At 31.4% G+C, this 54,607-nt stretch overlaps 3 protein-coding genes across 4 annotated transcripts; 2 read left to right on the top strand and 1 right to left on the bottom strand.

Moving 5' to 3' along the window:
- The first annotated feature begins 4,603 nt into the window (after positions 1–4,603).
- Positions 4,604–10,415, top strand: LOC134681011 (uncharacterized). Its single transcript, XM_063540361.1, has 4 exons — positions 4,604–4,751; positions 6,183–6,324; positions 6,837–6,951; positions 7,901–10,415. Exons 1-4 carry the CDS (start codon positions 4,700–4,702, stop codon positions 8,018–8,020), a joined length of 429 nt encoding a protein of 142 aa, XP_063396431.1. The 5' UTR covers positions 4,604–4,699; the 3' UTR covers positions 8,021–10,415.
- Positions 10,416–13,020: 2,605 nt separating this feature from the next.
- On the bottom strand, positions 13,021–17,029 carry LOC134681001 (uncharacterized). Of its 2 annotated transcripts, none has more exons than XM_063540348.1 (2): positions 16,859–17,029; positions 13,021–14,032 (listed from the first exon to the last, which is right to left on the bottom strand). In XM_063540348.1, exon 2 carries the CDS (start codon positions 14,017–14,019, stop codon positions 13,261–13,263), a length of 759 nt encoding a protein of 252 aa, XP_063396418.1. In that variant the 5' UTR covers positions 14,020–14,032; positions 16,859–17,029; the 3' UTR covers positions 13,021–13,260. The 2 variants fall into 2 exon arrangements, with proteins under 2 accessions (XP_063396418.1, XP_063396409.1); XM_063540339.1 differs by having other exon boundaries at positions 16,713–17,009.
- A 4,423-nt stretch (positions 17,030–21,452) lies between these two features.
- On the top strand, positions 21,453–22,811 carry LOC134709271 (uncharacterized). Its single transcript, XM_063569442.1, has one exon. It carries the CDS (start codon positions 21,486–21,488, stop codon positions 22,755–22,757), a length of 1,272 nt encoding a protein of 423 aa, XP_063425512.1. The 5' UTR covers positions 21,453–21,485; the 3' UTR covers positions 22,758–22,811.
- The last annotated feature ends 31,796 nt before the right edge of the window (positions 22,812–54,607 follow it).

Raw genomic sequence — 54,607 nt, 5'->3', positions numbered from 1 at the left:
TATTTATTGTGCACCTCTACTGGCCTATTAGTTTTTGTACTCGTATGAAGCAAAATTTATCCAGATCCCTCTTAAAGACAAAAGGAAAAAGCACCTTGCGAATTTCTTTAATTTTTGTTTCAGGTATATTGATGAAGTCCTATCACTGAGAAACCCATACTAGTGTTTCAGCCAAATCATTTCACTTATTCCAGTAATTTTGAAACTATGGATATATCTGATACTAGAAGGACTGCTTCATACCTCAGCGATCTTTTCCTCAATATTGTCACAGATGGACGACTTCACACCATAATGTATCACAAACGGGACGATTTCAACTTCCCTATTATCAATTTCCCTTTTCTCAGTAGTAACATACCCTCTGTCCCATCTTATGGTGTTTACATATCTCACATGATACGTTATGATCGTACATGTTCACACTATACGGACTCCATATACAGGAGTGTGCTCCTTACGCAGAAACTGCTCAAACATATTTATGACTCGAGAGGAAAGATTAAATTGACACTCAGTTAGTTTTTTGGACACCATCACGAATTGGTAGATCCCTGCGATGTTTTTGTGTCTAAACTAACTATGGACATTTTTACTTTCTTTTGTGGTTTACCATTGACTCCTGTTTTACAGTCTGATTTAGAAGATTTACAGACATAGCTATAGATAGTACAAATAATTATCTAATTACTAACACAATTCTATATTTATATTCTTGTAATTGTTATAAAATACAACAAATGTACTTCAAATAACTTAATTACACACCTAATTTTGATTTGTATCCAATTTTTTTGAAATTTACCTGAGACATCACTCTTGTGGCGTTGATACAGTCGTGTGACGGACAGTCGTCGTTCTGTTGTGCTGTTATTGTATGCTGTCTATGTTGATTTACGTGTTCGTTGCTATTCTGTGGTTCGCATGTCGAAATGAACTAATGTTTTGTTTATTTGTGTATTTCTCTGTCCTGAATGTTCCTGCAATTATTTGTACTGTATTCCTGTCATTTATGTTTTCATTTTAGTGGTATATTTAACATTGCCATAATAGCGCGAGGTTTGGCTTGCACTAAAACCAGGTCCAACCCACCAGTTTTTCTTAAAATGTCCTGTATCAACTTAGGAAAATTACAGTTGTTATTTTATAATTAGTTTCTGTCTGTGTTGCATTGTAATTTTTTTTTGTTGCACTTCAGTGTTTTTGTTGTGTCCAACTTGTAGTTGATGTCTTTCCCTCGGTTTAAGTTTGTAACACGGATTTGTTTTATTCCCAACCGACATATGACTTCTGTTGCCTTTATCTAAACATCTAAAGTTACAGATTGTCTTGAGTTGTGGCATATAAAAAACTCTGACCAATTTGAATTGAATGTAGAGAATATCATTTTCATACAAATGTGTACAGAGTGATGCATATGCTAAAAAAGATGGAACTTTTAGGTATCCGAGTATTGTTCAATAATATATCAAGGATTATTGATCCAAATTGCATTAATGGTATCATATATAATTTCCACCCTTTTCATAATAACAAGTACATCTTTAGAATAACTTGTTTTTGCTGTATAACCATTTATTAGTTTGATAGTCATACCAAGGTCGACAGATTATGTTGTTAGGCCCAATTCACTGTTTTGAAGATATGATTTGGATAGCATCGTAACGTTTTTTGTTTGTTGAACTTCAGTGTTTCTGTTGTTTCATTGTTTTCCTCTCATAGTTGATGTGTTTTCTCGGTTTTAGTTTGTACCACGTCTTTGTTTTCTCTCAATCCATTTATGACTTTCGAACAGGGGAATATAACTGTTGCCTTTATTCATCTTCCAGAGAGTTGTTTTTTGCTTGGTATGAAGAGTATGACATGCGTTATATCTATTCCATGTTGTTTCGCATAGCTCAATAGTAAAATAGCTGTTTATGAATAGTCTATTTGAAGATTGAATGTACAACACAAAAATATGAAGTTTAATAAAAATATGATGTCTAATTTATTATACCATACCAGAGACATGAAAGTTGTATTATATGTCTCTGACCATACTATATATATCCTTTAGCTAGACAGTGTCTTTTATGACAGTTGGCTCTCAAGTACATTACGTGTATACAACTCGTCTAAACATCAACCCAACAATGTTCGAATCCCGGCAAGGGAAGAACAAAAAATTTGCGAAAGCAAATTTACAGATCTAACATTGTTAGATTGATGTTAAGACGAGTTGTATATACATAATGTACACAGCCATGTATCACCATCATTGCTGGTGATCCGATGGGTACATCTGTTGTAGGGTTGTCACTTACTCAGACGTACTTATAAATATAATTATTTTCTGTGACTGTATCTTGCATTAATTTGTAGGATCCTTTACTATAGATAATTGAGCTGATCTGTTACAATGACATCTCCATGCCTTAAATATCATGTACTGTAGTACGCCGCTAGATTAAAACTGATGAGGAAAGGTAACACACGGCCACCGAGGGCTTTATTATTGTGAAGCACAGGTGGTCGTGTGGTCTAGCGGGACGGCTGCATGCAGTGCAGGCGATTTGGTGTCATGATATCTCAGTAGCATGGGTTCGAATCCCGGCGAGGGAAGAACAAAAAAATTGCGAAAGCAAATTTACAGATCTAACAATGTTGGGTTGATGTTTAGACGAGTTGAGATGTTATTGTAACAGATCAGCTAAATTATCTATAGTAAAGGATCCTACAAATTAATGTAAGATACAGTCACAGAAAATAATTTTATTCATAAGTACATCTGAGTCAGTGACAACCCTACAACAGATGTATCCATCGGATCGCCATCAATGATGGTGATACATGGCTGTGTACATAATGTATATACAACTCGTCTTAATATATACAACTCGTCTAAACATCAACCCAACAATGTTAGATCTGTAAATTTGCTTTCGCAAATTTTTGGTTCTTCCCTCGCCGGGATTCGAACCCATGCTTCTGTGATATCGTGACACCAAGTCGCCTGCACTGCAGCCGTCCCGCTAGACCACACGACCACCTAGGCTCTCAAAAAAAAAGAGCTTTCGCTGGCCATGTGTTACCTTTCCACGTCAGTGTTAATCTAGCGGCGTACTACAGTACATGTTATTGTTACAGATCAGCTAAATTATCTATAGTAAAGGATCCTACAAATTAATTACAGAAAATAATTATATTCATAAGTACGTCTGAGTCAGTGATAACCCTACAACAGATGTATCCATCGGATCGCCATCAATGATATATTGATATATATTGATATATTATATATATATATATATATATATATATATATATATATATATATATATATATAAGTCTGGAAATTACACCAATAATATATATATGTAGAATGGTTTAACTTATCGCCGAGCACATATATTCAGAATTCGTGCAAAATTGGTAAAAACACTTATTTAATTATCTATAACCGATTCCGATTCTTTAACTATGTGTGTGCTGTAATTGCGTCACTTTATGAATGTGAGCTTTGGAATGGATTTGAAATTTAAATGGAAGCTTTTCAGCATTTTATGGTTAATCATAGTCAAGGCTTCACTAAAAGAACAAGTTCAGATACGTTTTGATCGATGACGAACGAACCTTAAGGAGAGACTATTAATGCTAGCGGACAAGCGGAAACTGATTTTCCTATATAAACTTTGCCGAATGAAGGTCGAATCACTTACAAAACTTAAGTTTCAGTTTTTCGGAGAATTAACCTCAGATGTAATTAACATTTTATTGAAATAAAACACTTTTGGATATTTTGGTCTTACACTATGATTAAAATTCTGTGGAAAAACATTGGCAAATCTCTGATTTGAACTAAGAATGTAAAACACAAATAAAACCTTATTTATTTTATCATACTGTGCATACGTATCCTTTTGCAAAATGTTTTCTTATGTGACAGTTGGTAACCTACATGAATATAATTCCTACATACAGTCAGTAGGTGACAGAAACAAACGACATACTAATTAAGAAACAGGAAAAGGATGTCCATGAGAAATCTAAAATAGTCACCGTTATTTTTTCTTTAGTTATTGATTTATAAAGTTGACGAAGGAGAGATAGTCGAAATAAAAAACGCGTTAAAAAGAAAAGATTACCATGTTCATATCTTTAGATAGTATTTGAAGTGTTGTGTAACTTGTGCCCATGTGAATGTCGGTTTTTTTTGGGGGGGGGGGGGGGGGGGGTATATTTAGCCTCTTTGTCAATCCCCCCGGATAAATGATGTGATTCAAACAATAACTAAGTTTACTACAGTTTTAGAAATACGGAATGTCGAATTTGCTAAATAATCGTTTATTCTATAAAATGTATACTGTTCCCAGGTCCAACCTATATATGTTCCTGTTTGGGTTTTAAAAATGTGGGGGATCATTTTTTTTATTTTTGTCATTGTATTTTTCTCTTTCTGTAAATATGTTGTTTTAATAGCAAATACACTGTTCTATTGTTGTCTTCTTGTTGCTAATATATTTTTACTTGTTGCTTTTACTTCCGCTAACATTCTTCTTGTCCCTAATTAATGAGACCGTACGTTGTTGAATTCTGTTTCTTTTCTGGTTTTTAACTTTACCAAATTACAAAAAAAAATGAAAAGTCTGGAGACATTCGAACGGCGGAAATAAATAAATAAACAAACTTTTCTCAGCTGCTTCTCTGCCGTTTCAGTATGACTGATTCATCCCCTGAAAAAGATCAGAATGCTGTATCTCCAGCATATGGTAAAATATATGCACTACAAAATATTTCGGAATATATTTCCAAAATTTTTGTCGTCGCTTGATGATGACAAATGTGGACCTGACCGACAAAAATTCCATCTGTGGGTGTGGCATCGACTCATTTTATCTCTTTTTAAATAGTCCACAAGTCTTCATTTAAATTGTAGAGAAGGACTTCTCTGAATAAAAAGTTTCACAGATAAAATACATGTAGCAATTTACATTTATGTTTTAGTGTGAGCTTTGAAAAATTATTTAATCACTCTCATTTTACTTCAAAAACTTACTATTGGTGTAAGAAAAAGCACTAAAAGCGAGCAAGCATGTCTAATCTCTGAATATTTTCACTCATACACTTCCATGACAGAGGTAAACGGATAAGGAATACTGAGATGAGGAAAATACTGCAAATCAAAATTATAAAGGGTTTTCGGTATTTTTCACCTCCATGTTCCTCACAAATTTGATACTTTATTATTATATGACAACTATCAAAATTGGCAGTGCAATGACATACAAAATGTAACACATTTTAAACTGGTTGTTTTATAAATAACTGCAATATGCATGTGACTTTGAGTAAGATTTTGCTTCTTGCTTTAAATTTAATTGTAAGTTACTCAAAATAAAACTGAGTGTCAGTACTGTACTTTCTTGGCATCTATTATCATCCACTCATGTGATAGAAATAAATGTCCAGCTTTAACAAAATGTTAGCAGTTGCAAACAGATTTCTTTTTCTTTGCAAAATTATAAATAGCTTACATTTATTTCTATCACATGAGTGGATGATAATAGATGCCAAGAAAGTACAGACACTTATAAAATAACATGTAACTGGCTAACCCTAATAATCCAGTCTTTATATGACACTCCCTATCGATCACTACATTAAAGGCGGAGAAAATAGGAGATGGTACATGTAAGGGCTTGAATTATTTGAGTTAGTCACTGGCTGATCTTTGTAAACAGTTTAATGAATTTTTACACAATTTTAATTTGAGTTATCTTTCTTTTTATTGCTTTTTTTCTTTAGATTTGAAATAATTTTACACAAGTATCTGAATCAATAATCCCAGGCTAGTTACATGTACAGATTGAACATTTTGTGTTATTTAAGTACAATAGTTAAAGTAAGACATAAAAAAAAAAAGAAAAAAAAAAAGATAATTACATTTTTGGCCACACAAGATTTGTGTGACAATCAATTGTACACATACATGTACATTTGTATCTACAGATTTTTAATAAATAGATGCTAACATTTTAAAAACAGTACTAGTGGTACAAATGTAGTTAAATTCAAACAAACTTTCTTCAAAATACTAACCGAAACAGGGTATTTACCTATCAGAGGTGACTAATTCTCATAATTATATATAATTGAACCAATCTTACCCTTGTAAATTTATCTTTTATTATCTTTTTCAGCTTGTGATGAAACAACAAAAGAAGGATTTATTAGAGTAATTGTTGGAATAAAAGGTTTATCTGTATCTAGACAATTCAAAAGCATGAAGTTTATCAAAGTTCCAGAAAATGCCACAATACCACCACCAGAATTCACAGACAGGTAAAGAGATTTATATCTAATCAGCCTTTTGTGTCCTAATACATCACAATTATAAATAGCCATTTCCAAATTTATATCAGCAGTCCACACCAATACTTGGCTCTTCTGAAGAAAAAAAGACGTGCAAACATCCTGAATATACATGTAGAAAAAAATAACATGAAAAACACATTGTCCTATGGTGCCATAGCCTGACTTGGTATAAACACTCAATATAATGAGGTTTTTATTATTGCAAAAAATGTGACATTGTTGTAAATGCAATAATTTAAACTCTCATTTTGTAATCTTTTATATGAATTAAACAAGATTTTTCTCAAATTGTAAAAATTAAAATCCCATTTCAGTCTAAAATGACAAGATTGCAATAATAAATGCACACAATAATTTCTGAATTTACAGTACTTAAAACTATAGTTTGAAAGTATTTTTAACACTAGATTTTAGCCAATAAAAATAAAATAAAACAAACATGCTCTTTGATATGGAAATATAATTAAAATTTATTGTAGGAGTTTATTGTTAAGAGTAGAAGGAAAAACCAAAGGTGCACTGAAAGGAAAGTTATTTATACTTAAGGTTAGACAACTACCATTTGACATCAATCCAGACAAGAGTTATTTTAAGGTGAGATATTTAATATAGACAGGTGACTAAATGATATTTACATCCAGGTAATAGGGATTACAATCTCATGATAATAATACAAAAAATTTATAGGTATCTTGCAAATGGAATGGGTTTCCTGGCATCAGATTTCATCTTCAGCAATATTAAACCAAACTTTAGTATGATGACCATAACAGTGATATTGTTTGCCTTAAATAACTGTAAAATAAAGGCTTTTTTCCCTGGAGATGAATACTAATCCCAAAAAGATTGCTTAAAATTATTCCCCAAAAGACTTTTTCCAAAACAGTGCAGACTCAGTATTAATTGCGCATGAATACAAACTGAAAAACACTCATTAAAACATTTTTCATGCCTGAAATGACTATATGTGCAGATTTTAGGGTCTATTTATGTATCATCACTGACAATAAGGAGTCTTATTTCAAATGAGGGTTTACCTCTTGAAATTAAAGGGGGTCTGCAAATTGAAGTTCAAGTCAAATTAATTGTTTAATATAAATGTCCCAATTTGATAAATATGACACATACTTTCCCAATAAAAAGGGTAGAGGTAGTTTTGAAAAAAGCCAACATTATCACTGCATAAATTAAATACCAGTACTGGTTTAAAAAATAAAAAAATTGAAATTTCATAATACGAATGTATGATGGAGGAAAAATAGTAAACTATTAAATACCAGCAAACAAAGAATGCAAAAAATTAAATATTTAATTGTGAAAAGTTAGTCACCGAGCATAGTCCTTGATGCTGTCTTTGTTAAATTTCTTGCAAATCACAGGTTCTAACAGGAATATTGAATTAAATTTGATGTACCATTTCTTTTCAAAAGCAAATCTGCAAATTTTTTACAAAAAATGATAAACAAATAAATATTTTGTTTGCCTCATAATTTACTTTTTGACTTGCACTTAATTTATTCAAACCAATTACTTGTATTTATAGGCAGAAGAGGATAGAGTCCTGCTGTTTTTAAGTAAGACACAAGACAAGTCATGGTATCCTGAACTAGAATCTGGATTGGAAACTGCTGAGGACGAAGAGGAAGAGGACGAAAAATCATAAAGGGAGATAATTACTTATGTTTTCTAAAAAGTTACTTCACCTATACTAAAATTATAAGATCAACCACATGACACTGATAACAAAAATAAAGAAGAGACTGAAGATTAAACCAAATTTAATAAAAATCACTTTTTTGCACTGTTGTTTCTACAGTTTTTTCACAGCAGTTTGCACTTTGAGTTTTTAGCATTTTTATGAGGAACTAATTTTTTTTGGAAGTTCCAAATTGTATACAAGTTTATTGATTTTGGAGAGAAATTAGTATGTTCTTAGGTTTTGTAATTTTTTTATTCTTTTGTTTTGATGTACACATTTTTATATTTTTAACAAACTAGGAAAAGAAGGTTTTTCTTTTATTTGATGCTAGGTTGTAGTTTGTGATTGTATAAGTTTTTTTTCTAAAGAAAAAGACTCTTTTCTCTCTTATTACAAGGCCCATGCAATTATGATAAGAAAGAGTAGCAGTACTTGTTTAAAAGAAGTCAATCAAACCAATCTTATTATCAGTAGGTTTTTAAATAGAGTAAGTTTTTACATATACTATAAAAGTTTTACAAGGTAAACAAATCATCTGATTCTGTTTATTTAGTTGATAATATAAAATTTTAGCCATTCATATATGTTTTATTGTATACAATATTTTTTCAGTGTTGAATTTTGTATTTCAATCAGAAATTAGTGAATATTTTCGTCTCATTTGCATAGGGTGAAATCAAATACATCTGCTTTGTATCTAAAAAAAAACATCAAGGAATTATTCACATTATTGGTGCTATTGTTGGCTTCACACTATTGTTTTAAGGGTGTCGATTACCATAGCATACATGTACATTAAAGCAGTTGTGTTATGCTTAGAAAGTTTGATGTCTAATGAAATTTGAAATTAAAAAGGAATGAGTCAAATCAGACCACCTTATTTTAATAGGAGTAAAAATGGCAAGATGAATGATTTTCACTAAAGTTTTATAAGTTGATATAGTCTAGTTTCTAATCCTTTGTTTATTTTTTTTAGACATTTTAGAACATAGCCCAGTGTTTGATTTTTATTTACTACCTCATTTTGTAACCATTTTGATTGGTGGTAACATTTGTCCTCTTTTTTGTAAAAGTTTCAGTTTTGAAGAAAAATTTTAGTTTTCCCCTTCCTTTACTGCTAAGGTCTTTAATTATATTTTATTGTGAACCAAAACCAATTTTGATGATTTATTTTACCTAATGATTCTGTTTTACTGTTATTTATTTTATTTTGATAACAGAAATAGCCTTATTGTGCATGTCTATGAATATAAATGAGATCTATTGATAAATAACTTTATTTTGAGTTTTATAATATTTTTGTATGTAAGTTGAACTTATTGCAATGTTTTTTATAAATACATTTAGTAATATTATAACATTTTGTCTTTCTTGAGTGTTGATTTATGTTTTAAAAAGTGTATATAAATTTTGTAATAAAGACAAATATTTAATTGTTGAATTGCATTTAAAGAAAAACTTGTCAAAGAAGTTTTTCTAAAGAAAGAATATTAGTTATTTTTATGTAAACTTGAGTAAACCAATATTTGGTCTGCAACATATCATAAGATAAATTATTCCAGCATGGTTCAAATTTTGCTATTTACAAAAAAGATATTTTTTGGGATATTGAACAAATGACAGTTGATTTGTATGCATATTGCTGTTGAAGATTAATTTGTCAAATACCAGTAACTGAAAAAGAATTAAATTTGTTAATAATTTTCATATAAAAAATAGTTTCACTTTAGCATGAAAAAAACGGTATTATTTATTATAATTTCTAGTCCAAACATTTCAAGCCAAAAACTTAGTATCTATACGTTGATCTTTTTTCACTTCAACTATATATTGCTCATTTCAGTCGCTCTGCTTACTTGCCAAAAAAATTCATATTGTGGCTCAAGGCTGATATTTTATGATGTTTCTATACAGAAACCCTGATAATGTTTATGTTAAAAAAAATTGTAAAAAAAGAGTTGGTATAAGTTTAGGTTATTACTTATGATGTGTTTCATGTAATTTCATTATTTAATGAGTAATGTTATATATATTTATGTAAGTATTGGATATACATTATTGAAAACTTGATTTAATATCATAGTTTTATACATACTGATCAATTATTCTTGTGTAAAAGTCACATCTTTTAAAAGATTAAATTTCTTAGCACATTTGCTCCTTTTCATAGGCTTAATTTAATGTTGCATTAGTAGGTATGTATGAAATTTGTTACTTTCTTATTTATAATCTGAAGCTATGAATATGAATTTAAAATGACATTTGTAGCACAATATTTCAACAACATATTTATCATTTATGATGATTTAAATTCTGTTATACACTTACTTTAGTAGTGCAATAAAATATTTACAAACTTTGTTGTTTTAGAAATTCACATATTTCAATAGATTGTTTTGGAAGTACTGGTGTCGTAAGCTCACCTTGAAGGTTCATAAAAGTTGTTTTGAAGTACAGAAATGAATTTGTACTTGAATTTGACAGAAATTTTACTTTAAAAAATTAAGAATGGAAATTGGGAATGTGTCAAAAAGACAACCTGACCAAAGAGAAAAAAACCCAGCTGAAAGTCACCAATGGATCTTCAATGTAGGGATAAAATCACAGACCTGGAGGTGTGCTTCAACTGGCTCCTAAACAAAAATGTGTGTACTAGTTCAGTGAAAATGGATGTTATACTTAATTCCCAAACATATAAATGAACTTATTTAAAAAACACATACAAGACTCAAAAAGGCCAGAGGCTCCTGACTTTGGACAGACGCACAAAAGTGATTAAACATGATTTTTGAGATCCCAACCCTTCTCTATACCTCTAGCAAATTGTTAACACAGATTAGGAGAATTTATTAACTGTGTGACCTTTTCGTTTTGCAAGAAAATTCACGTTGCCTCTGATTGTCAAAAAATGTCCATAGCTACAATGAAACCTTTATTTCTTCTAAAAATTAACAATTTTTATTGTTCTCTATGATGATGGCATATGTAATGTAATTTGCACCTATTATTGATCATGACAGAAGATTGTACTTTTAAAGACAGCAATGCTCGAAGAGACACAAGTTATAAATGTTGCTGCACAGAAGAATCTGTGATATGGGAATCCCAAATAAATCCCACAGATCAATTAAAATAGGACAACTTCATTTCCAGTAGAATTACCTGTACAAGTGTGGTTGAATTCTGTAGATATACAAATAAAATAAAAGGACATAAGTGCCAAAGACAAATAAAATGAAATGACATAAGTGCCAAAGACAAATAAAATGAAATGACATAAGTGCCAATGAGATGATACATTTTCAAGGAGTTGGTGATTACCATTAATTTTGATGCCAAAGATAGAAAGACAAAAGATCATCCAGCATACAAAACCCAAAAAGATATCACTGTATGTCACAATGGACCACTGGCATTGGATGTTAAAGTGTACACAACTAACTATGCTAACATGAAAAATGTCATATTCATAGAACTATCACTAAATTTTATTTTAATCATGTGAATGAACTCCTAGAATTTACTTAATTCAATAGATGTTTATGTGTCAGACATCATGATAATATGAATGTTAGATTATTCAGATGGATAATTTGCACAGTAGAGGTTTTCTGCTTGTGTCTTAGTTGTACATTACATGTGTAAAACAAAAAATCTGGTAAAAGGAATATTGTGTTCAATTACTTACAATAAATGGTCATATGTATATTAGATAAATGTGATACACGAATAAAGACAAGTGAAGTCACTTATACAAATGGCTTCAATGTAATCACCGTGAGCTATAACGTTAAGTTCAACTTCTGTGGTGCAAGACCTCTATACCAAAGTGTTTGAATTGTTAGATCAGTTTGAACCAAGCGTAGCCCATATTGCCCTTTATTTTTCTGTTATTTTCGACATGTAGATTTTATGGAAACAGAATTAACACGTGGTCCCAAGATAACTGTAAGATTAACTCCTATACAATTATCAAACAATTTAGACGAACATCAATGACAGATCATAAAATTTCAATTTGAAGGCTTGATAAATTGTCATGTGAACGAATTAAATTCGTTTAATAGTATTGTATTTCGATAGGTTTAGTTTAAACATGTGGTAAAAATTTGTTAAAAATGCATCATAAAAATCCATGAAGTGATTACTAGAGGGTAATAATGATACAAAACTTCCCCCAAGAAAGAAACTGATGAATATTGTTATTTCAGACAGAGGTGATACTCATTCAAAGTTGGTAAATAGGTTTCAGACTTATTATTGGAACTTGCAGGTGCCTCTTCTCCTTATTGTCAGGCTCTATATATCTAAGGAAGATGTGTTAAGAGTGCCAATTAGACAATTCTCCATCCAAGTCTGTTACAGCAATGTTAACTTAGTGCCTATAATAGTACTAAATACAGACATATAACTCGATTGGTTGTTCGTGCTTATAACACAGTAGAGCAGGTGCATCTGAATATTGTATCTTATTATAATTCTACGATCCTTTAAGTCAGCAGTGCCAGCCGTAAAGTAGTTTATAGTGATAAAAGACTGATGATTACATTTTTATCTTCATTACCATTTCTCCTGTGAAGATTATTTTTAAGATAAAATGTAATAAAAGGATGCTATCGGAGGATGATAGATACTAGAATTCTCATAGGATTATAGAAAGTGGGAAAATCAATATAATAATTATTTAGTTTGCGCCAGACATGACAATGAAACAAATGATTTTATATGGAAAATGAAGTAATATATTGTAAGTGACATCCCGTATTAGCATTCACAATCATATTACATTTTCTGGTACGGTTCATTATTTTTATAAAATGATTGTCATTTAATGTTTGTCGCAGTATAGTAACAATACTGGATTTAAAATGAGTCATATCTAATAAAGTACAGCAACTGGACATTTCATGAAAAAAACTATTAATTAAGCTGGAAAAGTAACTTTCAAATAAGATAAAAAGGCATTTAAGAATCTAGATATTTAATGGTCCTCACTTTAGATATCAAAACATATAGCAACTTACATTCGTTTTTCTTTTGAATGTTTCAAATTTAAACATGTTATAGTATATATTAAATACCTAAGTCTCATGATATACAGCAGTACCTCTTCCATATTCGCATATATATATACTACTTCTTTACAACCTACTATTGCACTATAAGTCTTTTATATATCCTTGAGCCATCTGTAAATTATCTTCTTAGTCTTCGGTTGCCTCTGCCGGAACAAGTTTTTCCTGTTTAAGACACACATGTTGTTCTATTCCAAATCTGCACTTGCACCTCCCTTCAGTCACATAATATATTCCCGTTTTGTCTACTCGAAATCCCTTATCTTTTGTGAATATTTGCTTAACATCTCCTGTAATTGTAGTGATAGGGGAATTGTCTTTTTTATTCCGAAGTGTTACATGCACCTTCCCGCGAAATTGCGATTCTGTTTTGAAATGACTGGTGTAATCATCCTCCTTGATCACTAGCTCTGCTTTGGTTTTGAACTTTGGCGGAACACTGATCTGATTATCTATAGACCAAGTTAGCTCTTCTTCAAAAGTTTCCTCACTTGCTTTGGTTAAACTCAGTTCTCCATGAAATCCTGCGTTAGCTTCTATTACGGGATTTGGTGGTGTAAGTTTTATATCTACACTGCACCCGTAGGTATATCCCTTTTCAAGAGACAAAGAACACGTGGATTGTGTTCTACGTTCCGTTCTCAGGGAATACACTTGTGATTGATCAGTATCGTTTGTAAAATAGGCAGAAAATAAAATGTGAGATTTTGGCTTGGTTGCATGTATCTCGTCAAAATAGTCCGTTTTGCCATGAGTAATTCTAACATTTTGCCAGTTTATATCAGAGGAATGTATATCATCAGCATCCTTTTTCTGAGCCTTGTCGAGTGGAAAATCCAATGCCCATTTGCGTACAATATCCTCAATGTCAAGTAGATCTTGCGACATCGTTTATGTTTTTCTAAAAAATATATACAAATAATGATTTTTTTTTAAAGTGTACACTTCTCGTGAGCTTACGTTACTGCTGAAAATACACTGTTGTATGTTAAACGCCAAGTGACAATTTTTTTTAAAGTGCATGTTCAGAACAGGATCAACGGTAATACTGAATGCATTGGGTTGGATCAGCAAATATTACCATTTTAAAATAAAAGCATGTTGGAAAGGAACAGAAATTTTGTTGTGCAACATGCCATAAACAGACATTTCTCAGAGATGTTACCGTGAATGTTATTTGATGTGCAGAGAGCTTGACACTCTTTTACACGAGACATCGTATTGAATCCCCATTTCGACTGGACGTTGAGCACTGTGTAGCTATACATAATTTAGCAGATTTCTTTTCAATTATCGAAGAAAAAGTAAATGAAAACTCGTTAAGTATTGCTTTTGGGAACGATAACAGAAAACGCTTTCCCAAGCGTTTTTTTGTTGAACTTCAATGGCATTTTTAGACGCGAAGTACGTGATTACCGTATTGGAAAGTGAAAATCGAACCTCTGAAAATTTTAGTAAATCTAAAAGTTCCAAAATTATGCTTATTTGTAATTAAAAGCAGGTATGCTAGTATACAGGTATACATATTTATTTATATCTCACTTTAGCTAACAGTTGAAATGTATAAACGCGCTGAACCCGTCAATACTTTATATATAATATTAAATAACGTGTATATATTATCATACTGTATGTAGCCTGGATATGTTTAAACACGTATATGCCCCTAAGTTAGAAATTTGATAAGATTTAATGCTCAAATACACACACGAATTTAATCATTAATAAATCTATGTCATTTTTCATTGTATAAAGTACTTAAGTATAAGTAAGTAAATAATGTTGTCGAATTTAGTCACAAATCTTAAGTGACTCTTAATTCTTTATCTTAATATGTCAATATTAGTAGACACATATTTTGATTTCCTAATAGACTTATAGTTGTTTCTATTTTTCATTAAAAGTAATTGTTTAACTTGTGAAAAATAAACAAATACAAAAATATCTTCATAGTTTAAAGTTTAAATTTCTTATTTTCTGATGTTTTATTTAAGACGTTACATTTCATATTTAAAAAAAAGACAGTTTGGAAGTATTTCAATCTTAAATCAAAACATGAAGATTTCATATCTTAAGAAAATATTTCTGGTAAATGTAAGAGCAAAGAAATGTTCAAGATAAAATCTTTATCTTATTTACCACGCGCCAGAAAGATAAGATAAGGTATGCATGCCGGGTTAGTCTTTACGTATATAATTCTGCAGTAGTTTTTACATGTTTTAATGAATTTTACATCTCTTCATTCACTAATTAACCGAAGAGGCTGCTGACAACTGCGGTTGTCTATCAAGAGGAAAACAATGAGAAAAACAACCACTAAAGCCAGCTAATTTCATCGTTTTCTCATACTCGAAATGGAATATGGTTCATAAGTTAGGCGAATATTTGGAGTATAGCTAAATTGCACATAGAAATTAAACATAATCCAAGGTTGAAATTCTGAACATGCATATGAAAGTTAGTCATTGTTCGAATATACTTCTGTTGGTTTACTAAGGACATATATAAAAATATACACAAACAACACGAAATTAGAAACAGGAAGAAGGGTCAAAACTGTGTATTTCCGAATCCATCGAAATATACATCTTCCGGAATGTACATTTCATAATCTGTTCACAGCTTACAGATCTTAGTCAGAAATCGACATATATCTAACAATGATGGATAGAGATCATCCATGATCAAATTTCCCCTGGGGTCTGGTATCGTAGCAATAAAAATCGACAATTTCTGCATAATTAATAAGATTGGAATTTAGTATGTATTTCACGTTTTTCATAGGATATTAATTCATTCGCTAAACACATAAAATATATTAACAAATTAGAGTTTTTTACATTTCCGACTTGAGTTTGTGGTTTGAAATTATAAAATATTTAAAGAAAATTGAGTAAAAATAATAAGAATTACCATTTTCGATCAATTATTCTAATCATACAGTCAATGATAATGCTTGTATACAAACTTATGAATTATGATACTATGTATACAAGTGAAATTTTAGCTGTGGCACTTCATTTTTTGATCGGAGTATCATCTACTTGTATTTATTTCATTTAAACTACCCATCCACCATTTTGAGTATGTCCGACATATTTTTAAAACTATTCCGATTTTCATGGTCTATATTATGTTCTGGATAATTGAAAATGGTACAACGGTAATTAGAATAAACACAGTCAATTGAAATTATTGAATTTTCTATAAAAAATCGAAACTCCAGTTCAAAAAGTTGGTTTTAAATTGTAATTTAATATACCACCTGTTTCATAAGGGCGTGGTAAGGAGAATATGGATAAGACCACCATGGAATTTTCCAGCAACACAAAATATAAAGTTTTCTTTCTTAAGGTTTATATCAACACCGTATTATTAAAAACAAAAATACATGTAATAAACATATTTTCTCTTTTAGCATGAATTGACATGAAGTAGTAAAGTTTTTCACATAATTTTCATAATTTTCAACCTCATGATCATTCCCCGAGTCTGAAAAAGAAAATATTCTCTATGTATAATTTGAAATATAGGTTAAGCTTCATTTACAGCACCAAAAATATGAAATGAAAATGTCTTACCGTTCTGAATTATAATATCCAACCTGAATTTGCTCCTAGCTTCTGCTAGCTGATTGGCTTAAAAGATGTTTACGTCAAAAATTTGTATACGAATATTTTATCTGTCTCTACTTGAATTAACGTAGTATCTTTTAAACTGCACTTACATTATGTGATTCAGAATTTTTTCCTCAAACTCTTTCCAAAAGGAAACAAATCAACTCGATCGGTAATACTTTCCTGTATTAAGTACAGGAAGATAAGGACCAATGTTAATAAATTGTAATCTCTAGGGCAAAATCAATACTGTAATATCGTTCCACCTGTTACAGTTATGACAAAAAAATTATTTCATATTTTTGATACTTAATATCATGTTTGATGTATTACAATATATTACATACGGATAAACAGGTGTAAAACATTTAATCTGTGTTCATAAAATTATGATTAAAATGGATACTTTTTTACTTTTAAGTTTTGATTAACAGAAAGGTGTTTTCAATATGAGCCAGGAAGCATGCATGTTTTTCGTTCATTTTTTTACATAAATAAGGCCGTTAGTTTTCTCGTTTGAATTGTTTTACATTGTCTTATCGGGGCCTTTTATAATATCAGACTATGCGGTATGGGCCTTGCTCATTGTTGAAGGCCGTACGGTGACCTATAGTTGTTAATGTCTGTGTCATTTTGATCTTTTGTGGATAGTTGTCTCATTGGCAATCATACCACATCTTCTTTTTTATATTGTTAAACAGTTTTGAATTGCAATATGCATTTTGTTAGCTCTATTAGAAAATTCAACACTTCATGGTTGCGAATGTGAAATCACTTTAAACAAAACTAGATAATTCTTAAAATTGCAATCTTTGAATTCTCGTAAATAGGACGACAATGCATTTGTCTCATACATCAGTTCAGGTTCAGCGAAAGATTTGAAGTAACTATTCTTCTTTGATTATTAAAAACAAACGAACTCCTGCATTGTGAAAGTCCAGAACACATTCGTCCACAAATATTGCTTCAACAGGCAGAAGCTTTTCAGATTATATTCGAAGTAGTTGTATACCTTTGGGTCTTGATAGCTAGATTTAACTTAGTAACAGTATATAACGTACTTATCAACCCCCTTTGATTATGAGAACTTCAAAATTAAAAAAAGAAAACGTCATTTTGTTGGTATCGGGCATTTTTAAGTCTATGAATATCAGATATGTGTCCTAATGTTAGACAGATGCATCGCCCATGGACCGACATAACAGTTAGAGAAAAAGGGGTGGCGTACTTAAACTTCTATTCATGTTGAATTGTGGTGGTAGTATGATCAACATCGAACTAAAACAAAATTGGCGAATGGATGGTTGTCCAACGTCCAGTGGCTAATATCACATGCATTATTCTGGCGAGAACATATTAATATGATATGAATATGAATCCTGCATGTTGCTAGACAAACACACTGATATTTAACTTGCTAGTTCATGAGATAACAGTCCGGAGAAACCCTTTCCATCCAACTCAGACACGTTATTCTGATACATAAATGACACATGATGGTTTGCACGGAGAAGCAGCACATATTTAATTTCCAATCTTTGGTTTGATCTGACCAACAAATGGAATTTCTTAACGACCTTGATTTGCTAAACAGACATTGAACGATCTGACCAAGCATTTAACCGACGACTTTCTTCACTCAAAAAAAATAATCTGGTAATTTGTCTCATAATCAAAATCTCATAAATAACATTTTGATTTTTTTTTATCATTTCTGTATAAACAGATATGTATCACACCAACCTTCTCCAACGAACTACCTATTGTAGAAATTATATGGTTAGCTATATAGGTATAATTAACGTTCCATGTATACAATGGTTTGTAAGGTAAGTATTCAATTTCGTAAAGAGTGAAGGAATAGAGAGTCATTTTCAGACTTTTTATATATTTAATTGACACTTGTACGTGAATAAGACACCTTAACAAAACTTAGATGGAATGCCCTTTATAGTACTAATATTATAATCGAGATCATATAACAATGAAATGTTGGACATGTCCAGTTGCGAGGTTTGTATACATATATAAATACACTTGAAAGCTACAGCTCTCACACCGACCAAATATTTCATGTGATGTTTAGCTATGGCAATGGTACTTATCAATTGTTTTACCTGTTCTATGGAAACAACACCTAAAAACGTACTTACTATGGAAAAATCGAACAAAACTTTTGTTGCGTTTCACCCACAGGCACTTGTCTCAGATTTCTCCCCTATATACATTACTATAACACTTTTTTTCTGAGACAAGTGCTTGTGGTTTCATCTCAATATATCATCTCTAGTTTCTATAATCACATCGAATAAGTCCTAGGAATAGGGGTGTAAATACGTCGCAGTTACTTCCCTTTCTTTGATATTGGACAACAAGATACACAAATAGATAACTGTTGATTTACGTAGAGAAGTGGCTACGTCAAAAAACGCAGAAGTTATTTCATTCCACAAAAGATAAATCTTCCCGCTTCTTTTCTAAATGTTTTGTTTTCCAAAAAAATAGATAATTTTAGTTATTATATTATGCTACAAAAAAAGTGTAATAAAAATCAAATAAAGAGTGAATGTCAATTTAGTGAAGTGGTACCTGTGCTATTAACACTATGAACAAGACATTTTTCTAAAAAAAAAGGAATCTTAATATAAAGTTTTTTGATTGAGTTAAGCCTTCCAATTGTTATTTTATATTGTGTTTTTCTATGTTGTGATGTTATACTATTGTGTCAGAAAAGGGAGAACGTTTGGTACCATTAAAACGTTTAATCCCGCTGCAAATGTTTGCACCTGTCCTAATTCAGGAATCTGATGTCCAGAAGTTGTCGTCTGTTTAAGTAGTTCATACATGTTTTATAGCTTGCTGTTTGGTTTGAGCCAATGCTCCGTGTTAAAGGCCGTACCTTGATCTTTAATGGTTTACTTTTAGGATTGTTACTTGGATGGACAGTTATCTCATTGGCACTCATAAAACATCTTCCTATATCTATATATAAGTATTCAAGTAAGGTATATAATTTACTTGATAAATATGCAGTGATCATCTGTAAATTAATCAATAATTTAGGTTAATTCACTTTGGCTTGAAATAGTTCGTAAAGTTTTAAAACTCTTAATTGGAACAAACCCGTATTTGTTTTTAGTTTATTCCCTGTAAAATGTCAGAGCTGTTAACGATCTAAGTTATCTGAATATAAGAAGTGTATTTACAATGTATATATGTTTGCAATCAAAAACAACCACGTTTCAATAAAAGAAGTTTTATAATTTGTTTATGTTCAAAAAGTACATTGTCAATGCATTTTTCTTAAAAATATTTGAATTATAAATTGCTTAAAATACATTCTACAATTTTTAAACTTCATTTATGTCAGTGTCACATAATCATGATAATTGTTTTCAAAACCAATAAGCAACTCTTAGAAAAATAGTATACATATGTTTCAGCTTACAAAATGTCTCCAAAACACCACCTTTTTAGATTTTTTTATTTTATGATACAATAAAGTTCTTATTTTCACCTCTATATGTTGGTCCTGTTTCTGATGAGGATAATTGATTAACTTTATTAGAAGAATCTTTGTTTTGTAATTTCATTTGTTTCAAAATATAAAAGGTAAAAGGGGGAAAATGTATATAAGAGGGAACATTTTTTGGTTAAGATATAAAAAGTAAAATCATAAAAATACTGAACTCCGAGGGAAGTTCAAAACGGAAAGTCCCTCATCAAATGGCAAAATCAAAAGCTAAAACACATCAAACGAATGGATAACAATAATGAACTGTCATATTCCTGACTTGATACAGGCATTGCTTTATGTTGAAAATGGTGGAATGAACCTAGTTTTATAGCTGGATAAACCTCTCACTCGTATGACAGTGGCATCAAATTCCATTATATTGACAACGATATTTTAATATTGAGTATCAATCTTGTTTCTTGAACGTCTATTGTCAAATAGTTCATGCCCCTTTCAAACGAGAAAAACATAGATACCCTTATTTAATGTTCAAAATAATTACACAAAAGCCAAAAATAGTTGTTTTATGTTTATATTTAGAAAAGTAATGTTCTATCAGATTTTAAACAATTTGAAATATTAAAGTTTTATATTATGGATGGTTGTGTTATTTAAAGAGGGATCTCCGGGTGAATATTTTAGTATACACTGATATTCCTCATATAAACATTTTGTTTCAAGTGTCTTTCGCTTATATTTGTAGTGTTCACCAACGACAACAAAAAATGGTCTCAAAATTAATATTACTATGACATTGTTAAAATAATTAAACTTTAGCCTTTAATCTATTCTGCATAGTCTTGCAAGCACAGAATACTTGACCGAGTTCATTGTTAAAATAATTAAACTTTAGCCTTTAATCTATTCTGCATAGTCTTGCAAGCACAGAATACTTGACCGAGTTCCGTAAATCATGTGACTCTATTGTTAACTTTATTCTAAAGAATACTACGAAAAAATTAATAGAAAAGTTTAACTATAAATAACAGTTGGAAATAAACGACAAAAAAATAGAATACACGTGGGAAGTTAAACCAGCCATAAAACTAGGTTAAACCCACCATCTATTTCAGAAAATGACTGTATGCAGACAGGGATGTGACAGTTGTCTTTCACTCGTTTCGCTGGTTGATGGCATTTGATTGTGTACATTGTCCGTTGTGGCCTCGCCCTTTTTGAATATACATTGGATTTGTTTTTATATATATAATTTATGTAACATGAACTCAGAAGAGGAAGAAATAATGGTAAAACTTCATCAAGAATTCATGGATTATTTGGATGCAAAATTTCTTGTTGATTTCTTGTACAACCACAAAGTATTGGCAGTAGAGGATTGTAACAGAATTAAAAACACGGAACCGGTAAGTGAGAGGACTAGAGAACTGTTATTTATGCTCCCGAGAATAATACCGTCTTTAGACTTGTTTTTCCATGCACTTAATGAATGTGGATACAGCTTTTTAGCAAACAAAATCAAAGATAGTAACATGTATATAAATAGACAGCATAAATGCCGATTATTTGGAACTAAGAGATATCATCTTGTGAATTATCGTCATGAATTAAAAAGGTTAACCCATTCTGGAAAACATGATCAATTAAGAGAAGAAATCAATAAAATGCAAACAATGTGGGAAATGGCCGTCCAAGTTAACTTTAAAGGCATGACAGAAAATGATCAACGTGGCCTTGCAGATCGTTATTTCTATGCTCTGGACGCCGATTGCGAATTTAGAAGAGTAATATTTGACAAAACATGTGTAGAGAGTGACTTATTTCAGAGAATTCGTGACTTGTCCAAGTATACGTCTGAAGTTAATATTCCCAACATGCTTTGTTTTGCCCGATATGGCTCGGCCATCTTCATGGCTAATAAAAAAGAATTTGAAAAAGCACATAGTTACATTAAAGAGGCTAAACAGCTATTTTATCTTGTTAAAGCTTGCCGAGAAACAGGAGTCGTTTTATATATCGAATATAATATGTTCAATATAATTTATTCTGACACAATGCAATACAACCAAAGGGAACATCTATTAGAATTAGGAAGACAAGCAATCGATCACTTTCAAAAGGAAAAGAAAACTAATCCAGAGGTAGCCATAGATTTTTTTAGAATGTTTAGCTTGAAACTTGCCCATCTTCATTTAGGTATTGGACTATTTGGAAATTATTTGAAGACGGCTGTACCGAATAAAGACATTGACGAAGGAAAACGTTTGCTTAAAATTATTAAAGACAACAAACAAATGTGGGAAAGAATGGAAGTTCGTTGGAAATGGTTCTATTATACAGCTCTAGGAAGAGTTTCACATTTGGAAAATTGCCCGAATGAAGCATTGGAAAACACAAAACATGCTTTAAGTGTTGCTGAAAACGGGAAAGGAAATAATGAAAACGAAATAAAAAGTTCAAAAGAAACTATAAAATACATTGAAGACCAACTTTATTTACAACAAAGACGTTGGTATTTTTGTAATATAATCTGATTTAATGCTATATATAATAGTGACTGATATATAAAACTACGTCACCGAAATATGATTAACAATTGAATGTTTTATAGTTTATGTTTTGTTTATAAACACGAAGGTTTTTAAATAACATATCTGCATATCAAATGATATAAAACAGATATATGTAAACGTAAAAGAGACTTAAACCACAAAAAAAAACCATTTAAGGAGCATCGAACCATCTCAAAATATAGCAACATACGAATGTCTCACAAAAGATAACGTAAAATGATCATATTTAAAAAAGATACCCATGATTATCAAAACTACTGGATAGTTTATCAGCCAAAATGTCATACAACACTTGACTCTTTCTACGTAGTGCACACAGACCTGTTTCCCTTTGACTTTCTAGCTTTCTAGATATTTTTTCCATAGAATTAGTAATTTTAAAATGATGGTAATATGTTCACAAAATCAAGAATTTTCGAACAGATGTATCGTGTTATGGAGGGATAGTTGCGAAAAATACCAGTCGCTCGAGGCGAGGAAAATTTGGTCCCAAGATTGTTTTTTTTTCACAAATACCCCTCCAAAACATGATATATCTACTTAATTACATCGAATAGATTTGGATTGAAACTCTGTGCACAGATGAAGATATATATTTTTTTACTTGAAAATCATGGATTGGAGACCCATGTTGTAGTGGATAGCAAATCGAACAACTAACACAAAGGTTCCTGGTTCGGTCCCTGTTCCGAAGAAAGAATCTTCAGGGACTGAATTTTCGAGGCTCTCCTTTGACACCATTTGCGAGTATGGTCTTGAGAAAACATGATAGTTCGTAGGAAGGGGACGATTTTTTTTCAAAGCCGCATAAAGTACTACGATTTGTAACTTGAAGGCGATCTATATCCGTAATCTTAGCTAGTGATCAATGTTTATCTCCATACTTTAATTTGAGATGTAAAAAAAAAATGTCAAGAATATGACAGCTGTTATCCGCTTGTTTGATGTATTTGAGATTTTGAATTTCCCATTTGATTACGGACTTTTAGTTTTAAATTTTCCTCGGAGACCCTGCCATTTCACCATCAAATTTCAGAGAATTTTCGTCAAAATAAAAATTTTCACGGTGTCCAAGAATCGCAAGACCTTGGTAGAATAGCGAGTGCATTGGATTTGTTTTTTAATTAGATTTATTTTAGAGTAATAGTATGTGCACACATTTTTCCGTCAATCGGAAACAAATATGAATCGTTTGTCGAACATCTACTTTAGATTTATACCGTAGTTGCTCTGGTTGCCAACTTTGGTGACAGTTGGACATGATATTTCAGAGAACTTTTTATTTAACATAGGATTTTGCTGCGAACTTATATGCTATTAGTTTCGAATGTTTGTCAATTTATAAATATTTGAATCATTTGAAATTGGTAAGAATCTCCCCAATTTACACACAAATTTACTCTTAAAAGGGGATGAATTCTATATTACGTATCATTTTTTGGTATCCACTGCATTTAAAAGATTAACTATGGATACTTACACTATAATTATTGGATACCTATGAATTATAATAAGTTTTGAAAGACATTAAATGCACTTTTTATCCTTAAACGAGTAAGATGAAATGATTGTAGATATTAAGCAGAATAAAATGTAACTATTTTATGTAATAGTGCTATTTATTATATAAAAATTAAAATATATATACAACGGCCAATTTTCTTTCTGGTCATTGTCTTCAAATGCATATTAAATAAAATGCATGCAATGATAAAATTCTTAGCATTCGAGCAAAAATACCCATGCATTTAATATTTCTTTTAACTTACAACAAGTGTGTACACAGATCACTGTGGATAGTATTTTTGGATATTTGATAGTGTTTTCTGACATAAAGAGGTTTCTGGATTTCTCCTATAGGGTTGTATATTGAACTGTTGTGCAGTGACAACAAACCTGTATCAAACACTAAAATAGCAGTGTCTTTTTTGAATGTTCAAGACTGTCACGGAGGAGACACTAATTTGAATCAGTGCAAACCGTTAATAGATTTTTTTAGTTAGACATTACTTTTAATATCAAATCTACAAATTGACCAAAACGGTATGAGTGCTTCGTGTATATAAATTTATGATGTATATGTGCAACGTTCCACATAAGATACCTATATTTTAATTGGATTGATTTGTAATCGTAAAAGCAGGTTATATTTATTGTACGACGTGTTAACGACAGACAGATGGTCAGAATATGGTATACCATAATTCGTTCCGTCTGAAACGGAGTCGTATAAAAAGATAAAGCTGAAATATTGAATTGTTATTTTTTTTTGTAAATTTGTCTGATTTTTGGTTGAGAGTTAAAAAGTACTACTATCAAGGATATTGTTAATCTGGTCGAGGTAATTGCATGAAACCTAGAAAAATAAAATTCTTCAATTAATTAAGCGACTTAATACAGTGACCCCTGTAATTGAGGGGTGAACATGGGAGGATTCCCACTTCCCTCCCCTTACCACTGAATTTGGTGAAGCATATTAGATTATCATTTGTTCTATACCCTCGTTACCTGGTTCCCGATCGACTCTCAACTCCCTCTAACCTACTACCACACATTCCCATGATTCGATTCCAGAATGGGGTCTACCAAGTGGCAGATCTTGGGGGAGGGCGGTTTTAAGGGTTGGAATCCCCCTTTTTTCAGACTATCAAATCATTTGAATGGGATATAATGCTATACCCCTCCCCCACACACACTTTCTCCTGAGTTGGGACTCTTTTACACAAAGGACAATATCTGTCAATGCTCCCTTCGTATTTGTATCAGACATTGCATTCAACATATCTTATCTTATCTGTATGTATCATAAGACATACATAGACTCTTATGAAGCAAAATGCCAAATAAAATAAATGAATGAAATAGGTACAACCTTTATGGTACAACAGAATCTAAGTGATATATTCAGATGCCAAATAAAAGAAAAATAATCAAATAGGTACAACATAATCTCAAGGAAATCATTATTTAATAAAAGACATTGTCATATTTATAAGTTAGCTCATGTAGAGTGACCTCTGATACCTTCGATCGGCCAGATTATCTCATATTATACAGACTGGTGTAATGGTAAAGGGGCATTTAGAAAATGTGCAAATATTATAATTATAATTAATTAAATGATATGTTTTATAGAAATGGAGGAAAACATCTTGAGATTGATATTTAAAACCGTTGCATCCTTATTGAAAGCATGATTTTAGCATAAAATACGCTGACCATGATTGAAATTTAAGGGTGTAATATGTCCGTTCGTCTGCATCGGTCAAAGGAAAATTTTGAAACATAACAGGAGATAAAACCAAATGCGACTGACTATCATTATTTAAAGCATGTTTTTAATATAAATTTTTAATATAGATACCCTGATTGATAATAAACTATTAAATATAAATATCCTGATGGAAAGCTTAGTTGATTATCAAATTGAGGGGTGTAATAGGTTTGAATCATCTGCATCAGGTAACCTACTTGGTCAAATGAATATTTCTTTTCTCTATATTGTTGTTAACAACTTGTATTAGATGTTTATATCTGTCTTTCTGATAATTCAAAAATGTTCTTTTTAAAAAAAAACCCAACTTTTTATTAAAATATATGGGCAAACTCTGCAGAGAATCTTGATTAAGAAAAATATTAAGACGAAAAACAGGACATTATCATGGCAAATTTTTTTTTTATTACAATAAAACACTACACATAAAGTAGTTACAATGTAAGATTGAGCAATGTATATTCCACCAATCAGTGGACAAACTTATACTCTAGGGAAGGATGCTTTATGTAGGACCAGTTGTTTCTGATGCACAAGTGACATCCGTTATATTACTACTATTAAAATCCGTTTAAAAAATATAAACGAATACAAGGTATCGCACACTGTATCAATTAGGCAATGCCTATGTCAAAAAAAAAGATATTATCAAATTTAATGACCATGATAGTTTAATTTAACCCTAAAACTTGAAGTAATGTTTAAATTTCTTTAAATGAATACATTTTTCGAGGACAAATGATTCGCACCACTGTAACTAATAGGAACATCACATATATAGATAAATGAGATGGAAGAAATAAAACAACTAGGGCTTCACGATTGATAACAGAATATAATTCTATGTATTTTTTGTTATAATGACGATCTAGATTTTCAACGTACAGAAGATTTTTTTTGTTAAATGTGTTAACCAAGTTCAATTGTGCTCTGCAATACATACTTTTTTCTTATGTTTATAGAAGAGGGGACAAATATAAGTCAGAGTTTCTTCCCTTCATAAGGTATTGTACAACAACATTTAAACTATAATACAGTATTTTTAACATATTTACATCGGGTGAGCCGTAGTGTTGGGGATTGATTCTTCATGTGCGCCAGAAGCACATGATCTGCCTCGTGTCAATAGCACAGATACCACTTCACTAAATTGACACTCACTCTTTTTTTGGTATTTTTGCTATCAGTTTTGATAAATGTAAACATTTATGATAACTATAATTTACATTTAGAAAAGGTTTAACTTATATATTACTCTACGTGAATCGATTTTTGTGTATCTGTCCATTTTTGGATTTTAATAACAATTTGTAATAGATGTATGTATTTGTATATTTGATAATTAAAAATACGCGTCGGTGTTCTTTTTAATTGTCATTTCATTTGACAGCTGATTGAAATATCAGTTCACACTCTGCATAGCATGAAATGATAGTTAAACTTGAGGCAATAAAGAGCATGTGTCACTTACCTTGGTCTATGTGCATACCATTAACTAAGGACACAGATGGATTCATGACAAATTTGTGTTTAGGTTATGGTGATGTGTTTGTAGATCTTACTTTTCTAAACATTTTTGCTGATTACAATTGTCTCTGTTAATAATGAAGTTCGTGCAGTAATTAAAATATTTTGTAAAAATTTACAAAACTTAACAATTTTTTTAAAGATTGATTATAAAGGGCAATAACTCCTTAAGGGGTCAATTGACCATTCTGATTATTTGACTTGTTTGTAGGTCTTACTTTGCTGTACATTATTGCTTTTTACAGTTTATCTCTTTCTATAATGTTATTCACTATAGTAAACAAAAGCTGCAAAATTTTCTAAAAATTACCAATTCAGGGGCAGCAACCCAACAACGGTTTGCCTGATTGGTCTGAAAACTTCAGGGCAGATAGACCATAACCTATTAAACTTTATTCAGTCAGATTTGCTCTAAATATTTCGGTTGATGAGATATAAGCCAAAAACTGCATTTTACCCTATGAACTTTTTTTTAGCCATGTCGGCCATTTTGGTTCACAAACGGGGTCATCGGACACATTTTAAAACTAAATATCCTAATGATGATTACGGACAATATAAAAAAGAAGATGTGGTATGATTGCCAATGAGACAACTATCCACTATTAACTTTGTCATAGTAGTTTTCAGAGGGGAAGATTTTTGTAAAAGTTAACGACGACGGACGACGGACTCCAAGTGATAAGAAAAGCTTACTTGACCCATTTATAAACTATATCCGAATATGAGATATCACACACAATATATCGCAATACATCTTATATTTATACTCTAAAACTGGACGGAATGGCGAAGTTGCAATACATGAAAACACCCTTTTAAGGAAAAATGATAGAAACTACTTTAACTAATAAAAAAAGCACCGATAATGATAAGTAATAGTATTGGAAATAACACAACTATGGGTTTTGTCATACTGATGCTTTGAGGAATTTACCCAATATAAGATCCACATAATATATTAATAAACGATCAAACCTTGCTATCGTTTCAGGTCAATTGTGCTCTGCAAATATCAATTGTTTTCAAATTCTTTACCGAGGAGAGGGACATAAATAAATCGGAGTTATTTCCCTTTCTATGATATTGCACAACAACCTTTAAACTCTAAACCAGTATTTTTCACCTAATAATATCGGGTGAGTCGTAGTGTTGTGGATTGATTCAAGAGAGCCAAAGGCTACTGATCTGCCTTGTGTAAATAGTTTTTTTTTTTTTTTTTTTTTTTAATAAAATAATGTCTTTATTGCACTTTTCTTTGCTGTTGTAACAAATTACTCGACCTACAGCAGTTGGCCGAGTATCCCTGTGAATTAGTCACTGGATAACCAGGGAATTTATTCAGTGAATTCATATATAAGATCATAGCTTGTTAGTTTTACAGTTCATGGTTATTACATACATTTTACAAACTATTTTGTTTCATGATTACGGAAAGCATACAGTTTTGTCCGGTTTTGTTTCAAAAGATTAAAACTTTATGATCGTTGACCTTAACCTTATTGATGAAAACCGTTGAAGCTGGTTGATCAATTGTCCGGATTAATTTATATGTTTTATTGATACACACGAACAACTTCAACTTTAGTTAAAAATTACATGTGGTAAGTGTCGACATTGTAGTTGGAAATTCATTTGATTAAGTGATAAAGTGTGTGTAAACGTATTTTGAGACAAAATTCTGTACATTTTCACAAAGCATGCTGTTTTGGTTTATTACCACGTGCTCAGATCATATATTGTCAACTTTTGCTACACAAATTCTATACATGAAAAAAAAAAATATTATATCTAGCTATTCATGATCATATGTATCTTTTTACATCATTTAAAAATTTGCTGTTTTTAGCATTAATATATATGTTAATTTCGTATGTTTTTAAAAATTCATTTCTGAAAACTGCATAAGCGTCTATGTCTTTTTGTTTATAATTTGATATATGAGTGCTTTTATGAATTGAATATAATAAGACAGTTAGGAAGAGATTTATATCATTATACATAGGATCATGTATTTTATAGCCAAGTACTAAAGTTTTAAAATTAAAAATATGTGACCCAATTTTGATTTTGCTTACAAGTACATATATTTTCTTCCAAAATTCATGAAAGAATTGACATTTGAGAAAAAAGTGTTCGTAATCTTCAGTCACGTTACACAAGTCACACATACTTGTTTCTTGTATGTGCCATTGTAGTAATAATTGTTTACATGGTAGGATGAAATGGAGTAATTTCCATCTTAACATTTTATATTTGTTATTAATTAAATAGGTAAAAGTAAATTGAAGCACATTATTTAATGGAGTGATTGATTCTAGATGAAAGATATTTTTCCATTTGGAGAACCCTAGTGGTCTCTCCACATTTTTGTTATTTAAATAGTTATATATATCTTTGGATGACATATTTTCAATTAGTTCTGTTTTTTTGTTGACAGTCAAGGACAAGTTTAATTTTGTTTTTACAGAAGTTTTCAAAGATTTGTCAGATTTTAATGTACTAACCCATTCTTTTGGAATGCAATTTTTCAATTTTAAAAGTTCTGAGATCCAATTGGTTTTTGAGGTTAGTTTCTCCAATATAAGTTTTTGTGATATGTGCCCTTTTTGGTCAATTATATCATTAATGAAAATAATACCATCTTTTATCCAATTTGGATAAACTAAACATTTTCCTTTAAATTTTATATTTTTATAACCCCACAATATTTGCTGCCTAATATTACTAAAATTTATGATAGGCGTATTACTTGTTGGTGTATTATATGCTTCATACCAGCTCTTTAATATGTTCAAGTAAAATGAAGGTAGAACATTACTTAAATTAGGTAATGATTTTATGTTGTCAGGCATCATATGAAATATAAGGTTGTTTTTACCAAATTTATTGAAATAATATGTTGGAATAACTTTCCAATTAGCAAATTCTTTTGCCGTTAATCGTTTAACCCATGAAATATTTAGTGCATTTAAGAAGCAATCAATGTCGGTCATTTTTAGACCTCCATTTGTGTAATCTTTGGTAAGTGTTAAGCGTTTTACCTTTTCTTGTTTATTATTCCATATAAAATTATAAATAAGTTTTTTAAAATCTTTTATGTACATTTGGGGTATTGAAACAACCGAAGCCAAAAAAGTAAGATTAGGTAAAATAAGCGACTTAACAACTGTTATTCGTCCTATCATGGTTAAATTTCTTTTTTCCCAATCAAGTATTAATTTTTTTGTCTGTTTCATTGTTTTTTCAATATTTAATTTGTCACATTCACTTTTATCTAATCCGAAGTAAACACCTCCTTGTGTAAATAGTATCAATAGCACAGGTACCACTCACTAAATTGACACTCACTCTTTTTGTGTTTTTTTTAATATCGTTTTGTTTTATATAACAATTTGTAATAATAATTGATTTAATTATAATTATCTGCTTTTTTTGAAAATAAAACATTTGTGCAGAAATAACTTCCTTGTTGCTTAACATAGACAATTTGCTGCGTGAATCAACATTCACCTTTTTGTGTTTCTTTCGTTTCTGTGTTTTTCTTCTAGTAAAATTTGCTTTAGATGCTTTAGAAAAACAGTGTTCTTTATTTTTGAATTGTTATTTCATTTGAAATCTGAAATAAATGTGCACACTCTCTATGGAATGAAAATGATATTTAAGAAAGATATACAGATGAAAAACAAGACAATATCATGGTAATATCAACATCAACAGAAAAACAAACAATAAAATATTACACATAAAACAGTTACAACTTAAGATTGAACAACGCATATTCCACTAATGATTGGACAGACTCAGAGTTCAGGTAGGATGTCTACTGTAGGACCAATAGTTTCAAATCCACAAGTGACATCCGTCACATTACTCCTGTTAAAATCCTTTATAAAATATATCCGAAAATAAGGTATCACACAATATATCACATTGTATAATGTCTGTCAATCATTACCATATCATCAAATTAATTGACCATAATACATTCTTCTCCAACCCTAAAAAGGACGGAATGTCAAAATTTCTTTAAAGGAAACACTATTTAAGGAATAAGTATAGGCACGACTGTTAAAGACAGACTTAAGGAATTTGAAATATAAGTAAAGAAGATCCATGTATCATTTCTATAAATGATCAAATTAGCTATTGTCTCAACCCACCTGTGCTCTGCATTTATTACTTTTTTCAAATTCTGAATCGAAGAGAGGGGCATAAATAAATCAGGGTTACTTCCCTTCATATAATATTGCAGAACAACATTTTAAGCTGAAATACAGTATTTTCCCTATATTTACATCGGGTGAGCCGTAGTGTAGTGTTGTGGATTGATTTTTCATGTGAGCCCGAAGCACCTGATCTGCCTCGTGTTAATAGAACAGCTACCACTGCATTTAATTGACACTTTCTCTTCTTTTTTATCCTTTTTGTTTTATGTTTTTTGTGTAAAAATTATAACTTTTTGAAAAGTAAAACACGAAGAAAAGATGCGGAACGATTTATCTTTTATGTACAGAAATAATTTCTATGTTGTTTAACATTTACACTTCTCTACGTGAATCAACATTCACTGTTTTGTGTTTCTGCCATTTTTAGCTCACCTGGCCCGAAGGGACAAGTGAGCTTTTCTCATCACTTTGCGTCCGTCTTCCGTCGTCGTCCGGCGTCGTCTGTTAACTTTTACAAAAATCTTATCCTCTGAAACTACTGGGCCAAATTAAACCAAACTTGGCCACCATCATCATCATTGGGATATCAAGTTGAAAAAATGTGTGGCGTGACCCGGGTTACCAACTAAGATGGCCGCCAAGGCTAAAATAGAACATAGGGGTAAAATGCAGTTTTTGGCTTATAACTCAAAAACCAAAGCATTAAGAGCAAATCTGACGGGGTAAACTTGTTGATCAGTTCAAGATATATCTGCCCTGGAATTTTCAGATGAATCGGACAACTGGTTGTTGGGTTGCTGCCCCTGAATTGGTAATTTTAAGGAAATTTTGCTGTTTTTGGTGATTATCTTGAATATTATTATATAAAGAGATAAACTGTAAACAGCAATAATGTTCAGCAAAGTAAGATTTACAAATAAGTCATCATGACCGAAATGGTCAGTTGACCCCATTAGGAGTAATAGCCCTTTATAGTCAATTTTTAACCATTTTTCGTAAATCTTAGTAATCTTTTACAAAAATCTTCTCCTCTGAAACTACTGGGCCAAATTTAACAATACTTGTCCACAATCATCATAGGGGTATCTAGTTTGAAAAATGTGTGGCGTGACCCGTCCGACCAATCAAGATGGCCGCCAAGGCTAAAAAAAGAACATAGGGGTAAAATGCAGTTTTTGGCTTATAACTTAACAACCTAAGCATTTAGAGCAAATCTGACATGGAATAAAATTGTTTATCAGGTCAAGATCTATCTCCACTGAAATTTTCAGATAAATCGGACAACCCGTTGTTGGGTTGTTGCCCCTTAATTGGTAATTGTAAGGAAATTTAGCTGTTTTTGGTTATTATCTTGAATATTTATAGATAGAGATAAACTGTAGACAGCAATAATGTTCAGCAAAGTGAGATTTACAAATAAGTCAGCATGACCGAAATAGGCAGTTGAATCATTAGGAGTTATTGCCCTTTTTAGTAAATTTTTTACCCTTTTTCGCAAATCTTAGTAATCTTTTACAAAAATATTCTCCTCTGAAACCACTGGGCCAAATTTAACAATACTTGGCCACAATCATCATTCAGGTATATAGTTTAAAAAATGTGTGGCGTGACCCAGCCAACCAACCAAGATGGCGGCCATGGCTAAAAATATGACATAGGGGGTAAAATGTAGATTTTGGCTTATAACTCTGAAACCGAAGCATTAAGAGCAAATCTGATGAGGGGTTGAAATGTCTATCAGGATAAGATCTATCTGATCCAAAATATTTTCAGACGAATCGAGCAACTGGTTGTTGGGTTGCTGCCCCTGAATTGGTAATTTTTAAGGAAATTTTGCGTGTTTTTTGTTATTATCTTGAATATTATTGTAGATAGAGATAAACTGTAAACAGCAATAACGTTCAGCAAAGTAAGATCTACAAATAAATCAACATGAAAAAAATGGTCAGTTGACCCCTTAAGGAGTTACAGCACTTTTTAGTCAATTTTTCACAATTTTCATAAATTTTGTAAATTTTAATAAATTTTTAACAAAAAAATTTCCTCTGTAACTAATGGGCCAAGCTCATTAAAGATGAAGATAATTGTAGGGTAACAAGAATGTTTAGTAAAGTAAGATATACAAACACATCACCATCACCAAAACACAATTTTGTCATTAATCCATCTGTGTCTTTTGTTGAATATGCACATAGACCAAGGTGAGCGACACAGGCTCTTAAGGCTCTTAAGAGCCTCTAGTTTTGTTTTTATTCAAGTAACAATTTGCTTAAGATGTATTTGTTTTTTTGATAATTCAAAAGTATGTTGTTTTTTAAATATCTTCATTTGTTTAAAATATAAGAGCAAACTTTACAGAGAATGAAAAATAATGATTAAGAAAAATCAACAGACGAAAAACAAGACAATCTCAAGGTAAAATAAACGACAAAAGAAAAACGAACAATAAAACACTGCAAATAAAATAGGTAGAATTTAAGATTGCTCAATATATATTTCACCAATCACTGGTCAAACTTAGAGTCTAGGGTAGGACGTCTAATGTAGGACCAGTAGTTTCTGATCTACAAGTAACACCTGTCATATTGCTACTGTTAAAACCCATTTATAAAATATATCCGAATATGTATCATACAATATATCATAATAATGTTTATATCTATACCCTACAACTGGACAGAATATCGACGTTTCTATAAATGAATACAATTTCAGGACTAATGATAAGCACCGGACTGTCACTGATAAGAAAAGCACAGATATGTTTACATAAGATTAAAGGAAATAACACAACAACAGGTTTTGTCCTACTGTCAGACTTTGACATACTAGTAAAGAAGATCCACGTATCATTTTTATAAATGAACAAACATAGCTATTGTCTCAGATCAATTGTGCTCTGCAATTATTACTTTTTTTCAAGTTCTGAATCGAAGAGAGGGACATACATAAATCAGAGTTAATTCCCTTCATATGATATTGCACAACAATATTTAAGCTTAAATACAGTATTTTGCCTTTTTTTTTTATATCGGATGAGCAGTAGTGTTGTGGATGGATTCTTCATGAGAGACAAAAGCAACCGATCTGCCTCGTGTCAATAGCCCAGGTACCACTTCACTGAATTGAAACTCACTCTTTTTTTATTCCTTTTTATCCTTTATGTTTTATAGTGTAATAATTGATTTTTTTGGAAATTTACACATGAAGAAATGAAGCGGAGTGATTTGTCTTTCATGTAAAGAAATAACTTATATGTTGTTTAACTTCGAAACTTCTCTACCTGAATCGACATTCAACTTTTTGTGATTCTGTCTTTTTTTGTTTTTATTCCATTAATAATTTGTATAAGATGTATGTATCTGTCTATTTGACAATTCAAAAAGTTTTTTTTTTTCTTTCTATTTTTTGACATAGGATTGAAATACTAGTGCAAATCCTACAGAGAATAAAAATACAATTAAGAAAAAACCCAGACTTAAACAAGACAATGTCATGGCAAAATAAACGACAAAAAAACAACAACAATAAAACACAACACATAAACTAGTTACAATTTAAGATTGAGCAACACATATTCCACCAATGATTGGACAGACTCAGAGTCCAGGAAGGATGTCAAAAATCGGACCAGTTATTTCTAATCCACAAGTAACACCCGTCATATTACTCCTGTTAGAACCATCATAAAATATATCCCAAGATAAGGTATCACACAATACCGGTATATCACATAGGATAATGTCTGTAAATCATTACGACATTATCAAATTAATTGATCATTATAAATTCTTCTGTTACTCTAAAACTTGACGGAATGTCGACGATTTATAGGTGAAAACACCTTTTCAGGACTAATGATATGCACTGGACTGATACTGATACAAATACTAGAAAAATTTGACCATAACAAGATCCACGTATCATTTTTATAAATGATCAATACTTGCGATCGTCTCAGGCCAATTGTTACTGCAATTATTATTATTTTTAAAATTCTTAATCGAAGAGAGGGACATTAATAAATCAGAGTTTCTTCCCTTCATACGATATTGCACAACAACATTTAAGCTTTTTATAATACAATATTCTTCACTTATTTACATTGGGTGTGCCGTAGTGTTGTGGATTGATTTTCATGCGAGCTTATGGCTAGAAGCTACTGGTCTGCCTTGTGTTAATAGTGTTAATAGCACAGGTACCACTTCACTAAATTGACTCTCACTCTTTTAGTGTTTAATCTTTTTTGTTTTATATAACAATTTGTAATACTCAATTAATTTGATTATTATTATCTGATTTTTTGGAAAATAAAACATTAAGAAGAGTTGCGGAATGATTTGTACAGAAATCACGTCCGTGTTGCTAAATGTAGACACTTCTCTGCGTGAGTCAACATTCACCTTTTTGTGTTTTTTTTCAATTTTTGTGTTTAAATTCTTGTAACAAATTGCTTTAGATGTATTTTTCTGTTTTTTTCATAATTCATAAAAAAAATCTTTTTTTTAAAATATCGTCATTTGATTGAAATATAAGTGCAAATTTGACAGATAATGACAAAAATGGCAAAGAAAAATTTACAGACGAAAAACAAGATATTATCAAGGTGAAATAAACGACAAAATAAAAACAAATGATAAAACACTACACCAAAAATAGTTACAACTTAAGATTGAGCAACGTATATTCTACCAATCAATGAACAGTGTCTAAGGTATGAAGTGTAATGTAGGACCAGTAGTTTCTGATCTATCTGTGACACCGGCATTTTACTGCTGTTTAAACCCATTTATAAGATATATCCGAAGAAGAGGTATCACACAATTTATCACAATAATTACAGACACGAATGTTACTAATAGGAAAAGCACAGATAATAATGGAAATAACACAACTACGGGTTTTGTCATACTGATGCTTTTAGGAATTTGACATACAGAAATCCAAGTATCATTTTTAGTTTCAGGTCAATTGTGCTCTGCAATTATTACTTTTTTTCAAATACTCGATCGAAGTGAAGAACAATAACTAATCAGAGCTACTTCTCTTCTCACGATATTGCGCAACGACTTTAACCTTTAATACAGTATTTTTCACATTTTTACATCGATTGAGCCGTAGTGTTGTGGATTGATTCTTCGTGTGAGCCAGAAGCAACTGATCTGCCTCGTGTTAAAAGCAAAGGCACCACTTCACTAAATTGACACACACTCTTTTTTTTTCTCTTTTTTATATTGTTTTTTTTATTTGAGTAAATCTTGATAATGTGATATAAATACAAATACTGCTACGTACAATAACGACAAATTGAGTCTACCAACTCTGACACATTATTATGACCCTGAGCCGATCAGTCTTTGATCTTACCTCTAAATGCCACGTGCGCAGATGAGAAGCAGCAAAAGCCAACTTTCACGACTTTGGGTGGTCCCGGTCTGTGTTTAAAACCCAGGACCTCAAACCTTCGAGTCAATTTAACTGACAAAAGGACAGGAAAACACGAAACAATAGCATGTTCTGTGAAAAATTATTAAAACACTACGTATACACGGAAACATGATATTGAGCATCGCTGACTCATTAAATATAAAGTATTTACTTGGTTCTATAGTTCTTTTGAAGGACCATTAGACAAATAATAAACATCGGATGATATATCTAACCAAATAATAAACGGAATGTGAAAGTTAATCATCAATATAGCGTTTTGTTTTATGCCAAATGTTAGGGAAAACTATAACTGATCTGAACAACACAGACATTAAAAATAAGATTGGACAGAATAAAACATGCAAAAAGTACCTGCTTGGTTAAAAGAACGGGATGCCTTTTTTGTGTAACACTGACGCCTCTAATAGCATTAACTTTTCTCAAATGGTTAAGAGAAAGTAGGATATATCTATATGCGAAGTCAGATTAACAGTACGAAGGTACAATCAACTAAGAAAAAGAAGAAATTCCGACACATCATTTTTTAGGGAGCCATTCCTACAACCGAGAGCAAAATTTAACAAACAAACCAAGTGAAACAGCGATAAAATTGACCCCACAATTATATATTTATCTGACAATGAATTGGATAAAAATGAAATTTCTCTTTTATTGAAAGGATTTAATTTTTACACCTACAGAGAACCCCTTCAGACCCAAGGATATCATCGCGACACAAAGCGACAACATTCTCGTCACAGACAGTTACAACCACACTTTACATCTAATTAACGAAAAAGGAAAAGTAATTGCATTATAAAATACCGAAACACATGGAATAAAGTTACTTTTAAGTTTGTGCTTTTACAGCGAAGGATTTTTGTTGATCGGATGCAACTCATATATGAAAGACAAGCTTGATGCGAAAATCCATGTTGTAAAGATATCTGTGTGAAATATGTTTAATATTTGTTTGGCTTTTTAATTGGTTTGATCTGAGCGTCACTGATGAGTCTTATGTAGACGAAACGCGCGTCTGGCGTATTAAATTATAATCCTGGTACCTTTGATAACTATTTACACCACTGGGTCGATGCCACTGCTGGTGGACGTTTCGTCCCCGAGGGTATCACCAGCCCAGTAGTCAGCACTTCGGTGTTGACATGAATATCAATTGTATGGTCATTTTTATAAATTTTCTGTGTACAAAACTTTGAATTTTTCGAAAATCTAAGGATTTTCTTACGCCCAGGAGTAGATTACCTTAGCCGTATTTGGCACAACTTTTTGTAATTTTGGGTCCTCAATGCTCTTCAACTTTGTATTTGTTTGGCTTTTTAATTGGTTTGATCTGAGCGTCACTGATGAGTCTTATGTAGACGAAACGCGCGTCTGGCGTATTAAATTATAATCCTGGTACCTTTGATAACTATTTACACCACTGGGTCGATGCCACTGCTGGTGGACGTTTCGTCCCCGAGGGTATCACCAGCCCAGTAGTCAGCACTTCGGTGTTGACATGAATATCAATTGTATGGTCATTTTTATAAATTTTCTGTGTACAAAACTTTGAATTTTTCGAAAATCTAAGGATTTTCTTACGCCCAGGAGTAGATTACCTTAGCCGTATTTGGCACAACTTTTTGTAATTTTGGGTCCTCAATGCTCTTCAACTTTGTATTTGTTTGGCTTTTTAATTGGTTTGATCTGAGCGTCACTGATGAGTCTTATGTAGACGAAACGCGCGTCTGGCGTATTAAATTATAATCCTGGTACCTTTGATAACTATTTACACCACTGGGTCGATGCCACTGCTGGTGGACGTTTCGTCCCCGAGGGTATCACCAGCCCAGTAGTCAGCACTTCGGTGTTGACATGAATATCAATTGTATGGTCATTTTTATAAATTTTCTGTGTACAAAACTTTGAATTTTTCGAAAATCTAAGGATTTTCTTACGCCCAGGAGTAGATTACCTTAGCCGTATTTGGCACAACTTTTTGTAATTTTGGGTCCTCAATGCTCTTCAACTTTGTATTTGTTTGGCTTTTTAATTGGTTTGATCTGAGCGTCACTGATGAGTCTTATGTAGACGAAACGCGCGTCTGGCGTATTAAATTATAATCCTGGTACCTTTGATAACTATTTACACCACTGGGTCGATGCCACTGCTGGTGGACGTTTCGTCCCCGAGGGTATCACCAGCCCAGTAGTCAGCACTTCGGTGTTGACATGAATATCAATTGTATGGTCATTTTTATAAATTTTCTGTGTACAAAACTTTGAATTTTTCGAAAATCTAAGGATTTTCTTACGCCCAGGAGTAGATTACCTTAGCCGTATTTGGCACAACTTTTTGTAATTTTGGGTCCTCAATGCTCTTCAACTTTGTATTTGTTTGGCTTTTTAATTGGTTTGATCTGAGCGTCACTGATGAGTCTTATGTAGACGAAACGCGCGTCTGGCGTATTAAATTATAATCCTGGTACCTTTGATAACTATTAATAAATAATTCAAAAGTATCATACACTTAGGTTAGTTTTACCTTAAAAAAATCAAAATTCCAAGGTTGTAACTTTTGCGCCTTAAACAGTTCTTATCTTCTGCTTTACTGTACATATAGTAGATTTTTTTTATATAGTTGCCTATCAACTTAAGGATGGTTGCTACTCTGTTTTGAAATTACAAGCTATTTAAACTATTATAAATTGATAGTATGTAAATGAAGGAACTAAAAAAGCAGAACAATATGAAGGGAACATGTGCTTGTTTTCGAGATGTAAGCCAATGACAATATGGCGGGAAATGATTTTCTCAAGATTATTCTTACATTTAAATTGAATTCTGAAGTAGGTATACAGTGGAGGTAGGGGTTGTTCAGAATTTTAGTTTAAGATTAAACTCTAACAAGTTTGGGACATATGACAGTTGAAAATATACCGCACAGTCCTATGTTTTGGCCTTTGAATACAAGAGTAGTGCATATGAACTTTCCATTCTAGGATTTTATCTTTGGCGAAAAATGATAGTAAAAGTGGCACAGTTAAAGTCGCAAAGGGAGTTCCTATTGGAATTGCATTTTCTATATTAACAGTAATGCAACCTATATAAGGTGAAAAAGGAGAATATACAGAACTACACAGAAATTGTAATGAAATATACTCAAATATGAAGTTTTATAAATATTACATCAATATTAAGAAAATCCTGGACATTAACTATGATGACTCAGCATAAATACAGTTCACACTATGCATAGCTTACTTAAAGCCCTGAATGTAAAATAGTTTTATAATATATATTTGTTTTTTAAATGTTCAGAAGTGCTATATTTGATTTTGTCCTGTCGATAACCCAAAAATCAGTGACACCTTAATGTGGTTTTTTGTGACCGCGGCACTACAAAATATAAACAAGTAATTCATAAATGTCTCAATAAAACTTACAATAGTGTGTTCTAGCCTAAATATGAGCTAAATATTCCATATTGCAACTAACAGCTAATAATTTAGAAGGTCTAAATTTGAGTCTCCGAAGTCAAGAAAAAAAGAAGAAAAAAAGGCATAACCCTGGGTCATAAAACATATAGTTCAACTTGTAAATGCTATAATTGTTATATTTTAAAGGTCTCTTGTATAGAAATTAATAGCAATGCTGAAGTAATGCAATAATAAGATATTAGCAGTCATTTCTACAAACATATATTCAATTCAATCTTCCTACAAACAATGTTTGCAAATATGGCTTTGTTTAAACACTTTTAGTTCATGTTAGCTAAATAATGTTGGATATGGTTAGAGATGATACTGTTGTGAAAAGATTTATATACTGACAATTTTGGATCCTCAATGCTATTCAACTTAGTATTTGTTTGGTTTATAACTATTTTGATATGAGCGTCACTGATGAGTATTATGTAGACGAAACGCGCGTCTGGCGTACGGTGACCTATAATTGTTAATGTTTGTGTCATTTTGGTCTTTTGTGGATAGTTGTCTCATTGGCAATCATACCACATCTTCTTTTTTATAAATTATAATCCTGGTACTTTTGATAACTATTAAGAGAGTTTTCTTTTTGAATGAATAAAATTGAGAATGGAAATGGGGAATGTGTCAAAGAGACAACAACCCGACCAAATAAAAATGCAACAGCAGAAGGTTACCAACAGGTCTTCAATGTAGCGAAAAATTACCGCACCCGGAAGCGTCCTTCAGCTGGCCCATAAACAAATATATACTAGTTCAGTGATAATGAACGCCATACTAATTTCCAAATTGTACACAAGAAACTAAAATTAAAATAAAACAAGACTTACAATGGCCAGAGGATCCTGACTTGGGACAGGCGCAAAAATGCGGCGGGGTTAACATGTTTGTGAGATCTCAACCCTCCCCCTATACCTCTAACCAATGTAGAAAAGTAAACGCATAACAATACGTATGTAAGTATAGGTTGCACATGTTTTTTTCCAAACCACGCTTCTGGTGAGATACATGATGCTCATAGATAATTTGATTTTTTGAAGTACTGGTTCGTAGATATGATCTTTTATGTTTCATCTCAAAGAGACATAACTTGGGACTGTTATCAGTGTAAAATGATTTTGTTGTGAAAATTAAATTTTGAAGTAGGCATAAAGTGACGAAAAGGATAGCACAATATTTCAGTCATATAAATGTTGAAAATATGCTGCACAGCCCTATGATTTGACCTTTGAATAACATAGAAGTGCATATGAAATTTCCAATCAAGGATATGATTTTTGGCGACACTTCATAGTAAAAGGGACACAATTATAGCCGCAAACGGAATTCTTATGGGAAATCGCAATGTCTATATTTACAATGTTGATACAACTCCGAATTAAAAAACTAAATGGGTCTATCAATACCTACGTTACGTCAATTTTTAATGACCCAAAGTTACAAAACACTTGTCCTTCCTCCATGACAAATATGTTGTTGTCCCCGCAGATAAAGCCCCAACCAACATCGTGTTTGTGTGTAAATCTCATTACATAAACTGCTTGGTAAAATAATTAGGTATTGGAAACTCAACATATACCCTCACCACACTTATCAAAGAGGAAATTCTGGTTTATTATAGAACTGTTCTATGTTCCTTTGAAATTTCATCCAAAGATAAAAATCTGATTCTTCCATCATTGTATTGAATACCTAAACCAGTGTCCATACAAACAAGGAATATTGCCGGGTCTTCCAAGTGCTCCACGAAACCTCTTTTTAAATCATTAACATCAATTTAATCAGCAACCAAAGCCGGGCTCCAAAGTTATTGTGAAACTGTCAAATTCAAAAGGTTGGTATTACTTTGTTCCAGTAAAAAGATTGGCGAACGTAGATTCAAGTATTTTGTATTGGAGAGGGATAATTCCTACTTTGCAAAGAATCCCTCTGATTCAAACAAAAAATTCTCTGAAACTGACTTAATCAAGATGCTTGATTTCTTGATTGACAACACATTTGATAGATTTAGAGGACGCGTTTTTCAACAGACTGTCGGAATTCCAATGGGAACCAATTGTGCCCCTCTTCTTGCCGACTTAAAGATAAGAAGTTAGCAATATATCTTAGTCCAATTGTGAACTTTCCATTTCTATCTAGCAACATTCCAGCAGCGCCTGCATATGGAGTATATATCCCAATGGATACGATATTCCCGGGCTTGTATTCCTATCAAGATTTCCTTGATAGAGGATTGTGCTCACAAAGAAGCTATAAAACCAAGAGTTCCAAATGGAGAAGTTGAAGTCATCTCTTCGGAAATTTTACCGACGTCTTCACGAGTTGGTTGACCGTTATGAAATAATCGTATCATAGATGATATCGGTTATGTTCCTTATGTCGTAACTACAATACCAGTTCACTTTTCACGAATGTGACCTACCGAATTAAGGACTATTTACCGGACTTGTAATAACATAAGCAACACGACGGACGCCACACGTAGAGCAGGATCTGCTTACCCTTCCGGAGCACCTGAGATTACCCACAGTTTTTGTTGGGGTTCGTGTTGGTTAGTCTTCAAATTAGTTTTCTATGTTGTGTCTTCTGTATTTTAATTGTCTGTTGTTTTATTATTTTTATTTTTAGCCATAACGTTATCAGTTCATTTTCAATCAATGAGTTTGACTGTTCTTCTGGTATATTTTGCCCCTCCTTAACATTAATGCAAACCATAACATTTTCAAAAATAGCGTTTTAAACTATATGTATAGTAAAGTAAGTGTGAGTGGGCAATTTTTTTTTAGTTTAAACATATTTATTTATAGTGGATGGGAAACAAGTTTTGCAACTTATATTAATGCCTTTCCACTTTGCGGGTGCGAGTGCTGCCTTGTAGCGGCATTAGTCTGCACTTTTTCGAAATCTACAAGGATGTTTTAACGTGCAAGAGATATGGCTCTCTCTTAACAAGGGTCAGCCATTTATCGTTACCTTCCGACGGACTATCATCGTTTCCTCAAGACCATACTCGCAAATGGTGTCAAGGGAGAGCCAAAAATTCAGTCCCTGAAATTTTTCATCCCAGACGGGAATCGAACCAGGAACCTTTGTGTTAGTAGTCCAATACACTAACCACTACACAACGGCTCTCTATACAATTTTTTTTAATGGCAGTATACAGATAAAACCAGAGGATTCTGAATATCTGGCAAAAATTCAAAAACAAGAGGAGCAAACATCCTTAATTGAGTCTTTTTTAATCATCGTTGCTAGGTTCTGAATAATTTGGTCCCAAAGATGTGTTTATTCTTAATAATATAATGATATCAATTATATTGGCATTGTCTTCTGTAGATCTGGCGCTGTCGTATAATTCAGATACATTTTTCGTTTGTTTCTATTTTGCACTGATAGACTTATTCGTGATCCTTTGGTTTGGGAACAAATTTATAGTCTTTTGATCTTCGTACAAATATACTCCAGTGTGGACAGTTAAAACATTCTTATTTTCCTATCGTGCTGTGTGCATCAAATAACAGATAAAAAGAGCTGAAATTACTTAGTAAAAAATAAGGCCATGAAGAAAATTGAGATTTTGTCCAGTTGAAGAAAAGTTGACGAAAAGTTTGTCCGTGGCTTTCAAATTAATAGTAATTATTGATAAAATAATGACTCACGTAATATAAAAGTGTCCATATTTTGAGATAGCGATGATGAATATTTCTAAATTTTCTGTCTAAATTTGCCCCAAAAGTAATTCACCACACTTAAGAAAACATTGAGAATACGTGGATTTTATTGTGTATTTATTATTCTTAAGAAGTCTAATACAAACTGTGTTCTCGTGTATTTATAAGTTTAAAACAAAAATGTGAGTACGGTCCATTTTTTTTTTGTAGCATTTACATTCCCCGAAATTCATATTTACTATAAAGGGTAAAGCTGATATTTCGATAATTTCATTTCTCGTTTGAATTTAATATGTTGTTTTCTTCTGATTCCTCGTTCAAATACTTGCCTGTAGTGTGGTAGCACATCATGTTTCCGAGCTTTAAAGGTGCTCCGTTGGTATTTTATTTTCTAGAAATTTTCCTATTTGATCAGAACTTACTCGATGAGAAAATTTTAACAAAAGATTATGTTGAGTGCAGCTCAATCGTTGAGGGATTTGTAATAAATTGTATGTTAGCATTTCACCAATCGTTGTAGACATGTTTAGGTTCAAATTTACTTTTGAAATTAGCAAACCGAAAAAATATTAATGATGAATGTTATTTTGACAAGTGAAATTAACACACACATATATATACATATATAAAAATATAATTTACTGATCATATACCAATTGCAATATAGTTAGTTATTATTCACATGGAATAGTATAATGAGTTAGTTCCCTCGCACTTATGCATGAAACAATACACACTATTTTACATTTACTCATTTCAAGTGAAAATGTGACTTTGGTAAAAATTCACAAATAATTGTTGAGAATAAAATGTATAGCAACTATAGTACATGTCTAACATAATATAGCACAAACAAATCAGTGCGAAATTACGATTTCAAGAGGTTTATTCAATTGAATCTTAACTGTTTGATTATACTTATAATATCTCTATTGTAGAAAATATTTATCAATTGCTATTTAGTGTCACGTATATATGTCGAACAGTCCCCCCAGCCAACGAACGAATTTACACTCAATAACAATCAATGTGTAGAACATCTTATGCATTATAATTAATGTAACTGCATAGCTTTTGTATTATTTTTACACTAAGAATACTGAGACCAGAACTAAATAAAGAATTAAAACTTCATATACTTTGTTCATTGTACTTTCAGCATATATATTTCATAAAGGTATACTACTGTTACCTTTATTTATCACAACCCATACCAAACACACATTTCACAATAGTTACGTACAATAATAAAATGTGTTGATCGACGATTGTTTGTAGTTATAATTGTTGTTCTGGAGATGTATATCGTTCATTGGACCTTACAAATATGGAACCAAACAATAATGATCACGAAGTTGCAATTAAGATGGATAAACCAACAAAGCGTATTATCTTAAAAAAAAACAGATAGAAAAGACACACAACCTAACCTATACGTGAAAACATGAGTAACCCAGATTAAACTGAGATTTATTTTTTAGCTAGCTCAACTTCTCACTTGTATGACAGTCGCATCAAATTCCATTAAATTGAGAACGAATTGTGTTACCATCCTAAATAGAAATTAGAGATAATAAAATGTTATGTGATCAGCTGGCAAATCAATTCTAGATGAAAGGAGAAGACTATATGAATGACACAAATAACCATAATAAGGTGTTCAAATGTTAAAGTCTGACAATCTACACGTACTCTCTTGTCTTCAATTCACGTCATGCAACATATTTACGTTGTAAGAAACACACACCAGAATTTCTGAGAACATTGTTACGTTAGAAGTATGCACTTTTGAAACCACTGATTGTTCGAAAGATTGATTAAATGTGTATTAATTGTTAATATATATGTATGTCACGGAACAATATGTTATTTATTACAACATAGTACTCGTTCGTCTTATATTTTTAATCTTTTTTGCATAATTTAACATGCAAACAGTTTCTGTCAGCCAGAAAGTATCTTTAACTTATAGGAATGCATCATTTGATTAAAAAAAAAGGTGACGCAATTTCATGTGATGAGGTTTTTCTCTCTCTTTAGATTCAATTACAAATCGTTTAATGTCTTGATTTATTGTCAGGTTTTTTTTTGTCGTTTGTAGCTCCGAAAGTTTTCGATCTCTATTTCCGTCATTTATGTAAGAACAAAGCTTTATTTTTTCTCGTTTTTAATTGATCATATAAAAACAAAAATGGCTTATTGCAATACCAGAGTGTACAAACACATTTATTGGGGATTTTCAGACAAACACGTAATTTAATTTAAAGATATAAGCTACTCTGTTTCATAATAACAGTTTTTTATAATTAAATTGACAGTTTATAAATAACGGAACTCAATAAGCAGAAAAAGAAAAGTTCATTATTAACTCTAGATTTAACATAACCACCAAACTTTTTGTTAAAAATATATGAAAAAATAACAAATATTTCTTCTTTTTTTTTAACAAAAATTGATTTTTAAATATAAGCTTTAAATGGATGAAATGAAACGAAGTTGTTCATGGCACTTCTTTATTTGGCATTTTAAACTTTTTGGATTCGCTAATGATTGCAGTGAATTCATTTAATACACTTAAAGCCACAAATAAAAAAATAAACGCATCTTCTATACTGTAGTAATTAAAAATGATGGCATAATAATGGAAATCGCTGGACGTCGATTGAAAGCACTATACCTATTTATAAAAAATAAAACTAATTCTTCCTACAAGGAACTAATAACTGTAATAATTACCGGTTTAAATCACATAACAACTTAAAAGAAAATCTTTAAAAAAAACACTGCAGATAATAAGTGGCCATAGACAATGTGTGTAATACAAATCCAAACTAGGAAACGAAAATTACCTTAGTCAAATTAAGAAAGTAACAAAAAGGCAATAACCAAAAAATAAATAGAATATGTTATAGTTTTGAACAAACAAACATCTAATACGAATGGTTTGATATAATTACTCGTAAAAGAAAAGATCAAACAACATCAAAGGTACCAATGTAATCGCTTCAGATTCCCATTTCGATATTTAATGTCTCTTCAGTGATGCTCGAGGTAAAATATTTTGAAACCCAAAAGTTAATAAAAAATTTGGAAAGGTGTTTTAAGCTTAAAGTACCAAAGTGTACAAGCAAACTTGAACAAAGAATAATAGCTATGATTCAAAAATGTTGTTTAAACGGATTTATAACAGTAGATTTCAATAAAACAATATTCGCATGCCCATGCCAGTACTCAAGTACTTAGCTACTCACATGGAGATACCGGCCGCGGGTACTAAAAGTACACACACAGAGGTATCGACCCAGTGGTAGCAATCAGTTAACAGTAACAATTCAACCTTACATTTAATGTTATTATGCTTTAGCTTGTCACAAAGCACAATAATAAGAGCTTGTTTGTTTTAACTGTTTGACATGAAAAGTTCCTTCGATTAATAGATTATTTTCTTCATCAATACTACATAGTACATACATGTACAGACTGTTTTCTACAGATCTGACTGTAGAACAGATCTTGATGAGAAGTGTCAAATCTTATCGAGGTATAACCTGAGGCAGAGGAATGGGTGAATCCCAACGATCACAATGAATACTATCAATGCCAGCTTGTGTAGACTTAAACAGTGCCATGCAAGATCTCACTGGTGTTGCATACTAGACTAGTGGTAAGCAAGAAGAAGCTAACCGTACAAGGAAAGAACGAGACAGGGTAGACACTCTTGCAATTCTTGAGTACCTTAGTGAAAGAAATTATTTTACTAATTATGTTTCACTTAGAAATATTGAACCAGGTGTTAAGGCAGAGCCTGCTATTAACGTTGGAAAAAAACCAGTTAGTTTTTGAAAAAAAACGTTAGAATCGATGAAATGCAAAATTACACAAACAAAGACCTTGTAATTGTTTTTACAAGTTGTCAAGAACTTCCATCAATTAAAGATATTACACATTTGCGTAGAACAAAAGGCATTTTTTTGAAGAACATCAAATTCACCTCATCTATGACTTGCAAAACTTAAACAGAGTTTTTCATGTCAAACAGTTTGAACAAACCACATCTTCATATATCTATCTTATTACGGTGCTTTGTGACAAGCTACAGGATAATAACATTAAATGTAAGAATTTGACTCATGATGCAGATCTTTGTATTGTGCTTTGTCTTTAGTAGTCATAGTAAATGGTGAAGATACAGATCTATAAGTGTTGTTGTACTTATACATTGTTAATCAACAGTGCAAACATGTTATTTTTAAATCTGAAAAAATGAAAATATGGAACATAGAACAGTCTGAAGGAATTCTTTTGGAAGATGTTTGTAAGGAGAAGGTCCGGTAAGGGCCGATTTTGCCTCAAATTTCAGGTTCATCTAACGAAAGTTTTTGGATACTTTTTAAACACTTTTGTCTTTTTCAATTGATCCGGTTAGTTTATGTGAAAGATGTCAACTGATTTAGTCATTAAAACGCTCTGATTCAAGCTTTAATATGAAAAATCTATAAAATATATGCCAAAAAACGTTACTTTTCAGATGGTTTTTGTCAAAAATGAATGTGGCCGCATCCGTATTCATCCTCAACCTTTATATATGTTATTAATTATCATAAAATATAACTTACATTTCAATATTATAAATGAACACGAATGCAGCCACTTTCATTTTAGACGGAAACCGTCTAAATATTAACCCAAATGCTTAAATTTTGAAGAATTCAGTAATTTAGCATGACTTAATGATGCTTGTACGGAATATGTGTGCCTTGTATTGTCAAAAACAGCTTATATTTATGTAGCAGAAGTATTTTACTTTCCAAAATATAGCTTAATGATTACATTTTCACAATTTTGTAAAACTGCTCTATTTTGGGACCGAAAAGGGGTCTTACTTAACCTACTCTTTTTGTATTCTATAACAGGTTGTAACTCATCATCTAGGCTTTTTATATAGGCAAAGGACTTCCATTAAAAAAACTTAACCAACAAGATCAAGTTATCATGAATAAGGCTTCATTAAAGCAGATACCATCAAAGCAGGAGAAGAAGCATCCGATTCAGGGCAATTTCATAGTCTTCGAATGTATTATCGGTGCCAAAAATGGATGTAATAACAAGTTGACATAGATCTTACAGACCATGCAGACTATGGTTGGGAAATTTCTCGTGGCAAACGTCATCCAATTTTGATGGAACTTCCTCCTGCACCTGATAAAAGTTTCACCATTATAAGTAGCAAATGTTAGCAAAACTGCAACACCAAATGATGTGTCTAGACAAAATGGTCTTCAAAAGTGTTTGGTAGGATGCGGTAAATGTTGTGGTTTGAATTGTTCTAAATCTGTTCCCATTGCTGAATCTGACTTTAATGATGAACAGGTTTTTGTTGTATACAGAAAACTATGGAATAATCTTTAAAAAAATGTTTCCATGTATCTTGTCATTTACTTTTAAATCATGATCAGTTTTGGTCAATGAGATTTTTTACCTCTCATTATGCATGGTAAACACGCTGCTCAGTTTCAACATAAATAGCTTCCAATAACACTAGTATATATTGATAGGGGATTAATTAAGTAATCAAAATAGCAAAAATTAAAATAGAAGTCAATGTGGTTGTTTTTGAACTTTTTTTATTTATTTTTTTAACAACATCATAATTTTATTCATCAAATATTGCTTGTTACAAAAACTATCAAGATTCCAAGCTTCTCTTGATGTACCCTGTTACACTCCACTGACTACCCAGGGAATAATCAGCTGATTAGATATACAATTTATTAGGTCAACAGATCTGTAGAATAACATTACTATAAAATTATTCATTTGTTATGTTACTTTTTAATTTTTAATAACATTGGACTTTTTATCGTATCTCTATTTGTGTATACTCTTTTATTAAATTCATTCACAAAAATTCTGTAGACATCTACATTTTTTGTTTTCTGTTCAGATATATAGTATGTCTTATATATAGAAAAACTAAGTATTGTAATTAAAAATTTGATGGAGAAATACTTGTTGTCTGTGATATTGTACCCAAATATTAGGTGTTGTAGTTTTATCACAAAATCTATATTACATCTTGTAAGGAGGTCATCTATTTGTTGCCAAACTCTTGTCAAATAAGAACACTTAAAAAAAATAATGATTATAGTCTTCTTCTAGGTTACAAAAATTACACATATTATTGTTAGCTATTTTCCATTGTGATAGAAGCTTTTTGGTTGGTATAATAAATTGTAGCAGTTTCCAACTGAAAATTTTTAATTTATTTTCAGGTAAAAGTTTAAAAATAAAATGATACAATTGCTTCATATTTGGAGCTTCTTGCATCGATAAAACTTTAAGCCACTTGTTTATACCTATTGATGATTCATTTATAGTGTTCACTAGTGAATCATATAACATTTTATTTGAAAAACATGTAGTCTCAAAATAACGATTTTTCCATGTGATCTTATTTCTCTGGATATTTACTGTACTTTTAACAGAATTTTCTTTTTTAACAATATGAATCCAATTATGTGGAATAGATTGTTTCAATTTATGAAATTCAGCAATCCAATTTACCTTACTCTTTAATTTTTTTTAAATATTATTTTCTCATATTGACATAGTATCGTCAAGAATGTCATTTAAGTATATTATATCACTCTTTATCCAGTTTTCAAAGATGATTGGTTCACTATGAAATGTAATGAATTTATTTCCCCATATTATTTGCTTTCTTATATCAAAATATGTGTCTGGTTGTTTTGTTTGTCCACCCCCAGTCAAAATCCAAGCCTTTATTACTTCCCTATAAAATTCTGGAACATATTTGAAGTATTCTAAATGTTTTATATCATTTAAATTCATGTTGAATATAAAAAAAATATTATATGACACTTTTAGATATTTAAAAGGTATAAGCTTCCAATTGGCAAGTTTAACATTAACCAGTCTATATACCCATGATGCCTTTAGCGACAAAAAATAGCTTTTGAAATCAACCATTTGAAAGCCCCCTTTTTCATATGGACGTATTATCAGATTTCTTTTTACTTTGTCAGGCTTCCCATTCCAAATATATTTAAAGCTTCGTGTTTCTAGTTCTTTAATAAAACTTTCGGGAATTATGCAAACGCTTCCCAAGAATGTAAATAAAGGCAAGATAAGTGTTTTTATATATAATAAGTATTTTCCCTAAAATTGAAAGATTTCTTTTTTCCCACGTCTTGAACATTTTAATCATTTTTTTCTATTTTGCAATCCCAATTTAATTTTTTGCATTCCTCTTTATCATTGCCAAAAAACACCCCTAAAGCCTTGATTGGTTTTTATACTGCAATCAGCTATTTTACTATACAGATAAAGCTATACGTATAAACGTTAGCTTTATACGTCAATGACCCCAACTAACCTATAAGCCCCGCCTCCTTATTGTATTTCATCAACAACATCACGTCACGACCATGACAACGTAAAGTAACAATGGTCAAACTTTTATGAATTTAAACTTTTATGTCTGCAAATTGGTTATTTATAAATCATGATTATCAAATGTTATTAATTAAGTTCATTTTCCCTTTCTAATTCCTTAATATGTCAATGTTTTACCGCCTGGACTACGCTCATAGGGAAATACCCCAAAATGGTACCCCAAGAGGGAAATTCCAAACACTTTTTTTAACAATTTTTTAACATAGTTTTTTCATTTTTAAATATTTTTTTTCGATTTCAGTATAAAGACAATATAGAACCTCGCATTTTCCCGTTTCTAAGCCTCATACAAATAAATTTCATATTTCAAAACACTATACGTATATTGTCTAAATCTCCCCAATTAATGCCGGCTATTTTATCTTTCCATGATTTCAACTTCCCGATCCATAATCCTTCTGTTTTATTTCTATTTATCAATTAACCTGAAAACGAGCCAAAAATTTCTATTACATTCATTGCAGATACTACATCGTGTCTATCTTTACAAAATAAGGTTGTGTCATTTGCTAATTGCGAGATCTTAATACTATGACTCCTCCCATCTAATTTAACAGTGATTCCTTTTACCTCTTTGTTATTTCTCAATTTGAGAGCCATAATTTCAACTGCCAAAACAAACAATAAAGCTGATAAAGGACAGCCTTGTCGAATTCCCCGTGAATTTTTGAAATATTCTGATACCCACCCATTGTTCATAACACATGTTTGAACGTCTGTATACTTAGACAATATACGTATAGTGTCTTGAAATATGAAATTTATTTGTATGAGGCTTAGAAACGGGAAAATGCGAGGTTCTCGTTTCGTGCCGAATACAAATAAATTTCCTATTTCAAGACACTATACGTATATTGTCTTTATACTGAAATCGAAAAAAAAATATTTAAAAATGAAAAAACTAGGTAACAAAAATTGTTTAAAAAAGTGTTTGGAATTTCCCCCTTGGAGTACCTTTTGGGGTATTTCCCTATGAGCGTAGTCCAGGCGGTAAAAAATTGACATATTAAGGATTTAGAAAGGGAAAATGAACTTAATTGATAACATTTGATAACCATGGTATATAAATAACCAATTTGAAGACATAAAAATTTAAATTCATAAAAGTTTGACCATTGTTACTTGACGTTGTCATGGTCGTGACGTGACGTTGTTGATGAAATACAATAAGGAGGCGGGGCTTATAGGTTAGTTGGGGTCATTGACGTATAAAGCTTACGTCTATACGTATAGCTTTATCTGTATAGTAAAATAGCTGATTGCAGTATAAATAGTTTTAACCCACTTAATAAATGATTCATTAAAACCAAAATGTTTCAAAGTTCCAAGCATAAAGTCCCATTCTAATGCAATTAGGTTGTAACGATAATTTTCATTGGACGTTGATAAATATTTTGAGGGGTTAGATTCCACGTTCTACCAGTCCGTAACTAAGAAAGCCACCATTTTGAATTCTGGGATATGCTATTTCTCAAAAAATAAACAAGATATTCGCATTTTGAGCCTCAAAATCTTCTTTTAGTCTATATTGAAACCATTCTGAAGCGTACGAAAAGTAAAAATATGTTTAGTATTGATGTTTAACATCCAGAGTGAGCACATGACGTCACATTGTTTAGATGCTAAAGACAATGCAACAGTTTCGCGGACTTTTTCATTTATGCCATTTTTAAGCCAAAGTATTTATCAAATGACATTTATTTTCATATGTGGCATTAGAATGGAGATAATTGTATTGTATTTTAAGCTGTCGCAAATATCCGTTTACCTATCTCCGCTCCGCGTCGCTAGGTAAACTCAATTTGCGACAGTAAAATCTACGTTTTACGAAGTCCAAGCTTAAAATACAATACAGTTATCTCCTAATTCTAACGAATCAAATGCTTTCGTGAAATCTATAAAAACAATTGCCCCCTCAATTTTGTATTTTTCTGCATAGTCTATAACATCTTGGATTTGTCTCAGATTAAACCCAATAAATCTATTTTTAACATAACCAGTTTGATCCTCATTTATAATTTTTGGAAGTACTTTTTTTAAACGTTGAGCAAGAACATATGACAAAATTTTAAAATCTATATTTAGAAGAGATATTGGACGATAGTTTTCCAAAAGTAAAGGGTCCCCCTTTTTGAATATCAAAGTTAATATACTAGTACGTTGTGAATATGAAAGACTGTTTCGATCGTATCCTGTATTTAAGACATTTACAAGTAGTGATTTAAGTTTATTCCAAAACATTCTATAAAATTCTACCGTAAGTCCATCAAGACCTGGAGATTTATTTAATTTCATTTTATAGATACCATGTGTGCATTCCTCCAGTGTAACTTTTCCGTCACATAAAAGTTTATCATTTTCATTAACTTTATTTTCTAATTTTGTTTCACTGATATATGTTTCAGTTAAATCTTTGTTTAAACTATGTTTATTATACAAATTTTTATAATAATCTTTTATTTTAATAAGGAGCTTCTCTATATCCGATATTATTTCCCAATTATCTCCCTTTAGCTTACTTATGGATTTTTTTACTTGTCTTCTTTTTTCTAACCCAAGGAAATAAGAATTATTCTTTTCCCCAAACTCTACCCATTTTTCTCTAGATCTCACTTGAGCTCCTTTAGCCTATTCTTCGTATATTTTACCTAGCTCTTCTTTGATATTATTTATTTCTTTTTCTATTTCATTATCATCTATGTGCGTCTCGTCTCTTATTTTAACTTTTCCTTCTAGGACTTTTCCCAAAGTTAGTCTTCGCCCCTTAGTTAACTTTG

This window comes from Mytilus trossulus, chromosome 1, assembly GCF_036588685.1.
Source record: "Mytilus trossulus isolate FHL-02 chromosome 1, PNRI_Mtr1.1.1.hap1, whole genome shotgun sequence".
Lineage (NCBI taxonomy): Eukaryota > Metazoa > Mollusca > Bivalvia > Mytilida > Mytilidae > Mytilus > Mytilus trossulus.
This window is presented reverse-complemented; position numbering and strand designations above follow the sequence as displayed.

Coding starts and splice junctions, on each gene's coding strand:
- LOC134681011 (XM_063540361.1), top strand. CDS start 4,700: ATGACTGATTCATCCCCTGAAAAAGATCAGAATGCTGTATCTCCAGCA. Junction 4,752..6,182: donor TGCTGTATCTCCAGCATATG/GTAAAATATATG, acceptor TATCTTTTTCAG/CTTGTGATGAAACAACAAAA. Junction 6,952..7,900: donor CAGACAAGAGTTATTTTAAG/GTGAGATATTTA, acceptor TTGTATTTATAG/GCAGAAGAGGATAGAGTCCT.
- LOC134681001 (XM_063540348.1), bottom strand. CDS start 14,019: ATGTCGCAAGATCTACTTGACATTGAGGATATTGTACGCAAATGGGCA.
- LOC134709271 (XM_063569442.1), top strand. CDS start 21,486: ATGAACTCAGAAGAGGAAGAAATAATGGTAAAACTTCATCAAGAATTC.